The 51,495-nt window shown below is 42.8% G+C and overlaps 1 protein-coding gene across 9 annotated transcripts; it reads right to left on the bottom strand.

Moving 5' to 3' along the window:
- Nucleotides 1-743: 743 nt before the first annotated feature.
- On the bottom strand, nt 744-39,890 carry NKTR (natural killer cell triggering receptor). 9 transcript variants are annotated; one of them, XM_050309529.1, is made up of 17 exons: nt 39,853-39,890; nt 39,478-39,557; nt 31,296-31,370; nt 29,293-29,400; nt 28,558-28,602; nt 26,764-26,851; nt 18,905-18,934; nt 17,899-18,044; nt 16,747-16,969; nt 15,384-15,536; nt 13,422-13,509; nt 11,124-11,269; nt 6,796-9,735; nt 6,084-6,179; nt 5,911-5,970; nt 4,953-5,048; nt 744-3,235 (listed from the first exon to the last, which is right to left on the bottom strand). In XM_050309529.1, the coding sequence occupies exons 2-17, from the start codon at nt 39,533-39,535 to the stop codon at nt 3,157-3,159; spliced, it is 4,431 nt and encodes a 1,476-aa protein (XP_050165486.1). In that variant the 5' UTR covers nt 39,536-39,557; nt 39,853-39,890; the 3' UTR covers nt 744-3,156. The 9 variants fall into 9 exon arrangements, with proteins under 9 accessions (XP_050165486.1, XP_050165497.1, XP_050165467.1 ...); XM_050309540.1 differs by having other exon boundaries at nt 15,384-15,533; XM_050309510.1 differs by having other exon boundaries at nt 4,953-5,051; nt 39,853-39,889.
- Nucleotides 39,891-51,495: the final 11,605 nt, after the last annotated feature.

Here is a 51,495-nt window from a genome sequence, read left to right as displayed (position 1 = left end):
TTGGTGTGCCCCTTCCCCACCTTAAAATTACCATTTTCCAAACATTTCAGCACTACAGCTCGGGTCACCTGGAGCTCCTCCTTGTCCTGCCCAGGATTTCTTGCTTCTCCTTTTAAAGTCAGTATTCCAAAGTCAGGGAAATGCCAGGTTAACCAGAGCACACTAAAAGACCAAATCAAACAAGGAAACGTTTCCCTCTGCCCTTTTCACCTCAGACCAGGGCAATCAGTCTTTCCATTATGACACAAGCCAGTATTTCCGAGGAAATCCAGGTTTTTTGGAGAACAGAAGGTCTAAAAGACTAATGGATTAACGCACTGAGCCACCACATCTGCTGCCACGGGCTAAGGAAGCGATGTGGGAATGTGTTATTTGGCAAAGAACATTTAGCCAAGTGGTTTAAGCTCAGCCCAATCCCCAGATTTCCGTGGGGAGCTGTCGAGCGTCTCTTTGCACCGAGGAGAGGAACCTTTTATGTATCTCGAGGAAACGGAGAGGCCTCAAATCACTTGGAAATATCAAAATATTTGTCCCTCCAGTGACTGTTCTGTAAACCCAGCGCTGAGTCTCGCTGAGGAATCGTTCCCTATGTAGGTCAGGAAAAGGAAAGGCAAAAACTCGTGCCCGAGTCCTGCACAGGGACAAAGGCAGATGAAGAAACTGAAGTATATTTTTCATTTTCCTGCCTCTTTCCCCTCGTGCAGCACCGGCTTTTTCCAGATTTAGAGAAAAAAACCCAGCACTTGCAGATATGTACAAAAGTTTATTTTACAAACAGCAACTACTTTGGAATAACAAAATTGCAAAAACATAGACCAAAGTTAGAAAACCAGCTCAGGGGGATGTTTTCTACCTGAAGCACAGTTGAACAGAATTCACTAAGTGCCCCCCAGCCCTTCCCTCACCCCCCTCCCCAACCTGATGGAATTTCTTTATAAAGCTTTATATTCAAGATATGAAAGACTTTAGTGGCTTTGCAGTAATTTTTGATAACTACAGTTAACTGATTGACCATATTTCTATTACCTTTTCCTGCCCCTTAAAAACTCAAATCAGCTCTGATCTATGATAAAAGTCTGATTCTGGAGCTATTTTTTTTTTCCCACTAATAAGTATTGAATGGTAATGGTTAGATTTGTATATTTTGTTACACATGAGCCCTCTAGTTCTATTTTCTTAGTTAAGAGACAAACAAGTTACACCTTTACTGAAAGTGATGAAACTGCAACAAATGTTCCTGAAATATTTGTTCAAGACTCTGAGATGGCTCTTGCTGTTAGAAGCCTGTCTGTAAATGCATCTTGCCTCGAGTAGGAAATGGATTTAAAGTTACAAAAGAAAGACAGACTGGAAAGGGTCACAAGCACACACTTTGTCACTAAACTACAAGTGTAGGAAGGGGGAAAGTTCAGAATTTTGGGTTCTCGTAGAAAAGTGAAAAAAAACTCTGTGGCAAATTCAACTTCAGGAACGTGCAGAGAAATGTCTTATTCAGCTGCTGCTGGACAGAAATGGAGGGAATCATCACAGCCTGCAAACTTCCCTTTGAACTTGCTTTTCATGTTTCACAAGTATATGAAAAAAATTATCTAATTTGGGGTGGTTTAATTCAATCAAAGAGAGAATGAATTGATGCCTAAGCGAGAAATAACCACTTTTAATTTTCAAAGCTGTTGGGGCCTGATGAGATCACACACACACACACAAAAAATTAAAAAAAATCATTTCCAATATTTGAAAACATTTGAGAAAAATGAAAGCATCTCCTGCTATTACAGAAAGTCAGTAATGAAAACTATTATGATACAACAGAGCTCGTTAGCTCTAATCAAACAACGTTAAGCCTGTTGTGTCACCACAGACCCCAATTTGCAGGTCACATTGTGCCATTAAAAAATCTGGTTCTCAGCACCCAACTTTCTAAACCCCCGAAAAACTTCACAAATTATTTTACAGCAACTCAGCCAGAATATTGCAAAACTTACTCAGTGGTCTTCAGCTTAAATCTATTTATTTTTTGAAAATTTTTGGTAATAAACTTCTAAAGTAAAGTATGGTTTTTTCATCAGGCATCCCAGAATTTTTCTAGTCCCATCCCTTTAACAAGCTGGAGTTCAGTATCTGCAGTATATCTGATATTCCCTGTATGGAACATAGGATGGGATACAGCTACAGGCAGTTCATAAAGGAATCCTTACGGTTGGTTTTCTCAAAAAAATAATCATGTCAGTCTTTTAAAAAGTGCTTTGGACAAACTCATGACACACTCAATGCTTTAACAACATCCCAAATGTGGTGGAGGATGCCAAGCACTGTAATAGGAACTGAAATGAAAGTCAAGAAGTGTTTAGGAACACTTTCTTCAGTCTCCGAAGGACACTGCTGTTTATCACAAAATTCATTTTTGGAACATAAAAAGTTTAGACAAGTTGGACATTAAGCTCAAAACTCATTCCCATCACACTTTTGCTTCACTGCTCGTCAGTTTGACAATTCCCACCGTGCACCATCTCACCTTTTCCAGCAGAATTCCTCAACCTCACAGTTCAGGAGGGATTAAGACAGAGTGGCAGCTTTGTTTTCATCGCCTCTGTCCCGTACAGAACGCAACGATCAACAATGGAGACAGCACAGAATGCAGATTCCAGCATTTAAAAAAAAGCATTTTCATAAACTAGAAACGGCAGCCTTGGTAAGAAATTGACTTCACAGTTTAATAATTGCTCACAGACATTTCCCAGGAAGGGGCACAAAGCCCTTCAAGGTGTTTATTTAGAAACAGACTCTGCTGCACCCAGAAAAAGCGGTGCCGGCGATTCCTCTGAGAGTCATCCATGGCTTGGAAAAGCGAATTCAAGGAAACAAAACTGCTGGGTTATTATATATATATTTTTTTTTTAATTATCCTGTAAAAGTTGCATTTCACATTTAAAAAAAAAAAAAAAAATTAAAAAAATCAACTCGGCTGTGGAGCTCAGTCCTTGTCTCTGTGAGCTCAGAGGCGAGCGAGTTCACCGGTAAATGGGGAAGCTTCAGCCAAGTCAGCAAACAACCTTCACTTGGGACACCGTCAAAACAGTTTGTTTGGTTGGTTATTTTTAATGTAACACTGAAGAGAACGATGAAATCAGAGTTTTCATCCTCAAAGAAGTGTTTTCAGCTGTATCTGCTGCTTTCACTGGGGCTCCTGTTGTTGGAGTAGCTGCGATCGCTGTCGCTGTCGGAGCCGTAGGACCTGCCGAGAGAAGGTGGGAAACACCTCAGAGCTGCTTCCAATCTGAGCTTCAAATTCAAATTTACATCATGTAGACAACACTGGTGAGGCAGACACAGGGAAGAAAAGACAGAGAAGTCTTTCCCAGGGTGGTGTTTGTTATAACTGAAGTACTCACTGAAGGACACTCAAAACTGAAATAATAATTAACTTTACATGGTGTTGCCCTAAGCTCTTTGGAACTCCTTGCTTTCTCTTTTACAGCTAAAAACCACCCAAAACTAATGTTTTTAGAAATGCTAACAGCTGACTGAGAGATACCTTCTAACACATCTGATTTTATATTGCAAGCATCTTTTAACTAAGATAATGTCACAAATCCTTGCTTTACACATGTTGTATTTTCTTGTTTCGAGAAGGAGCTTGAAAATGAGGCCCCAGAACCACAAGAGAAGTGTGTGTGTGTCTGCAGGGTGGAAATTGTGTATTAAAATGGGTCTGGTTTATCCAGAAGAATCCCAAGCTCAGCACCTGGCCAAACATCAACACAAGAGTCCAGATGGTTTCAGACAAGCCACAGGAAATATTCCAATTACACAGAATAAGCTTTCATTAGAGATTTTTTTTTTTTTTAGCCTCCTGCCTGCAAGGGAAGCTTCCTAAATGAAAGGTGAGCATATCCTAATCCAACATTGCTTCTTTGAAGCTTCTCAACATAATAAAACAATGATTTTGCAAGTTTTTTTCCACGTTCTTTGTTAATCTAATTAATTTCCCCTCAAACACATGATGAAAGTTGTCTTGTGGAAATGGGTGAGAGCAAAACCTTTATGAGGTGGTATAAAGTTATGAAAAAATGAGTGTGAGGAGGGCAGAGGATGAAAATTTACAGCAGTTGTAGAGACCTGTATGATTTATGACTAATAGGGGACATATTAAAAGGTATAAAACCAATCATCAGTGATATTAAATCTATATCTCTCTATATCTCCTGCTCCACCCCTGACCTCTGTGAAATGTTCTCGCTTGCACTTCTATAAATCCCCTGGACAGAGCAGAATAGAATTTATTCCAAATTCATCAGATTTGCAGGTAAAAAATTATTCTTTCAAAATACATTTTAGGAAGTTTGCAAAGCAATTTTTTTACTTTCCCTTCCAGATTGTTTTAAATCCACTTTTGCAGTTTAAACCAAGAAGAATTTACCAACCAATGGAATTCTTTGCATACCAGGTAGCTTCTAATCCATCACAGGGAACTTCATTTAAATCTTAAGAGTTAGTTCACTGTGTAGTTTTTAAAAATCACTTAATACTATTTAAAAAATCAGAAATCATAGAATCATGAGGGTTGGAAAAGATCTGTAAGACCACCAAGTCCAGCTGTTAACCCAGCACCAGCACTGTCTTTCCCATTAAACCACGTCCTCAAGTGCCATTTCCACATGTTTTTTGAGATTTCCAGGGATGGTGACTGGGAAAATGTGCAAATTTTGAATGCATCCATACAATGAACTGGAACTCAAAATCTTTCTTATCCTGTTTTTCCCCACCCTCACATTCGGTATGCCAGGAGTTCTGACTTCCTCACTCACGCACACGCTCTGATTTTAACTGGTTTTAATTATTACTTTTTTATGCCTGGGGGAAAAAACCCAGCACATTGGCCTTTCTTAAACATCATTAAGTATGTATTTAGCAAATTTTTTTTTCCCCTCAAATCCAGTGCCAAAGCACACCTGGATCTGCGGTCGTAGCTCCGAGACCGTCGGTAGCTGTCGCTCCTTTTGCTCCTGCTCCGGCTCCTGCTGTAGTAACTGTCGTACGTGTAGGACCTACTTTAAAGGGGAAAAGAAGGTAAATTTGTAATTTCTTGTTGTCTGAAAACCTATTTTATGTGCAGGCTCAAAGGTGATTTATATACAGAGGTGAGGGGCTGGATGGAAATGACTTTGGAAGGATGCGGCGAACAATTCTACGCTTTAGAAAGGTTTCCACACGACAACAATTATTTCAAAGCAGCAGTAAAAATCTCGAATTTATTCATCTAGAAATGACATGATAAGCATCCATAAAGTTTTGTGGTTTCTCTTTCTTGTGAATGCAGTAAAAATCTTGTTTGCTAAGTTGAAAACAAGTGAAGTGATTCCATTTATAACTCGGTTTTATTTTAACAAAAGAGGGGGATGTTTTCCCTATTTCTCATCTCATATAATCACCTGTAACTGCAATGCCAGGATATTTTGGTTACTTCCAGCTTTTAAGTGTCTTATATTGATTTTGCTTTGATCCAAGTTGTTACAATGATAGTCTAGTTTTAAGTACCACAGATCCCTGGAAGTGTCCAAGGCCAGGTTGGACGGGGCTTGGAGCAACCCGGGATAGTGGAAGGTGTCCCTGCCCACGGCAGGGGGGTTGGAATGAGATCCTCTTTAAGGTCCCTTCCACCCCAAACCATTCCAGACTCTATGAGATAAAGGCATTCCTAAAAAGTATTCTTATAAATATGTATTTATTTATGCATGTATATTACAGTATATATAATAAAATACATAGTTATAACGTAAGTTATTCTTATATATCATGTAATTATATATAGCCTATTTTAAAGAAATATAAGTAAAAAGTATTCTCACACTAAGGTATTTTAACAGTAATACATTTATTGGAGAGTTTGTACACAACTATAACCCATACCTGGATCGACTGTGATGACCATAAGAACTACTTCTGGAGCGACTCCTGCTGTAGCTTCGACTGACAAAATCAAAACCAGAGAGAAACGTGAAGTTAATAAATACAAGTGCTGAAGAGAGCAGGGGGAGCGAGAGCAGAACAACCTGTCTTGCAGCATCTCCAAACAAACTCACCTCCGGCTCTTGTAACTGTGGTAAGAGCTACTTCGACTCCTGGAGCGATCCCTGCTGTGCCACCCTCTGCTCCTGCTTCTCGAGTAGCTTCTTGACCTGCAGTGAACAACAGGACAGAACAGAACTGAAGAAGATGCAAAAGAAGTTCTAAATCTTTATCTTTTAAGTTAAATATTTATTCCATGCTTGCCATTAAGTTGCTCACGGGGCTGGAGCACCTCTGAGAGCTGGGGGTGTTGAGCCAGGGGAAGAGAAGGTTCCAAGGACGCCTCAGAGCCCTTTACAGAGTCTAAAGGGGCTCCAGGAGAGCTGGAGAAGGACTTGGGACAAGGGATGGAGGGAAGGACAAGGGGGAATGGCTTCCCACTGCCAGAGGGCAGGGTCAGATGGGATATTGGGAAGGAATTGCTTGCTGTGAAGGTGGGCAGGCCCTGGCACAGGTTGCCCAGAGAAGCTGTGGCTGCCCCTGGATCCCTGGAAGTGTCCAAGGCCGGGTTGGAGCAACCTGGGATAATGGAAGGTGTCCCAGCCCATGGCAGGGGGGTGGAACTTTACAGTCTTTCAGGTGCCTTCCAACCCAAGCCACTCCATAATTGTATAACACTGTGCTGCTCAGAAGAAAAATGTGAGTTGAGTAAGAAAATCATGCCTTGAAAAGATGAAAACTTCCAGGTTCCCAGGGCAGGCTGTGGGAGCAGCACAAACTTCTTACCTATATGAATATGTAGAACTTCGGGATCGACTCCTGGAGTGACTGTAGGATAAGGACCTCGTTCTGTGTCTGGATTTGGACCCAGATTTACTCCGTGACCTACTGAGGCTCCTGGAGGGGCTGTTGTCATCTCTGCCTGGGGATTCCTCCTCACTGGAACTTTCCTGGTTCCTGGGCCGCCGATTGAGCCGGGCAGTTTTCCTGACCTCATCAAACAGAGACCCAGGTCTCACTTTATTCTTGGCTTTTATTTCAATCCTTAATCCTGCTGGTTTAGGCTCTGGTGCTACTGCTACACTCTTAACCTCTGTGGCTGCACTGATTGCTGCTGGTTGCAAGTTACCAACACCCTGCAAAGGCTTCCATTTATTGTCTACCATATTGCTTTGTGCACTTTCAGTCATTTCACTTTTTAAACCACAGTCTTTAGCACCAGACACAGAGTTATTTTCTTGCCTTCCCGTTTCTTTTTCTTCTTTAATATTAATCAAGTCTCTAATGTTGTTTCCTAGTTTGACAGTGTCTTGCTCAGGGGTCTCAACCTGTGGCTCTTTTTTGATAGCAGCACTTAAAGCCTGGGGTTTAGGAGTGAGAATGACAGGAGACAAAACGTCCACATCCACCTTCCCTGGCGAGTTACGATCGGGAGTGCAGATCTCCATGTTGTCATCTGTCTGAATAACATCCTCCAATCCGTTCTGGTTACTTTCCTCAGCTTGTTTCATCTCATTCTTGCAGGCAGAAACATTTATTCCTGAGTTTAAAGCACCGGTTGCAGCGTTTGTTTCAATGCTCTCTTTATGAAGGTTGCTGCGATCTGGGGAGGCCTCACCTGTGGTGTTTTTACCTGAAAGGCTTTCACTCACACATGACTTTTCACCATTTCCCATTTTATCTGGGACTATTTCATCCTTTTCATAAACTTGTTTTTTATCCTTTATGTCCCTGGTAAGCTGCTTTTCTTTTTTATCATCCTTGGTAATGGGCTTTTCATTTATCTCATCGTCCTCTTCTTCCCCAAACTCGAGGGGGGGCTGCCAGTGAAACATCTCTTTTCTTTTCTGGACTTTGTGTTTTTTCTCCTTCTTCCCTTTGGATTTTTCTTTTGGCTTTTTGGAATGTGACTTTTTAAGTTGCTTTTTCAACCCATGCTTGTGTTTTCTTGACTTGCCTCGAGTGTCTGCCGAGCTGGAACAGGAACTGTCAGATTCAGAAGATGACAACTGTTTGTTTGTCTTCCAGTCGGAGCCCAAAAAGCCTTCGGAGGAATTGGACTGTTTCTTTATCCTTTTGGTGACACTGAGCTCTGTATCAGACCCTGAGGTGGCCTCTCCTTCTTCTTTACCAGAGGAGGGTCTGGAATCCCCCCTATTATGCCTTGCCTCTCCCCTTTCGGAGTTGGACTCCGAGTCCCACTTGCTGCCCGAGTAGGATTTCCGTTTCGTTTTCGCCCCTCCCCTGGGTTGCTCCAGAGACTTCTCCTTCCCTGCTTTCCTTCTGGAGCGATCAGAATCCCGCTCACACCTGGACTTCTCCTCCCCTCTCTCAGAACTCAAGCTATTTTTACCCTGTTTCTGAGCTTCCCCCTCTAACGGGAAACGACTTTCCTTCTCCTGGGCCGCTTTGGCTCTGGCGGAGCGCTCGCTGTCGCTGGAGAAGTCCGAGGATGACAAAGTGTCGCTCTCCTTCAACCCTTGGGAAGACTCATCGTAGTCTTTGGGGTGTTTGTGAGGCAGGGGACTCTCCGAGCTCGTCTCCTGCCTCAGTTTGGGGCCCCGAGCTTTCTGATCGCTGCCCGTGGATTTCCGCCTGTTGCCGTGTCTGTCCTCGTCGCTGAGGGAATAGTAAGAGGTGGACTCGCTGTACCCCGAGCGGTCGCTGCGGTATTTGCTCGGTGACGGGGACCTGCCGGAAGAGCGGGATTTTGTCCTGGAGCTCGATGGACTTCTGGACCGTGTGTAGGATCTGGAGTAGGACCGACTTCGGGAGGACCTGCTCCTGGACCTCGGCCAGCTCTCCGAGCTCCTGTCACTGCGGCCTTTGGAATACCCGCTCCGGTCGCTCTCCGAGCTCCGCTCCCGCTTGTGGTAGGAGGAGGAGGAGGTGTTGGCCTCTTTAACCACCACCAGACTGTAGTTAGTTTGGGTGGGTATTAAATGGGTTGTTTTAGCTTTCATTTCCTGAATTCGCTCATAGGATGGCTTCCACGGTTTCTGCCCAGGTTTCCACCTCGAGGGGGGTGGGCTGTCACTCAGGGGGATCACAGGGAGGCTTTCCGGGACAACCGGTGGGACGACAACTTTGTCACTGGGCAGCAGAACTGCTCGGACCGGCTCGGCTGCCTTGGCCAACTTGGTGTCGTTTAATCGGGTTGAGATATTCCGTGGAGAACTGGGAACAGTCTTTTGCTGCCTGGGGTTAGAACTGGACCGTGACCTACTTCGAGATCGAGATGATTTAGAGGCTGATCTCGATCTAGAACTTCTTCGGGAGTAAGACCTTGATTTAGACCTGGATCTGGATCTGGACCTGGATCTGTAGTAAGAGCGAGACCCTCTGCTCGATAAAGACGATGAGCTCTGATCTTCCTTATCAGACTTGGACCAGTCCCTTCTGGAGGAACGTCTGGAAGACAAGGAAGAAGAACGAGACTTCCTCTCACGATCACAAGACGACTTTGTCCTCCTGTGGAAGGAATGAGAAGATTCCCGGTCCGATGAGGCCGAAGCTTTCTTTTTTTTCGTTTGCTTGTGCTTCTTGAAATGCTTCTGCTTTTTAGACTTCTTTTTATGCTTCACCTTCTTCTTCTCTTTCCTGTGCTTCTTGTGATGGCTGGAGTATCTCACAGAGCTTAGGTCAGCGTAACCATTGTGGGACCAGGACCTGGATCTCCGGGATGCACTTCTTTCATCCCATCTGCTGGTGCATGGGTCACTCAACCTGGAAAACAAATCAGAAAGCCCCACACTGAGTGGAAATCCTTTTATAACTGCAGATAAATTAAATATTTTTAAAAATGATTTTAAATCGAGATATAAAAACCTGACACACACACACACACACTTTACTACCAGGCAATTGTGTTCTGACTGAGCTTCTTGAACTCATTTTAAGAACTACATCACTACCAAGAGCTACTTCTCTCTAAGAAATAGATCAGCCAACATCAGCAAATTTTGCATATTGTAGAACCTGTGTGAAGAAATTTAATGTTTTCATTACCCTTGTCCACAGGACTTTGACCTCTGCAACAGCGAGACTCTTAAACCACTTTTATATATTAAATATTTAAATATTTCATTACTATTATTGCTAACATTAATATAGTTATATTATTATTAGATATTATTAAATATTTAAATTTTAAAACATCTCAGTACATAAAAAAGAACCACTAGAAACATTTGCAATTATTCAGTAATGGTTATACATAATATTTTTCACTTTTCCTTTTGAGGTTTCTCTCTCACTATTTGATAAAAGCTCATATTTGCTGTCAGAAATTTTGGAGACCTGGCTTCCACCTATCATACAGCTTGCAGCTGCAGAAAGAACATATAAGCAAAACAATACAGGGTTGGTGGATTCAGCTGTCTCACTTGGTACCCAAAGAATCCACATCACCCAGTTCGGGGCTAAAGGAAACCATGGAAGTTTTTAGGTTGGGAAAGACCTTTAATGTGACCAAGTCCAGCTGACAACCCAACACCACCACCTTGTTCACCACTAACCCCATGTCACAGAATCAGTGGGGTTGGAAAAGACCTCCAAGATCATCCAGTCCAACCCAAACCTCCCCTGGCACAGCTCCAGACTGAGCTCTCTTGTCCTACTGCTGGTTCCTGGGAGAAGAGATCGACCCCCACCCAGCTCCCCCTCCAGTCAGGGAGTTTTGGAGAGTGCTGAGTCTCCCCTGAGCCTCCTCCTGTCCAGGCTGAGCCCCCCCAGCTCCCCCAGCCTCTCCTCACAGCACTTGTGCTCCAGTCCCTTCCCCAGCCTCATTGCTCTTCCCTGTCCCTGCTCCAGCCCCTCCCTGTCCTTCCTGAGCTGAGGAGCCCAGAACTGATGTCCTCAAGTGCCACATCCTTGTTTTCTCTGAACATTTCCAGGGATGATGACTCCACCACTTCCTTGGGCAGCCTGTTCTTTACAACCCATTCCATGAAAATTTTATTTTCCCTCATATTTCATCTAAACCTTCCTGGCACAACTTGAGGCTGTTTCCTCTCATCCTGGTCCACCTACGTGGGTACATCTACACAAGGTCTTAAACACTGTGTAAAAACAAAAAAAACCCCAGGCTATAAAACTTATAATAAGGTTCTTACTTATCTCCTTTGCTCCACTTCTCCCCACTGGGAGGTCGGTAGGTCCTCAATCTCTGCATCTCCTCTTTCCAGTGAGGAGGGGTCTCGCTGCTCTCGTCATCCTCGGATTCGGAACACGAGCGGGATCGAGGGGGGGTGTGGTATCGCTGGGAAGGCACAGAAAAAAACATGATGCAACCATCTTTCTTCCACAGTAAACTGTGTCTTTTCATAGCCAGGGTGTTTTACAAAGCCTGAGGGGGGCCAGAGGCTCATCATTTCTTAGCTAAACATAAAAGGAAGGATGAAGGAAGAGGCCATGGATTCCCTTTTGGAATAACACAATTACTGCAGATAACCACGTTTTTTTTCAGGATGCTAAAGCACAGATGTTTCACTTCAGTTAGCAGACACTTAACTGCTCAGATGAGCAAAGACAAGCCCTATTTCCAAAGTTACTGCTGTTCAGCTCTGCAGAAATGAGAATCCAGTTTAAAACACCTTCCAAGCAATAAAAACCAGGAAACCAAAGCAAAAAAAAAAAAAATTATGCAGTAGGCAATAAGAGCTACTTGTGCAGCAGAGAAAAAAACCTCTAATATTGTGAATTGTTGTTTTCTACTACCCAGTTGGATACACACTCAGGTAAATTCTGTGAGGAAATCAAATGCTCCTTGATTCAATAAAAAACTCATCTGGATTTGACTCAATTATTCTGAGGTACTTTTGAAAGCAAGAGAGAGGGGGAAAAAAATGTTGCCCCCCCCGAATAAAATCAGAGATGCATGTATTGATTTATTCAATTAATTACAAAAGTCTTTAAGATACCCTGTTTATATAAAAAAAAAATAAAAGAATAACCTACCACTTAAAGCTAATTTGGGCTGAAGCAATGACTACTTTAAAAAAGCTTTTACAGATGACTGGTATATAACAGGCTGTGAAGGTATCCTGGATCTCCCTAATTCCCAAATATGATATTCAGGAACATCCTGGAGTCTACAAATTCTAGAAAACATCAAACAACTTTGCCCCAAACAGAACCTGTTGCTGATCAGATTATTAGAGATGGCAGAAAAATGTGTTTCTCCAACTAAGTGCTGGCCCTAAGTTACACCTTGTTCTCATTCTTCATTTTTTTCAGGAAGATATGATGAAATGATGATTTTCAATGATGAAAACATGACAGAATCCCCCAAACCTGGCAAAACCCAATTCCACTCAGCTTTGAGTTATTTTTCTTAAGTTTTTATCTATATAAATATGCAAAAACATCCTGTTTTAAAGGCTTCAGTGGATCCCACGAGTGTCAAACACAAACACAAGCTGTGTCAGATGCAAAGGCAGCCGCCACATTTCACATCAAGGCTGGAAAACTGGGGTTGAAGCTCAACCCCTCCAATACCTTGGTCCACCCCGTGGCATCCAAACTGTTAATTTTGTGGCTTGAAATAACTGTATCCTGGGGGATCAGTGGAAAAAACACTTCCCAAATCCAGTGGCTGTTACGTAAGAAAATCACGCTCAGAGGAGTCTCAGTTTAAGCCCTTCTAATGAAGCTTTTAATTACAATATCTATGATATATTGACATATGTACATACACTTTTCCTTTTTGAGAGCTTCCACTTGCAAAAACATTTGGCAGGGCCAAGGCTTGTTTTGGTTTTATGATTCCCCAAAAGCCACCTGCCAAGCTGATGCAGGAAAAGGTTCTCCAGGAGAAGAATATGCTGCAACCCAGCAGAACCAAAAGCACAATTACAGCAGCTTTTCTTACTTTCTCCCCCTTGTGCTGACTGAAAAACAACAGCAGAGCTGTGCAGCATTTTGGGCCTGGATTTTACGAGTTATTAGAGGAGAAAAACTTCTGAATTCTACATCAGAAAGGGCTGCAGACACTCAGGACACTGCTGAGCAGCTTGGTCTGTCTCATGTGCTGCAGTCCCAATGCTCAGAGGAAACACAGGGAGATCCAAAGAACAGGGAAGAGGAAAAGCTCTTGTCACTTCTCTTGTGGCTTGTGTGGGATGAATCTGCTTGAATTAGTTTCCATCTTTTAAAAGAAATAACTTCATTCTTATGTTTGGAGACTTCTTGGGGCTGAGAATGAAGCATTTGCTTTCCCAGACTCTTAAGACAGCAACGAGAAGGAATGAAATCCTGCATTATTAAAACCAACCTCCTAAATTAGAATGCAAATAAATACATGTGGATAAAGCATCCCACAAAGCCTCCAGGGGAAGTCAGAACTCCATGTCCAGAGAAGATGCTCTGGGTGAGAGGAAATAAAGAGATCAATAAATAAAATTGTCACATACTATTGTGCCTCTTCCTTTAATTTTTCGTCCGGATTTGGAGACTGATGGTTTCTGGTCAGTCAGAACTGGAGTGGCATCAAGAAGCTTCCTACATAAAAATCAATAAAATATGAGCTTGGATGAAAAAAAAAAAACCCAAACCCCAGTTAACCGAATTTGAAGTTAATAACGAAAAATATTCATCATCTTATTCATTCATTTTGAGGCAGAACTAAGAAATTCAGCGTATTTTCCAAGAAACGGGACAATTCTGCAACAAAAGGCAAAATCAACATGGATTTGTTTTCAAGGAATTGTGCAGCCTGGTGTCCTTACACATAAATAAATGCTAACAAAGGGCTTGCAAAATCCTGTTACGAGAGGTTAATTTGTGTTTGGGGTACAAATCCTGAGGGCAACACCGGGCGGAAGGGGTTCAGGATCTCAGTTCAGGAGAGTTCAAGGGTTTTAAAGGCTTTTTGTTTGGGAAAGAAGAGGGAATTCAAAACTCCTTTTTACAGTTTGTGTAATTTCCTTAAAAGAAGCAGTTGCAGAGTCTTTGGAAATACGAATGATGTTCCATGAAAAGACTTACAGGAGACTAAACCATTAATTGAAATTAAAACAACAAACAAACAAAAAAACAACCACCCAGCCCCCAAACCCAAAACAAACAACAAAAAAACCAAAACAATCCCCCCCAAAAAAAACCCAAAACCCAACTCCACAAAAAACAACCCCAAAAATAATCCCCTCACAAAAATGCCCAAAAAATCTGCACCAAAACAAACAAAAACAAAAAAAAAACTCGCAAAAACTCAAAAACCCCCCAAAACAACCCCAAAACCTCCCAAAACTCTCCAAAAAAACCCAAAAAAAGGCTAAAAAAAACCCCCAAAACAAACAAAAAAAAAACGAACAAAAGAACTTCCAACCCCCCAAAACGCCCCCAAAAAAAGCCCCCAGAAAACCCCAACCCCCAAAAAATCTAAAATAAAACACCTCCCCAAAAAAACCCTCCCCAAAAAACACCCCTAGAAAACAAAAAAAAATCCAAACTCCTCCCAAAAACCAACCCCCCCCCAAAAACCCAAAACCCTCTAAAACCCTTCCCAAAAAACCAAACCCCTAATCCTTCCCAAAGAAACCAAAACCCCCAAAAAACCCCCAAAATCCCCAAAACCCAACCCCCCCAAAAAAACCTGAAACAAACCCAAAACAAATCAACCAAACACAAAAAAAAACAACCCCCCCCAAAAAAATTTTAAAAAAAGGGAAAAAAACCCACAACAAATTAAAAAAATGAAACCCCCCAAAACTAAAGAAAACCCAAACAAACAAACAAAGAAAATCATCCAAAAACAAAGAAACCCCCAAAACCAATCCTCTGATTTTAGAGATATCTGACACTGTGATGTCTTAGCTCAGAGTCCCAAACCAAGGAAATTTGATAAATTAAATTTGATAAATTAAATTTGATAAAAAAACCAACCCAACTGCAATTTAGAGGAGGTGCAAAAACACAAACTGAAAGCACCTCATGAACTCCTGACTTCCTTTGCAGCAAAAGGAGAGCACTTTTTTATTCATTTTATGGCTCTCAGTCAAACCCTGATGAGTCATAAAATTCCAGGTGACTGATTTTGGTTTGAAGTTTCATCTTGCTTGGACTGAAGATGAAAAAAAATCCCCCTCTCCCAAATCCAAGATCCTCTTGCAATTAAACACTTGCCGTGGTTTTACACTGCAAGTTTTTGTCTGGAATTTTTGTGTTTTTTTAATATCCCTGAGGAAAACCAGCTCATGAGGTGGCACAGATTGTAAGGAATGTTCCAGAGAGAACTGTAAAAAGGACAATTAAGGGGTGGAATTATGACACTTGGGTCACCACCTGCTCCCAGCACTGAGGGACGGGATGGTCACAGGAATTATTTCATGCACAGTTTTCAGCAAGGCAGAATAAAAAAGCTCAGAGTTCCTTACGGTTCAGGCTCTACATTGACAACAGGCACATCTCTTCTGAGCAAAAATCTATTTTCAGGCACTGGGGGAATTTCTTCAGGACGTACCACGGGCTTGTCCCTCTTGGTGCTCACGTCCACTCTGTCTGGGAGGTCGCTCTTGTCAGAAAGGCTGCTATGGGCAGAAGCACAGTTAGCTGCCAGCTGGGAAAACACCTCTTTTCCAACAGAATTCCAAGCCAAGCCCACCTGATGAGACAAACCTAAAGATGGTTTAACCACCCAAATGTGTTTGACCACCTAAATGTGTTTAACAACCCCTTTCAGGCTATTATTTTTTCCTATTATTTGCCTGAAGTCTCCCTTTAACACAGCTCTACTTCTAATTTACCATTTGCCATGAAATATTTTTTTAATATAATCAAATATATATCAAAATTCTGTTATCTCCCAGAAGTCTCACTTTAACAAAGGTGTACTGAGCCCCAGACATTTTCACAGGTTGAGATCTCCTCATTTCAATGTTGCTGCAGCTCCTGCCTACAAAGATCTTCAATTCTTTCCTGGAAAACTCTACTCAACCAGCTCAGCTTTAGGGTGTTTTGCTTGTTTAGTTGATGGGTTTAGTTTTTAATAAATTCAAGCATCAAAATCCAAACTTATATAAAAGCATTTTCATATTCACTGCAAGTGAAATCCAAGCCAAGCCCACCTGATACATCAAACCTAAAGATGGTTTAACAACCCAGCTGTGGTTTAACAACCCATTTCAGGCTAAAGGAAGGATGGTCCCTTATTACTGGGAAGAAGGTTCAGTCCCTGCTTTACAGCAAATAATCCTGCTCTTAATTTATAACTTCCCATGAAATATTTTTGAATATTATCAAAAAATGTAAAAATTTATCATTTGCCTAAAGTCTCACTTTAACAGAGCTGCACTTTTAATTTACAGCTTGCCATGAAATACTTTTGAATATAATCAAATAAATACCAAAATTCTGTTATTTGCCTGAAGTCTCCCTTTAACACAGCTGTACTTTCAATTTACAACTTGTCATGAAATATTTTTAAATAGAATCAAATATATATCAAGATCCTATTCTATGCCTGAAGTCTCACTTTAACAAAGCTCCAAATACTCTCCCAAAGTGAGATTTAATCATTTCAATGTTGCTGCAGCTCCTGCCTACAAAGATCATCAATTCTTTCCTGAAAAACTCTACTCAACCAGCTCAGCTCTAGGGTTTTTTGCTTTGGTTGGTTAGCTCAGGTTTATGAAATCAAAATCCAAACTCAAATAAAAGCATTTTCATATTCAGTGCTTGAAAACAAAAGGAGAACCTCTCGGATTCCTCCAAAATTCCGAAGTTTAAGGGATTAGTCACCGTCTTTGGTTTGAGCTTCGCTTGCACCTTGGATCCTCTTTCCTCCTCTCCTCCTTCCTTCGCTTCCTGGACTGTTTGGGTTTAGTTCTTCTTTTCCTCTTTCTCCTCCTGCTCCTCTCGTTTTCAGCTTCGCTGTCAGAAGAGGATTCTGAAGAGCTGGAAGCGCTGGAGGAGGACTCGGAGCCTTCAGAGTCAGAACAGACTTTCTTCTTCTTCTCCAAAGCTTCAAACAGATTATTTTCAATTTACACCGTGTATGTGTGTGTACACAGCATAAACCAGACCATTTTATTTATATATATATATAAAAATACATATATAAATGTTGATTCAGAGGAGCTTTGGGACCTTTTTCACAATGAGTTGCATTAAAGAATCACTATGAAAATACACCTAAATCCATACTGGTACACACAAATAATTTCCACCAAAGACAGAGTACCCAGATAAGCAAAGATCATTTATAGTGGGGAAAAAACAGTTTCTTTAAAAACAATGCACGGGTTGCAAAACAAAGTTAAAGAACAAATTAGTTGCAGCCTGAGTTGTATATTTTTAATTTCTAGAACTGTCATTCTCTTCTTTCTGCATCCTCACACTTTTACACAATCCATGCTCCTGACTTTCTCTACAGGATGTAAATAACATTATACTCAAGGAAAGTCAAAAATTAAGTAGAAAATCACAGCAACTGTCCAAACATATACTTAAGGTAATTTTTTCTCTATGAATACTTATGAAAAGGAAGATTATGTTGACTCCATACACTGCATGTATTAATGCTGCATGATCTCAAAATAAACCTTTGCAAAGGTTTCTTCAGGAGAAGCATGTTTGTGCCTCCCTCTTTCAAACTCAGAAAAATAACTCCTGATTAGGAGTTTGCCACATGAACATCCAACCTGAATTAAGGAGAGTGTGGGAAGCAGGAACCCATTTTTCAAGGGACAAATTTAAGGTCAGAAAACCTTTTTTTTTTTTTTCTTTCCTTCGCTGTTATTTCCTCACCTCCCCCAAGGCTGAAGTTGTAAATGCTTGTAAGAATTGCTTGAGGTCAGAGATTTACCCCAGCGATTTTTAGACGGTGGGATAATTTGTGTGTTCCCTGAGAGGCAGGTGAGGATCCCTCAGGTTTGGGAATTCTGGGCTCACCATCCTTGGCTGATCTGGTGACGAGCACCCCGCAGTCGATGACCCGAACGTCTGCGTAGGGTCGACTCGCAGTGTCAGTTTTGAGGTTTTCTATCTGTTCTATGACTTCAAAGCCAGAAATAACCAGCCCAAAGACAACATGGACGCTGCAGAAAGAAAACATGGAAGGTACAAAAACATTTAGAGATGGTTTGTCCTTATTTTTCCCGTGGATTTCAGGTTTAAGTAACTATTTTTCAACCGATTTCGGCTTTAAAAAGTCGGTGTGAAATAGAAACATTCGGCTCTTAATGCGTTAAAAATGAGATTTTATCTTAAATTACTTTAATTTAAATGCTAAGATTTCATGCAGCATAAGACAGAGATCTCCTCTGCTCCAATCTGAGGGAAATAGTTGATATCAATCCACTCTCTGCTAGGTGGGCAGGGTGGACAGATCATAATCCCTCATCCACCCTTCTCTTTTAGCAATTTTGGGCAACAGCCATCAGGAGTCCCTACATAAACACGACAAAAGGGCAGTTTTCCCAGGAGCAGAACAATTTATAGGTCTCTCCAAGCTCAGAACACCAATAATTCCCCCCCTGGCACTGCAGGCACAGCTCTGATTGAGGAATCCTCCGTTTTGTTCCGTGGTACCACATTTCTCTTTCCTTCTTTCACTTGCCCCATAAATTTTGGGGTTGAAAACACCCCTCGAGGAAAGGGATGGCTGCTCCAAAGATATTCAACTTGACAACTCAACTCACTGATTTATGGGCTGAGGGCAGTTTTTAAAGAAACAATGTTAGGATTTGAGGCAATCCAAGTTTTTTGTCCGGCTTTAGGAAACAAGCTGCAACTTTTTCTGGAACTCCAACTTTTGTTTCCCAGCTGGTTCTATTGTATAATCCTTCCCAGAATTAAGGATTTGTTTGCCCATTGTTGTCTGCTTTCAATGTAACATGTGAAGGCTTAAACCCTTCAAACTTTAGCCACCACTGGAGACACTGGAAAGGATTCTTACCCATCGAGATGAGGAGCAGGTTTTGTTGTTCTGTTTGACAAACAGCAAGATGGGAAGATGGCAAAATAAAAGAAAAGCAGGGATTCAGATGAAGTAAAAGAGGAGAATGACACAGGGGAAAAAAAAAAAAAAAGAGGTGAAGGTAAGACAAAAAAAACAGTGAAAAAATCCAGTTACATACATGGAATTCGACAAATTAAAACTATTAAAGCTACAGATTATACAAACAGGCTTTTTAAAGTTTTTACATAAAATTTGTTTGAGGTTTAACTAACTGTGCATACTCGAAAAAGTTGTACCAAGTATCATTTCATGCATGCAGTAAACAATTGTCAAATATGTCTTTAAATACTCATTAATATAATTCTACAACTTATAGTCACAGAGAAGATACAATTTGGCAACAAATACTGAGTAACTAGTGGAATTTAAATGGTTCTGAGGGTATTAACTTCTTAGATTACAAGGTCACTTTAAAGTCATGTGTTTTAAAAGAGAAGAGTTATGACATGGGAGAGAATTCTCTGCTTCACCTCCCTCCCAACCACTTCCTTCTCCCTCTCCTCTCTCCAGGTACCTGCTCGGCCTCAGGAACACAAAGCACCAGCTCTGCCTTAAATCAGCCACCACTTCAGCTCATGAACTTCCCAAAATCAACAGCAGGACATCGTGTGCCACCCTACAGTTAATTCCAGACTCCCTCCCTATTTTCCAGCTCCTCATGTTCAGCCTGAATGGGAAATCAAGTGCACTTTGTACCGATCTGTTTGACTCTACACTACGATCTGGTGTCTCTATCCTCTCCCAAAACCAAAATAAAGTCACTTTTCCAAGTGAGCCTGACCTCCTGCTGCCCAGGGAACCCTCCTATCCACACAAACATCAGAACCTGCTCAAATACTGGGAGAGAAATAAAGTAGAAGTCAAGACCATCTGCATTTGAAGTTACTTTGATATGAGAAAACACCTTTCCTCTCTCTCTCTCCTCCCAAGAATTACTTTGCTTTGCAAACCTTCTTTAAATGAGTTGCCCTCTCTCAAAATAAAGAATCAACCACAGGTGCTTCCTCTGCATTTCCAGTGGCCCAGATTGGGTAGGATGAAGTCACTTTTTCACTGCTCTAATAAAATGCTGCTTCTTAACCACGGATCTTCCCTGGAGTTTTGAGCTATTAGGTCACCAAACACTGCAGTGCTGGAACACGTCCCACAAGATGGAACTGTGGATCAGGAGTGTTTACACTCCTGATTTGTTTTTAAGCTCCAAATGCCAAGACCTTCCACTTCTGTAATACTAAATAACACAGAAGACTTCTCTGTTTTAACACAGGGGAATAAATGCTATTAAGACACCACTGAATTTGTCAATAGTAGGGGGTGTTTTTGGTGTTCCCTTGCTGATGAAGGGTATTCCTCCAAGGAGAAAAATCCTTGGCAGCTTTTGAATTTCTTTAAGCAAGAGTTAACTGCATTAACAACCTGCTGTTCAGTAAACACTTTGAGTGGGTTTAATTATAAAGCTGATTTAAAGGAGTGAAAAAAAAAAAGTGGGCTCCTTCTATGAAACCAATGGTATGGGAGATTTAGTGTTTGGAATTAGCTGGAAAAGGCAGCAGGTTCAAACACAGGGGCTGTGGAGGCTGTAGCAGCATTTGAGACCAATTAAGGAAAGAATTTACTTTAGACCAGGCCTTACTGAGCAAAGAAAGGGGCAGTTGGTGCCTAAAACCCGTGCAGAGGCTTCTCCCATTTAAGTGGCAATTGGAGAGAGAAGATGGACAGGGTTTCTCTCCTTTCATGGAGTGAAATCCCAAGGAAAAGCCTCATCCCAAGGGAAAACCTTTCAGATGCACGACAAGGAGCTGGGAGACTGAACAACTCGCCACAGCAAGCAGATCCCCAAATTCCTTGCTGTGCTTTTGAATGTTTTCTCACCTCAGTGTTGGGGCTGGAACACGACATTTATTCTGGGAATGAGCCCTTCTTAAAAGAGCATTCCAAAAAGTTTTCTGCATCAGTCCTTGAACCTTCCAACCTCACCAGGAGAAAAACCCACCTCCTGCCTCTGCACCGTGGAAACCTGAAGTCATGGTGAGTCCCTCCCCCAAAATGATCTTTATTAGAACATTTCTACATAAAATTTCTATAACTGAGAACGTTCAACATCTGCTTTATAACACAGACAATTATCCAAGTTATTTACAGCAGGATCAACACCTTTCTTCACTCAGGTTTAAAGGGCTCTAAGACACTGCTGAGGAGAAAAATCATCTTTTTTTTTTGAATAAAAGCACTTTATCACCCACCCTCCCAACCCACCACCACCCAAGAACTTCAGGCCTAACAAAGGGTTCAATGCACATAACAACATGATCAGGAAAACAAGAAAAGATAAGAGCAGAAAGAGAAAGGAAAGGACACAGCCTTAGAGGAATGAGACATTACCTTTGGAGCGCACGATGTAACACTGTTTCTGTAAATTTTACACAAAAATGGCAGAAATAAATTGTAATACATTTCCAGACAAAAAAAACGGCGTCTACGTTTTTAGCAAATACAAGGTTAAAATTCATATTAAAATCAAGTTGTATGCAGAACAAGGATGCCTAAGAGAGGGCTCTAAATTTTCTTGGGGATGCGAGGTGTTTTGAAAACTAAAAAAGTTCTCCTTAAAAAGCGAAAAGGAAACTACAGACCAACCCTGCTTGTCACACTACTGCAAAACCAGTCAGGGAAGAGAATCCTCCCACTGCCCTCTAAATCTCAACCCAGCAATGCCCAACTTCAGGTAGGTGAATACTCAATTTCTGTGGGTTTATTGCAGTTTCTCAGGGGTTTAAATGCTCCACTGAACCCTCTCCTAAGGAGGAATTTCACAGGCACAGCAGAGCTCGGGTTCCCAAGTGAAAGGTGTAAAGTCTGCCAGGGGACAACTTCAGACATTTCCTACTCAGCTGACACCTCCCTTGCTTTGTGAAGCTTGTCCAGAACTAAGAAAAATGGGTGTTTTCTTTTTCACTGACTGCTCCTGTTCAGAGTTCCAGAACAACAAACCCACTGCAGATGGGAAAAAAGCCCAAACAGCTGCCCCAGTGAATACTGAGCTTTAGGTCTGGTCTGATTCTGAGCAGCAGCAATGTTTGAATAATGCATTATCCTCCTCCTGCCCCTCCCCAAAAAACAAACTGCAGGTTATTAATGATGGCTCTGCTCACTCAAGCACTGGAAGGATCTTTTTGTTACTGATTTTGTTCCTTATGACACGTAAAAGCACCCTGGGAAATGTTTTGACATCAACTTTTCATCAGCCAATGGGACCTGGTGGTGTGGAAAGTGCACATGAACCACTATTGCTCAAAAATAATGCAACATCAGCCCCTTTCTTTGACATTTTGGGTGTTTATATGAATAAACTGTTCAATAATTAGCTCAGAGGTATTTCATTCACAGTAAAAAAAAACAAATTACTAACTGTTGATTAGAAAAGTACCTGTTTTGGGACACCAAAAAGACATGCACTGCTCTTAATGAGCTGGTAATATTCAGATAAAATTTGTAAAATCAAAACAAAAGAGTCCTCACAACTTATTTTATCCTTCCTTTAGCAGATCAAAGTGGTTAGTTTGTTTGAATTTAGTAACTAGGCATGGCACCACACATTTAAACATTTTTAAAACAAAAAAAAAAGCTATTTAGTTCTGAACAAGCAAGCAGAGCTTGAGAGACACATTAAAACCAACAACACCCTCAACATGGAAAAAAAAATAAATAAATCTGGCAGCAACAGGAACTAAGGTTCAAGTTTTAAATAGCTTTTGAACACAGAGGCAAGAACTCCAAGCATTTGGGCTGATAAGGAGCACAGTCCAGACTCCTCTCAAAGCTGCAAGAGGGATGAATTTTTGAGCAAGCTACACAGCTGAGTAGCAAGGCAATAAATTAATTATCACACTCCATTTCCCAGTGAAAACAAAACAAAGGGGTTGGTCATTTTGTTTTGCTTCCTGTTGTTTCTTTTTTGTTCACTCTGCACAGGTAATTCTCATTTTTTACTAAGTGTAGCTGGACAGATTTGGGATGACCACGGAGGCAGAGCTGAGCCCAGGTGAGCCCTTGGAGGATCAAGAGTGTCATTCATTTTTTTTTAGTACTTTAGACACTCATTTTCACAAGAGTTTATTTTATTTTATTTATTTTAGTTGTGGCTTTCCTTCCTGGCAGGTTGGGAATTGTCAAATGCATGATGGAGCTGCTGCAGGGAGAGAAGAACCAGAGCAGCTCCAGTGAGAAGCAGAGGATGTGGCTCCAGAGGAACATCCCCCCAGGAAAACAGCCTGGAATGTCCAAGACCAGACCAATTATCCCCCACTGGACTCTAAATCAGGAGCCTAAAGACATCAGCTGTATCTGTGCAATGCTCTGCATGTGCTCCCCTAATAATTAAGATTAATATAATATTATCAGCAGCAATTCAAAGCAGGTATTGGAGACCTAGAAAATGAAAATGATTCTAGAGGGGTTCCTGCCAACCTCTGCCCCACCCTAGGGATTCCATATTGGAATATCCACGTGGAAACAGGACAGGTAAAGATGAACACACCCAGATGGTGTTCAGGACACAGGAAGTTATTCCCAGGAAAGAATCAGAGAGTGGTGATGCTCTCTGGAAACACAAACAGCCAATTTACAGCCTGGTGCCTCACAAGTGTCTTCAACACAAAATCCTTCCTCAGCCAAACATCCTCCTGCCCACCCAACTCCTGCTCTTATTCCAGTAAGGAAAAAAAGAGTGGGGGAAAATCAGTGCACCAGCATTAAACACAGCACTTCTGATAGTGCACAGGCACCCCTGGGACTCCTCATCCTCCCTCTGCACCTTGCCAGTTTGGAGCAGAGCTTGAACTGGAGGGCATTCTTTTCTCCCTGCCCTCCCTGGAGCTTCCCAACAACATTCCCACTGCCTTTTCCATGCCCAGCTCTCTCTATTGTTGCTCAGAAATTCTTCAGGTTCAGTCATGCCAGCGAAATTCCTGCCCAGTCAGAGAAAGCTGAGGGTATTTTAGGGTGGGTCAGATTCCTGTTTACATTCAGATGAGCCTGGAGCTTCTATTTTGGGTCAAACTGACCACTTTAAATCAACTCTGAATGATTTTTAGGCACTGCAGAGTCCTGTTGTGACTGGTTTGTTCATGCAATCTGCCAAAGGGATTTGCTGCCTGATTAATTCCTGCAAGGAGCCGTTATTCCAAATGACACTTTTCCCTGGTAAGCAGGGAGAGCATTCCTGATGAACAAGGAAAACGGTTTTAGTGGGGATTCTTGCCATTATTTCAGCCCTCCTTGGACAAATCTCTAAATGAAAAATCACTTTTTCCACTCCTGCTCTGCTCCACTAGAAGTGCACAATAAGCAGAGCTCTCAACCCTGAGATCTATGAAAATAAAGGTAAAGGTCTAAAGAAGTTGAGAAAGGGATGAGCTACTTCCCTTCCTACAGATCTAAACAATAAAATTAAACACATTCAAACACTAAAAAAATCTAAGGACTGCCTTTCACACACTTTCCAGGTTATGCATTTGAAGAACAAATCTTCTTGATGGTAAACTACAGAGAACCTGAGCATTACTTGGAGTATAAAAAGCACATTTTAATTCCAGCTTAAAGCAAATCACTGAAGGAAGCAAAATATTTGAGTAAAGCAAAGCTGTCAGGATGCACAGCACAACCCCTCAGGGCATCAGACAAATGCCACCAAGCAAGACTAACTGCTTTAATAAACTGCATTTTAAAGTTCAGGCAGGAACTACCCAGAGAAAACCTGCAGCAGTGGTTTCCCACTTGGAATCCTGACTCACTTCCCTGACTCCAGGGCACTCTGGTGCCATTTAAGACATCCCAGGACACCCAGGAAATCTGCCTGGGGCAGGCAGGTCATCAGGACATCCACTTCCATCTCTCCTGGCAGTTGAAAGCAAGGAGGACACCCCAAAACCCTCAAACCAGCTCTGGATTCCTACAGGCAGCTGAGGGGAATCCACTTTCCATGGAGATTACCTGTGTTTAAATCTCTGACTCTGAATTCCCAAACTAACACTTTCTCTTCACACTGATAGCATGAAAAACCAGGGTTTTTTTAAAAGAAATCTGCATCTTTCAAAACATTTCTCTCTTTGGGGAAAGTGCCCTTAAATTCTGTTCATTTTCTTGTCCTGTGTAAGTTATAATTTAGCATCCAACACAAGCTGTGTGGGGACAGACAAAGGTGCTCCAACCTAATCAAACCAGCTGAGTCTACTGAGCCTAAGGGGGGAAAAGATGACCTTGGAATTAAATGCAGGAGAGCAAAGAAACTTTAGAGCCCTCAAATGACAGCTGCTTGACTCGTGTGACATCATTAGGTTTTCATGTGCTGTTCAGATAAGCTTAAAAATGGAAAATCATGGCAAGAGAACCCAAAGGAAGTCACCAGGTGGTGAATAGCGAAGCAATGCCCTCAGAGAGGTTATTTATATATTATATATATATATTTATATTCAGGGTATTATTTATTTAGCCTGTTTTCCATATTAATGAGCACACATATGCATTCAGATTTACATGTAAGGAAGCACAGCACCTGAAATTTCCTTTGAAGGTAACACAAACCAAGTTTTGAAACAATTTTATCCCCGTGGAATGTCTGAACTGTGAAAGACTCTCTCTTCAGGTTCCTGTGCATTTTCCATTTTTAGGACATTTTTTTTTTTTTTTAGGAAGAGGCCTAAAAATGTCTCTTATCTGAACTACAGCAGATCATACTGAAGATCTTTTTCAGGCATAGAAAAATAAAAAGAAAGATTCTTGAGGACAATATCCTCCTTTCCTGCAGGCAGGGAAGCGCCATTCATTCCTCTCCCCCAAGAAAGATGGCAAAGAGAACAAAAAAAAGGTTTTTTTCTAGTTAAGTAACTACTCTAAACTTTGCTTTTGAAAACCCCAGTGTTGTTTCACAAAGTACTTCTCAGCACAAGATCGAAATTATAAAGTTGCTCTATCCAAATACAGAAAGTGCTAAGCATTAACAGGAGGCAATTCCTAACAGGAGGAATAATCACAGGAAAATCAGCAAGCTTAAAAATACTGATAATGAACCTAAAATACAGCTGCTTTAACCAGAAACCCCTCCATTATCAGACCTGAGTATTTACTGAAGGTATAGTCGTGTGTTGTCTACAATTTGAGCAGAATGTGGCTACTGGAATGGAATATTTTTTTTTCTGAAGTAGTGAAGGAAAAATCTGATTATCAGCACATAATTTTACATAGTGTCGGTACTAAAGTATTGGTATAAGCACAAGTGAGCAGAATTATGCAGCAATATATTAAAAAAGGAACAAACACTCAAAAAATTAATAATAAGAATAACGATAAGCAAACAAAAAAAAAAAACCCAATGAACAAAAGCCTTACTCATTCTCCTCCTGAAAAAAACCAAATAAAATAAAATAAAATAAAAAAATAATAAGAAACAAAACAACCTACCCAAAATAAATCATCTTTTAAGGAGCACATGCAGAACCACATAAATCCCCTTTAGATCTCCCCCCACCTTCGCTCCACACCGTAATTTGCAGATAACCCGATAAAGGTTCGGTGCACCCAGAAAACCCAAAGAATTTCCATTCTGCCCACGAAAATCAGCCTTCCAACCCCGAAGGAAGGCCACAACCGGTGAGCACTGCCACCTCCCACCCCTGAGTGGCAGCCCAGAGCAGGTGGATTGACAAGGGCAGGGAGGATTTTCAGCAGTACCATCTTTCTCATGAACGGCGCTTCTCTGCGCAAGCGAAAAGCTCGACTGCGGCATCCCAGCTACTCACATGAAAAATTGGGAACCATTGGTATGTTTCCCTCGGTTTGCCATTGACAAAAGGAACGCTCTGTCATGTTTGAGAATAAAGTTTTCATCTGTTTGAAGAAAAAATATGTTTGTCAGATTTTTTTTTTTGATTTTTTTTTTTCCCCCTGACAAGGTAGGCTGGTTTTTTTTTTGGTTTGTTTCTTAGTTAAACTTATGGATGGCTACGAGGAGAAATTCTGCTGCTGCTGGAGAAATGTGAACAGGGTAGGGAGGGGGAAAAACAAGTTTAAATAAAGTCTCTTCAAAGTTAAGGGTTGAGACAAAGCAGAAAAGTTTCAGATCTAGCACAAACATTTCTAATGGAAATAATTAAAGTCGTCATTAGTGTCTTCAATTCACATTAGAGTCTCACAGATTTGGATTTCAATCCAGGGTTGTTTGGATAAGATCAAGGTTGGCAGATTGACTAACATTCTAAACCAAGATTTAACATACATGATATTGTTATTTATACTCCAGGTGGAAAGATCAGCAGAAAAAGCCATTTATTTCCCTGGTATGGCACTAAAAGAGGCCACCCCTCCATTCAAAACTGGAAGGCTCAAAACATACAAGGAAAGAAAAACCACCTAAATACCTGAATCTAAGGATAAAACCAACTAAGACTAAACTAAACATGCATTTTATATTCCAGTGAATTAAAGAGGAGCTCTGGTTGCACAGCATGATATAAAACCAGATCTTCTGAAGGTCATTTTTCAAAGTAAAAACAGTAATTTGAGTGTACAAAGCTGCAGCTTTTTAGATTATATATCAAAACTCAATCCTGCCTGCTCAGCACTCACCATGTTGAGAAACAAACCCTGAGTGACTTCTTAATTTATGGATCTATTAAAGGCTTCCCTTGACTAAGGATTTGAATATTGCAACATCAAACTAGGTCTCTTTTTTTTTTTTTTAAGAGAAACTTCATGCAGAACCAGGCAGAGCTACTTGCAACACATACAGAACAAATCTATCCAGTGTCTTAATACCACAGCAGCCACCTGTTTTTTTCAGAAATAACTGTCTTTAAACAAATACTTCATAAACTCACCATTTTCCTTCCAAGTGATTTTTAAAAGAGGTAAATTTAATTTATTCACCAATTCTTTGCAAGGAAAACAACTTGTGCAGCTCATAAATAACACTTTAGAAATGAACACTAAGAATACAAACCTTGAGTAGGGGAAGGGGAGGAAAAGGGACATTAAAAAAAAAAAAGAAAAAAAAAAAAGAAGAAATAACTGTTTAGAGCTGGAAAAAGTCATTAACCCTCAGAAAGGTTAGACATAGAACTCTTCATTTCTCCAAGCAACACAGATATCCATCTACAAAGGGGTGTATCAGTTGTCTATATATTTACTAGGGAGGGTACAAGGGAACAGAGTTTGAATTTGTGTTACTGAGCTTGTGTTTCTTACCTTTTCATTTTGCAAAAGACCACATTCTCTATAAACAAAAGAATATGTTGACAGTTTTAGGCAGGAAGATAGGAGTTTATTCATGAATAAAGTTGCCTAACCTCCATGCTGAAAGTCATGTTTAACCAATAATGTTAGCCTTAATTAATTGTCAGTTAAAGTTAAATATTAACAACAAAAAAAATTATCTGAAAGTCATGCATATAAAAAAAAAAAGAATTCTCATGCAACATTAGTTTCATGCAAAAGGTGATCTATGAGTAGACCTGTTTTCATTAAGTAGTTTGGGAATCAAGACTTGTTTATCTCAGAACTGAATAAAGAATCTGCAAAGACATATTTCCTCTTACCTTTGAAATAGCCACCATAAATAGATTCACCTCCTTTTCCATTACCTACACATGAAAAAGCATCAATTAAAACTTTTATTTCATTTATACACAAGCTATATATATATCATACCCCCAGTGTTTTACAAGGCACTTCTACTTTACTCAAAACAGGAATATTCCTTCTCCACAATCATTTGATCAGGCACAAGATTTCAGGACACAGCAAAAAAAAAAAAAGGTTTTGGTAAGGAGAGGGATTTTTGGGAAGGACAACAGGATAAAACATCCTGTTGTACACAGACTGTGGGGAAGGAATCAAAGAAACTCCTGGAAAACCTTCCTTTAGAGACTTTTAAACACTTAAGAGTTTGCTCACTACTTAATTATTAAACTTAATCCAACAGTTTTGTTCCTGTATCTGTTGCCTCTACTGCAGGCACAGAAGTGAAAAAGCACTCTCAGTTTGGATTTGAATGGTTTTAATAAGATAGAAAATGGTAAAAACCCTCCAGCAAGGATTGCACACATCAGCTGATGTGTCCAATGGCACAATAAACCAACACTACACCAGCTGAAATATCTCAGAATTTCAAAAATTCACAAAGGGGTGATCTGGGCTACACTTCCCAGCAAAGGGAATTTGCATTGCAATACTTTCCTTGGCATTTTCTGAGGTTATACACATTATAACCACTTCAACTACAACACTTCTGCTCCATCCAAACCTCCCCAGTTTCCAAAGGGCTGTTTTACCTTCGCTGAAGTCCCCCCCCTGAATCATGAAGTTTTTAACCACACGGTGGAATGTGGTGCCTTTGTAGCAAAGCTTCTTTCCAGTTGTTTTGCCAATTCCTTTTTCACCTGCAGGGGAGGTTAAAACAGAAAGAATCTACAGATTTGTCACTGGACAAATTCCAAGGGTTTTTCCTTCCCAGTGCTCATGGATATGGGAGCCAGCAAAGATCAAAGCTATGAAAGGTAACACAGCCCTACCTGTTGCCTTTTCCCCATCCATTAATAGCAGAAAGGACTGTCAGGTGAAAATTAAGTTGGTCCTTAAAAAAATTCCCTCCCCTTCCAAGGAAGAGTGTGTTAATCCACCCAGGATAATTTATAAGGAACCAAGAGTTCAGGATCAGGATGGGTTAACTGGTTTCTGTGTGAGCTGCAGCTCACAGAGTCCTCTTCAGCCCACTTCCACATCTGGATGTGCCAGATGATTCCCAGGAGAGAAACGTGAGCTCAGCACAGGCTTCAACTCAGCTTCAATGTGATCCACGCTCGGAAAAGTGGGATTGAGCTACTCCAAGCACGTGTCACACCTCCACCAGTCCGTGCACAGGTCAGGCCACCCTTCAGTGGCAGCTGGAGTTCAGGGGTGCTGGTGGGTTTTGAGGCAGGTGGTCCCAGAACCTCGAGTTTCATTAACATTTCTTCCCAAACTCAGAAGGGAAACCACGCTGGGCACGTGGATGGGGAGGTGCAGTAGATTCATGAGGGATTTACACTGGGCCACTCAGGGAACGTCAAGAGACAAGAGCTCCTGGAAGAGGGAGCTGGCAGAACGTGAAAATTAAATAACAGATACATTGTACCACGTGCAACAGCTGAAGTCCCACCCAAAACCACGTGCTCAGGAGATATTTTGTAAGGAGACACGGTAAATAAGCCAATATTCACTTTCATACCACCACTGGTTATGGAAGAGGCATTTGACAGCCAGTCAGAGGACATTTAACCAGTACCTGCCCTCAGAAATGCAGGTCCACTCCTTACCCAGAGCCAATCTTCCCACTTGGCAATCTACTGTTCCACCACCCCAAATTAACTCACAGCTCAAGCATCCCAAATTTCCCATTCCAAACAGCCCATACCTGCCAGGATGAGGGCAAAGAAGAGTTTGTGGCAAAACACTCACTCAGGACACTGCTGTTCACGGTACTTACAGAACCTTCCCTCAAAGAGCACAAGTTCTTTTCCACACCCACAATCCAGGCCTCCTCCTAGCCCGGTTTTATTTTCCACGGGAGTGATGCAAGCACAGCTATTTAGGACAGGGATGGGCACCCCCCCTTTCCTCCCCAAAACATGTCCCTCTTTGCTACAGCACTGGAAATCCCCCATCAATCACTACCAATGTGTGCCCCCCGTTTTGGCCACGTTCCAGCACGTCCCTCGGGCTGTGGATAATCCCCTCGGAGATGGGATCCTGCTCAGCACTTGACCGTGTAATCGAGCTGGGACGTTGAGATGTGAGTTTAGACCACGCTTAGAAGTTTTAATCTCCTTTTTTACCCTCCTTTCCAGCACTGCCAAGGCTTTCCCAGTGAGGGAAAACACAGACCAGTTTGTTCCACTGGTCGGAGCTGCAGCACGGACACTTCTCCATAACAAAGCTCATGGGTCGGGCTTTTCTTTTTTCAGTTTTTAGCCCTAAATATGTTTGATTTTTTTGCTTGAAAAAGACAAAAATCTTTGAGCTCCATCTACCTGTGCCTCTCCTGCCTAAGCAGCTCTTTCCATGAGCTGCAAACCACTTGGAAATGGGATGTGGGGAGGAGTCAGGCAGTGACTGCAAGGGGTAAGCCCTGGGCAGGTGAGCTTTGCCAAGTGACTACAGTGAATTGGGTGCCGAGTGATCTCCATCATACACCATTTACCCCCCCAGATAACCCCATAGCTGTGGTTTATACTTGTATAAACAAATAATAATTGTCAGTCACCCTAAAAATCTGAAATATAAACAAGTTATTTACCTGAGCACAAGCAAAGGAAGTTTTTGCAAGTCTTCGGACAAATGTCTGAGAAGAGCTGAAACATAATTCGACCAACTAGAAAATAGTAATAAAAAAATAAAATTAAGAGTCTTGTAGCTCTTTGGGATAACAGAGAAAGTCTCCATAGACATAAAGCAGACATTTTTTAAAGTATAATTTTCAGAGAAAAAGTTGTTTCATTAAGCAGAATAAGAAAAGGTCTTAAATATGCAAATATTAAAACACGCTGCAAGGAAGAACAATAACAATTGTAAAAAATTACTAAGTAATATCACTTAATTTATTAAAAGTCCTAATGACCCCATTTTGATTTGAACCTGGAAAGCCAAAGTGATTTACTAAAATAGTTTAGCACATCAGATCTGTTTGGAGAAAGATTTACCATAAATACAAGCCCTCAGAGAGCTGCAGGAATTCCCCCCCCAATTACCATGTTTATACAAATGCATTAATAATCACATTTCCACAGTTTTCCCTAGGATCATGACCTAAAAAGTCCAGCTTAGTTCCACACCATGGTAAGGATTACAGAAGCATTGGTATTTTTGGCCTAAAATCCTTTAGTTTAAAAAAAAACAAACCAAAACAAAGAGATGAACCAAACAGGAAAGATGAAAGGCAGGCAGCACTAATTGCCAGATACTGTGAACTAAATATTACTTTCTCTTTTTATGTTATCTACCTTCCAAAACTATTAAAATACTGCTGGAAAATTATTTATTATAAAGAAAAGTATTTTAAAACTGATTCATATTTTCTATTTTATTTTCCAAGATACTGAGATGCAGAGTCCTAAAAAAAAAAAAAAACCACCAAAAAAACAAACTGAAAAAACAAAACACACCCCAAAAAACCCCCAAACCATTCCCAAATATATGAAATCTTTGGAAAATACATAATTAGCAAGGAAAAAGTTGTGAAACAAAACCTTAAAAGCCACACAGCTGGCCAGCACTACAAGCAGACCAGTAACAATCTGTCAATGAGCACTACACTCTAGTGGTGCACCTTGGTAAGACTTGCAGGATCATTTTAAAAAGTGACTACTCCAGGAATAACTTCTATTTTCTTCCCTTCAAAGAAAAAAAAGAAAACCCAACCTGAAGTTGAAATGTATTTCATTTAATGCCGATAAAATATTGAGAAGCTCACAAGAAACTGCATTCAATTTGAAGGCTTTGGCCAAATATGCACAATTATAACGAGGTGAATTGTTGGCTCACAAAGGAAGGACTGAAATAACACCTGAATTTTGTACTCTTAGGTAAAAATTCCAGCTGCTGCAATGTCTGTGTCTCATTAAGTGCAGTTAACAATGTTCTCTAAGCATTTTCCAGCAGGAAAATCTAAAGGAAACGAGCAGGGAGAGCATCCAAAGAATGAAGAAATGGGGAATATTCAGGGATCTCACATCAAAGAGCAGCTCTGCAGCTACCACTGTGAAAAGGAAGTTATTTGGAGGTGAAGAAACCATGACAAGCTGTGAGGATTGAAGATGGCATACAATGAGCACAAGGGAGGAGACACTTCAGCAGAAGAGTTACCCATTTCCCTCAGAGCCAGGAATGCAGGAGAACAGAAGTCCCATTCCCATTCTTCTGCTGGAAAAGTGCTGAACTGAACCAACTGCTTTGGAAAGCCACAGATCTCAGAGAATTATGGAATTGAATCCCAGAGTGGTTTGGGTTGGAAGGGATCTTAAAGATCACCTTGTTCCACCCCCTGCCATGGGCAGGGACACCTTCCACTAGCCCAGGTTGTTCCAAGCCCTGTCCAACCCGGCCTTGGACACTTCCAGAGATCCAGGGGCAGCCACAGCTTCTCTGGGCAACCTGTGCCAGGGCCTGCCCACCCTCCCAGCCAGGAATTCCTTCCCAATATCCCATCTAACCCTGCCCTCCTTCAGCTTAAAGCCATTCCCTGTGTCCTGTCCCTCCATGCCTTGTCCCCAGTCCCTCTCCAGATCTCCTGGAGCTCCTTTAGGCCCTGCAAGGGGCTCTCAGGTCTCCCTGGAGCCTTCTCTTCTCCAGGTGAACCCCCCCAGCTCTCCCAGCCTGGCTCCAGAGGAGAAGATCCCTCCTGCATTCACTGTGTGAAATAACACACGATGCTTTCCAGGGAAGAAGTTGCCACTATCCCCATTCTCCTCCGAGAAGAGAAATACAGCCCAGCTGCTGATTCCAAGGTGCCAGCTGCTGATTCCAAGGTGCCAGCTGCTGATTCCAAGGTGCCAGCTGCCAAAGAACTGGGAGGTGTCAGTGCCTGCAGGCTCCACGAGAGACTTTTAGCCTTAGGCATAAATTGTAGAAGGATTCTGCTTGCAAGTCCTACTTATAATCCCATCATATTTAGCACCTTAAGCAGCAGACACCACTTCTTTTCTTTCTGATGGAGGAACATTCCTTTAAGTTCTTGAAGATGACAAGGCAGAAGATGGAAAAAGGCATTCACAAGTAAGGTATTAAGATTTGAACAGTGTCTTTCACTGTTGCTTTGGCAATAACAAGGTGCTCATGGAATCGTGGAATGATTTGGGCTGGATCCTTAAGGATCATCCATTTCCATGGGCAGGGACACCTTCCATCAGACCAGGTTGCTCAGAGCCCCATCCAGCCTGGCACACACATTTCCAGCATCCAGAGGTTACAGATCTCTTCCACAAATCCTGAAGTGCTGCTCACCCAGTTCTATCCAACAACACAAAACGCTGCTGGCTCCTCATCCACCAGCAGCCACACGCTGTGCATCCATCTGCTGGGTTACTGCCTGTGTTTTACTCCAATTCCAGGAATGCCATTATCACTGCAAGGTTGTATTTTCCCCTGACAAACAGGCAATTAAATGTGTCAGGAAAGATCAAACCCATTTTCACACCTTGGTCAAAGATGCAGGAAATAACAGCTGTTAATAAAAAGATTAATGAAAATATGCATGGTTAGACCTCATGAAAAAAAATCTCATTTTAAACTTGGGGTGAGGTATATGCAGAGTCAACACAGATTTTAAAAAAAAGAGCATTTGAGATGCTACTTATTTCCTCAGATTTAGACACTTCTTCTCTGAAATGATCCCTCAGTCTAACAGAGAAAATTTCCAATGCTTGCTTCAGCTTCATTTCCCTGATGCAAAGATTAAGTTATCTGATCAGGGAAGGAGCTCTCCAGGATTAACCATAATATTTGAACAGGAAATGAAAACAAACAAATAATAAAAAAAACCTGCTAAAAAGAGCCAGTCAAGCAGGCAAAGGCTGCTCACAAACCTACCCGGACACTGTACCTGTTATTTGGGAAACAATACTTTCATGAAGTATTATTTTCTGCCAGGCTTTTATTTTTTAAAAGTTTTTGATAGAAATTAGAGTGATGAAAGATGTACATTACTAGTAATTATAAATGCAGCACTTGCTGTTTGTAAAGTCTGAGATGTTTTGAAGTTGGATTTCATAAAGTGCTATCTGAGGCTAATGAGCTGCACCAATTAGAGAAACCAGAAGGCAAAATGACCAGAAATAATCCTATTTCAGGACGCTACTTTCAAATTGAAAGAGGAAAATCTTTTTTTTCTAAATTTTGTTTTTGAACTCCTAAACAAATTTTCCCGCTGAGGAAGAACCAGTATTGACTCAAATTAAGTGGTCAAAATTCAGGGTAGGAATATCCATGCTATATTAAAATAAAGGCTCCTGTTAGCAAAGTTTATTAGAATAATCATTGATTTCAAATGTTTATTGTTTCAAATGGTAATCCTCCAATTAAGCTGCTTAACTTTTCCAGAAGGACCCTGGGAGCCAAACATACATTGTTTTCTAAGTTATTTTCCATGCCATGTGAAATGTTTTGCTTTATTATATTTAGAGCACACAGGTATCAATTTCTGATACACACTCCCCTAATAAACCTATTTATTCAAAATTACACCTACTGGGTTTGATCTCTTTCTCAATTTCTTAATGTAAAACCAGGGGAAGAGGCACTTTTCCCAGGATCTGAGCAGGAATATCCTGCTGAAGGAGAAAGCAGGGATTACAACCACGAAGCCAGCGATGCACAGACAGACCAGGAAGGCTGCCAAGGGCCCAAAGGCTCAGACAGATTTGCATTCAAGTTTAAGTAACAGCTCACTAAAAGGACTGTATTTGAATTTTATTACTTTATTTATCCCTAAATTTGTGAACACTAAGGCCCATAAATCTAAAAGCATTGCTTTAAAGTAGAAATGTGGCTACAGTGTAAGAAAATAAAAGCTTACTGGGGAAAAGAACGGATTTCATTTAAAATATGAGTCGCAGGAAGGGATGTCCCAGTTCCCCCAAGCAGAGGATCTGCAGTGTGACACATTAACACTTTGTTAACACTTCCTCACCCCTTTGCAAGGAAAACCTCCACAAATGTCTTTCCCCAGCTCCCTCCTAATCCCAATCTTCCACAAACACTGCCTGGAGCTCCCTTCATTCCACTCTTCCCCGCTCTCCACAAAACCCAACATCTTTCAGTGCTGCACACAAAAAGGGATGTGGAAGTGAGAGGCTGCTCTTCTTCTCCTGGCACAAGAGGATGCTCAATTGGTCTTCCAGTTACTCATCCAACTTGTTCCAGCCCTCAAGGTGAGTCTCCGGAGCATTTCATCCTGCACTGGTAACAACAATCCTACAGGATGACTGGATTACAGTTTTTATTAAACTAATTCCCTCCAATCTTATATCTTATCTCCCTTGGCAGGGGCTCCCCACACAGGATCCCCCTCGGCTCCTTCTGTACCAGACACAACTGAATTGCAAATCAGCTCGTGGACACTCGAAGTGCTGATCTATTTTCTGCCAAAATACAACTGTCTCCCTTCAAAGGGCTCTCAGTTAATGGGAAGCCAGTTGAGAACAGTTTCTGTCTTTGGGAAAGGCAGCAAAACCTCCTAAGGCATCCTCGGGTTACTACTGGAGGCACAAAGCACTTTACAGCAGGGTTTGTCTCACATAAATTCATAGCAGCTGAAATCCCAAAATACACCAAACTTCAGGCAAAAGGGACTAGAAAGAGAAAAGTGAGGAAAGAACAGATTGACTGATGAGGGAAGGGACACACCAGGAAAGGAAGAAACTGAAGTGGAAAAGCGAGTAAGGGGTCAAACAATAACAAGAGACAGGAGAAAAAAAAGAAACGAAAAAAATTCTTCTGTGAATAAAAACGAAACAAAGCAATAATTAGTAAATATAACATACTTTCTGATGGATAAAGTCAGGCAGGGATGGGGTGAGGAAGGGAGATGTGGGAAAAAGTTCTTGGATGGCCACATGAACTGCTAGAGCAGCATCTGTGACATCCTAGTGGGACATCTGTTCCAATTATCACAGTACCTGCAAGACTGGAGCTTCACACAGATTTTTGCCTCACACAGGAAAGACAGAATTATTTAAATAGGCATCTGCTGCCATCCCCAAATTCTTGGAATGCTGTAAGCACTTTAATCCTATGTGCACGCTGCAAGCAGCCAAATCCATTGGTGAGGGGCCCAAAAGAAGGGAGAGGTGCTGCCTGTGCCAGGATCAAAATAAATGTTTACTCCTGATTTATTCCCCGTTTGCTCTTTAAAAAAAATTACAAGCCACAATGTGCATTCAGAAAAAAAAAAAAGCTTAACAGGCAACTTCCTATAAGCAGCCTAAATTTAGACTCAAAAAAACACTAAGCCCACAAAGTTTGCCCCACTCTAAGAGGCACACACAAGCTGGCACCAAGTTTTATTCCAAGATTCTGCGGCTAAAATTAAAATATGGACACAAAAGCTGTAAAAAAAAAAAAAAAAGCTGCTGAAAGCACAAGCAAAGTGACATCATTCATGGCTGCATTTTCTAAGGGATCTAATTAGTGTGAAATTAATGTTACTTTTAATTGCTACAGGTAATCTGACAAGCACTGGGAAAGCAAAGCCTGGGAGGGGGGCACGATTTTGGACTCCAAGTGTTAAAACGACACAGGTTGGTGTTCTGCAGGCAAAGAGGTGCCTCCAGTGCTGCAAGAGGCACATCCTCTCATCCCTGCATTTTGTGGAGATGTTAGTTCAGCTTTTCGGTGCAGACAGGGTGGGGGCAATGCCCTATTTCTCTGCTAACAGCAAAATGCAGGGCTCTTCTGCTCCCCTAGATCTGTCTGCCAGCATCTAATAAAAGTGAACAAGGATAAGGGCTTGTTTATTGTAAAGTCCAAGCAGTAGAATGTTAATCTGGAAATCTGCTGGCAGTTTAGAAGTTAAATTTAATACCTCAGCAGTGTCAGCAGGAGAGCACAGCTCTCAGAGTTAGTGCTTGGTGTCATCTGGAAGCACTGATTTACCACTCGATTCAGCTTTTGAAGGTCATCTCCCAGCTAAGGGAGCAACGTTAAAGCTTTTTAAATATATCCTTAAATCCCGAGGCACAGTTGCACAGTGAATTAATAAACAGGCGCCAGAACAAAGCAGGATGACGAGATTATGCACAAGTCCCAACCATCAGCATCTTACAAATTGGCACATTTTGCTGCAAAAGATACCAGTCATTAGTCAGGTGCAATAAACCCAGCAGGGCCCCGAGTCTGGGACTCAGCTGGGAGATTCCTGTTACTTTGAAGAGAAAATAAAGGCAGACAGCCCCAGAAGCGAGCCAGAGCCCTGGGTCTGCTCCAGGTAAGCCAGGCTCTGCACCACCAGGAACACAAACGCTGCAATTCCTTCCTGACACCGCTATCAGTCATCAGTCCCGGACAGACCTGGGGGATAGCAAAGTAATCCACTTTCACTCGCCAGGCACAGCCCGGGGCTGAGGAGGGGGACGAGGCAACAAGAGCGATTATGAAACGGGAGCAGCAAGCTGAGCATAAAGAGGAGAGGAAACTGAGCAGGGAGAGATCCCTCAGATGGAGAGCTGGAATACAAAAAAAAAAAACCACCTTCAAAAAATTCAAAGCAAATGAGATGAAGAATTCATTGTCCTGGCTATAAATCAGCGACATCAAACTACCATCCCTAACTGGAAACCTACACAATCTACAACATTTTCAGTCGTCTCATTCCATGGTAAATTCGAATTTAAAGCAACAGAACATTTTAAAACTCCACTTACATCAACACTTTTCAATACAGCTATGCAGAAAACACACTGTTAATCAAAATAACTCAAGCAGGAGCTACAATAGCAACAGATTTATAGATATGCCCTATCAGGTCTCTGAAGTCAGAACAGAATCAATCTCTCTTTTGAAACTGCGGTGCAAATAAAAAGCTAAATGGGTTTCAGTTACATTTGAATGCAGACGAAATTTGGAGTCTCAGAGATGATACAACCTCTTAATTCAAAGGCTTTCAGAGAAACATTAAAGCGGAAAATGAAAGCGAAAGCATAAATGAAGCCATCCCATACATTCATTTCTCCGAGAGACAAGTAGTAGCAACATAAAGCACCGAGTTGTGTGTGAGACAACTAATACGTACTGATAAATACACGTTCATAGAAGACAATCTGTAAGAAAATCTGTACAACCATTTTCACAGAGACGGGAAATCACCAGAGGGAACCAAGCAGCTATTCCAGGATTAAAACTCACAGTCTACCACTCATGGGAATTACACTTCCCATAGGGAAAATACAAGTTAAGGGATGGATTTATTTTATTTCAGTGTTTTGTTTTTTCCAAACAGGCCGCCTGGTGAGATACCTTATGACTGAATGGTCAGCTCTTTTTGTACATTCAAAAGACTCATTTTGAGCAGGAGGAGGAAAGATTTAGCCCTGATGACCTCTTGAAGTCCCTTCCCAATTTTAATTACTGTATGATTAAAAATACTTATAGGAGTAAATCTCCAGCCTCCTCACAGCTTGCCCCAATTTCCCACAGTTTATAGAGCTGGCATAACAAAGGTATAATAGAAAAGGTGTAACACATCACCAGCCAGCTTTTTACCTTCAGAAACAGCGTTCATGAGCCTCTCCAAACCTTTAAATTCACGTGTGCAAATAAAAATCGAACCCAGGAGAGAGCCAGGAGCATCCAGCACCGCAGAAAACACCCGAAGTTATTAAAAAGTAACTCAGAAATAACACATCCACGGCCAAACTCGCTGCTAGCGGCTTGGGCCCGTCACCACGGGGGAAAACGCGGTGAAAAAGCCCCCAGAGCGCAGCCCTTACCTGGCTCCCTGTTGATCTCGATCTCGAAGAAGCACTGGGGCCGGTCCTGCACCCCCATGGCCGCCCCTCGGCCTCGCCACCTGGACACAAAGCACAGAAGGAGCCCCCGAGGTCCCTCCCCCCGTCCCTCCCTCCTTCCCTCCTCACCCAGGGCTTCAACTACAGCGGGGCGGCCCTCCCGCCCCTCGCCCCCGCCCCAGCCCCGACCCTCCGCCGGCGGCGGAGAGAGAGATTCGCCCTGAGGGGATTCGGTTCCTCCCCGCCGGGCTCAGCGCCGCCGGCGCGGCCCATCCCCTCCTCCCATCCCATGCCATGCCATGCCATCCCGCTCCCCTCCCGGCCCTTCCCGTCCCTCCCTTTCTCCAGGGTTTTTACCTGGCGGCTCCGGCGCTTTGTCCCCTCACGGCGCCCCCCACTTCAGCCCCCGCTGTCCCCGCCCCGCCGCCAGGCGGCGCCGCCGCCGCCGCCGGCCGCCATTACCCGCCGGGGCTCAATGGCCGCGCCGGGCGCCGCCTCCTGCCCCGCCTCTCCCGCCCTCTGCGTGAGGGGAAGGCGGCGCCGCGAGGGGACGAGGGAGACACCTCCCCCGTCATGTTTAAAAAGATGACTGTTTTAAAAAAAATAATGATTAAAATAAATCCAACTTTTAACTCGTGCTCTCCCGGGATGGATGGGGGAGGGGGGGTACGGGCGACAGCGCCATGAGGGGGTGAGGGCTCCGCTCCCTCCATGGCGTGACCAACCTCCCCTGGTGCCCTGCCGCGTTTAAAACGGTGAATGCTTAAAAAAAAAAAAAAATAATTAAAATAAATCCAGCTCTTAACGCGCGCTTTCTCCCTATGGGAAGTGTAATTGCCCATAAGTGGTGGGCTGTGATTTTTAAATCCTGGAAATAGCTGCTTGATTCCCTCTGGTGTTTTCTCCTCAGAAATGGGAGCGCAGATTTGCTTACCCATCTCTCTGGACCCGGCTCGGGGAGGGGGAAGAGGGGGCTTTACAGAATAAGTAGCATGAATAAATAGCAGAATAAATAACCCTTAGAGACCAAATAACGTTTACAGAATAAATAATCCCCACAGGGGGATGTTCCCCCTCACCATCGTGCCCGGGCAGGGCTGTGGAGCTGAGCGACCTCCCCCCTCGGCTCCTTCACCCCTTTAATTCGAGAAGCCTGAGACGATTCCCTGTGAAGGGAAAATATTTTTGCCAGCACAAAAAAAAAAAATTCCTCAGAAGATTATGTATGGAAAAACGTTCTCTGCAATGTGTTCATCATCACACGGGGCTGCCCCGGTTCTCCCTCGGGATGAGGACGTGGGATCATCCTGCTCCTTTGCTCAGCCTCAGCCCTGGCACATCTTAGGAACCCCTAAAAAATGAAACCCAAGACATTCTAATGATTGCGGCAGGCCATAGGTTATTTATTCCGAGTTTGGGATGTTCCCAGAGTGGGAAGGTGGTAACTAGAAATTTAAGCGTCAAACTGTTGAAGAGTGTTAAACCTGTAAATCCTCAGCCTAGCACATCCTTCTGGCCAACTTGCTTCACACTGAAGATGTCCAGCAGCTTAAAAGAGCTTTTCATGTAGCCCAACAGTTTAATTTATATAAATACTCCTGTAACAGTACCTTTATTAATTCCGGAAAGAAGTTTTGCCTGTTTCTAAACAGTGAGAGGGCACTTAGTGCTCACCACCCGAGAAGCAAAACGTTTCCAAATGCTTTCCAAAAGTACAAACCAGAACTCACTGCAGGAATTTCCCCTGGCAGCACTATCTGCAATTATGCCCTTGTCTGAGGAGAAATTCAGATGAGGTTTTAGATGAAAAAAATCCCCTGCTGAGCATAGAGTAGCAATGCTGAAATCAGAGGATATTTTAGAAGTTGGGAATGCAGCAAATTGGGGTTGTTTCAGACGTAATTTATCTATAGTTTAATGGTTGCTGTCACCACAGTATTTGAGCATCTCATGAAGTTTTAACAGCCAGATTCTGTCATTCTTTATTAGGGCTGATACCACATGATTGTGCAAGTGGTCCCTAAGGAATCCTGTCACTGGAGTTGTCACACAGGTTTGCTGGTCCTTGGGGGTGCTTGCATGGTAAGTTATCAAGAAATGTGGAAAAAACCAAAAGTGTAGCATAGTCTGGTCCTAAATTATTTAGCTGTGAAATACTCTTATAAAGTAGAAGGGTGTTATTTACCTCACTTTCACATGGTAACTGAGAAACGAAGCTACTGAGAAGTTGAGTTATAGTAGGTCTGCAGGAATTCCTTGCTAGAATCAAAATTTGACAGCACATCTCCTTGATTTCCTTAATCTTCAAATAAATTATTAATTCCCTTTTACCTGCACTTTTTTGCTTTTCTCTCCTCAGAATGTGAGCTTGCTAGAGGCAAATGAGCAAATAAATAAGTAAAAAGTCTCAAAAAAGATGTGGAAATGAACTACTTGCTCTTGATAAAAGTAGCATAGGTTGTGAGCAATAAAAAGAAAAAAAAATTAATTTCAAGCCCTGATTATTTTAATAAAGACACAAATTGAAAAGAAGTTCTGATCCCTTGAGAGGTAAGCTCTTAAGATCATGTCTAGGACTAGAGCTGATAAATATGCAGCTTGATGAAGAAAGAGATACCCAAAAAAAAAAAAAAGAGTTTCCAAAGCACATCTGAAGCCAGTCCTTTGAAACACGAAACACTGAGTTACAAATGAAGATTTTCTGCCTTGTGCTCCTCTCTGGGAGCTGCTGCAGATGCTGCTCTGGTCACATCCTGTGCCCATTGAAACCAGTGACAAAGTCCCCATTGATGGCAGTGACTCTGCCTGTAGCCCGTGTGAGGGGGACTATGCTCAGTGTAGTTATGAATAATTACTTCTGTGTCATTCTAGTTTTTGATAAGCCATCAATTTGTGAAATGCCCCCTTTGGTAGGCCTAAATTTTCATGGGTTTCATGTCCCAGTCCTGTGGACGACTTTTGCAGGCACCAAGATCCGCAGATCCACCTTTATCCTACCTCAAATCCACTTTGGAGATTTCTCAGTGATACAATTTATGCCTAAAAATCCACATTGACAGCTCTTGGGTCCAGCTTCTTGGCTGGAAGCTGCATTCTTTCCTGAGGCACAGCCTGTCTGACTGCAGGAGGTTGAAAATTAGGAGGATACAAAGCCACTGTGGAGCAGCTCCGGAGCCTACGGGCACTTTGGGGTAAAACTGCTGGAATTCGGACACAGGCTGTATTTTCCAAAGTGCCTTTGATTGCCTCGGTAATTATTAGCCTACATGTGGCCATGGGAGCTTGAACTAAGCAGCTTTTGTTTAGGTATTTAGAGGGGCTTTTCCTTATCTTTTTCTTTTTTGCAAATTCCATACGTGGAACCTGAGTCTGAAATGGGCAACACGGATGGGGTTTTTTTTCTGAGCAACAAGTTGTTGGTAGAGGACTTAGTGCCTGAAAAACCTCTGCTCTGCTGAGTATTTTCCTACCTAATTTGTTACATAAGGAGGAGAAGGAATTTCCAACAAAGCTTTTCGCTATCTGGGGCGTTTGGGCTGAGGGGGGTGGTGCTGAAAATACTTCTGTGAGACGAATTCAGGGCTGGTTATTCCAAATCTCACTGTAACTGCTCCACAGATTCTGTTTGGAAGTGGATCTGAAGTGTTGACACCAGGAGAAGAACTGAGTCAGAGCTGTTCCCAGGGGTCACTGAAGTCTTGAGCACTGAGAGATGCTCAAAAGTCTATGGAATTCTACAGTTCTGTAGAAGAATTCTACAAGTCTATGGAAAATTCTAGAGTTACATTTAAAGACTTGTGTCACTGAAGAACAGACGAGCAACTGAAGTGCTTCCTTCAATCAGTCAATCACACAAAACCACTCCTTTGATATTTTTTACGAAAAATAATTATTGCAGACCAGAAGAACTGAAAAATGGTTTTAATTATGGTAAAACCTCGTTGCTGAGCAAACAAGAAGCTAAAAGTGAAAAGCCAGCAGGAGGTTTGTCTGCTGGGGAAACTGAAACAGCAAAAAGGGGATTCATTAAAAAATCCCCAGGTCAGCATCTGAGTGCAGAGTTTAGATGTTAAAGGGAAGGAAATGGCATGTCCCAAGCAAAGCCTTTATCCTGGGACTTGCTTTTGCCAAAAAGGAGCGTGGATGTGGTTCCAGGGATATCTCTAACCTCAGATATCCAAACGCTCCCTACAATTCTCTACACTCAGCCTTCCCTTTCCCTGTGGGATTTCCTGTGAACCCTGTTAATAACTGAACCACTAACACGCTTCCTAGAGGATTACTGAGCTTCCCCCCATCCTGCCCTAAAGGTTTAGGAGTGTTTCCATCCCTGGCATGAGTAGGTGGCCCCATCTGCCATCCAGGCAGTAACCAGAATTGGTTAATGACTGCCCCAGCAGGATAGAGATATCAGCTGCTCATTAATCCATTATGTGGGAATTGCTTAATGGGGCAGGGAATATTCCTGCACTTCTGGCTTCTTCACACCCCGAAACCCCCATTTCACATAGACTGGTGTTTGGGGCTTTAAATGGGCACGGTGTCTGCAGGTTGTTACCTGCAGCTTGCTGAGACTGGAAATAAAACCAGCCAGGTGCTGAGGGGCAGGTGAGTTTGGGAGCCCTGAGGTTTCCTCCTCCAGCTGCCCCTGTTCTCCCTGCATAAACACAGAGCTTCAGTCTCCTCAGCTCATAAATCTCAACAGTGCTAGAATCTCATCCAGAAAACAAGCAAAAGCAAATGCTGTCAAGAAACCTGAATATGAGTGAGATGAGGGGCTGGAACAGCATTTCATGTGGTTTCTGTGTGATTCTCTGAGCTGCTGCAAGATGATCCCTACCTCTAAACCTTCCTGTCTATCTACCTGCTTATTTTATTAGTATCTGAGTTCTCCCCAAATAATTAGGAAAAAAAACAACTCCATTTTGCTCTTCTACTGTGTGTAGATAAAGAGCTTGAGGATTTTACATTTCCTTAACCAATAAATGTCTGATGTGTGGGTTGGTGTCTTGTGAGTGTCTCGAGTCACATTTGGCCTGATCCAAACCCCAAAGCAATTAGTTATTTTTTACATTTACTTCAAGGGGTTATAACTCAGGGATATGGAAAAAACCCCACCAACCCCGATGTCTTGTCAGTAATCAAAACTATTCTTTAAGAAAGGAAGAAGTCCTACTACCTCATATAAGACACCATTTACCCATCCAATAATACTCAAACTAGGTCAGAACCAAGAGATTTGTTTATACAACATATAATTAACCAGTGAAACTTGGTGCTGCAGGAAATTGTGGAGGTTAATGATACAATGTCTGGCTTTGCATGTGGAGTCTTGCGTGGAAGCCACTAAAGTGGGACAAGCTACAGAACAGCAACACCAAGGGAGTTTTTACCCTTTCCAATAAAATTAGACTGTTTGTGTTACCGTGTTCTTGCCACCTCCCATCTGTTTCTCTGTGTCTCTTGTCTCCTGTATTAAATTCTGAGCTCTTGGAATGGATAAAAACAGAGGGCTTTTAGCAGGGGCTTTGACAACCTGTATCGGTCTTCTGTCGGTAAAAGGAATAAGGCAATTTTGCCTAAAAGCCTCCTCTTGTTCAGAAGTGACACCGAGGTAGGGATTGGAAATAAAAAATGGGACTGAACAAGTAGGGAAAAAAAAAAAAGGGAAAATTCATACATATTGCTGGAGGCAGCTCCATGGCCCCATAAGAGGCCTGGTATGAAGTGTAATATCCCCAGGATCGCTCAGATTCAAACTAATATTTAATTAATAGCTTTTTGAGGGGAAAAATGTACCATGATTCCTCTCCACTGGTTTTTTTTTCCCCCTTTCCTTTTTTCCCCTAAGTTTAGTTTACCTTTTTCCCTTTGCATTATTAAAGATGTATAAACCTGGCTCGGCGTTCTCACCGAGCACCGTCTGAGAACACCCTGTTGTGCAGCTGGAAATGCTCGAAACTGAGTCAGCTCAGGTGCTTCGGAGCTTGTTAGATTTAGCTCAGAGCAGCTCTGCAGACCAGCAGGCATCCCTCAGTTTGCTGTGCTGAGCCAGGAGTGACTTCCTGCAGTGCTGGTGGGACACCCTGTCACTGCTCTCCCAAACTTTCTGCTTCCCAGAGCGGGACGTGGGTGTAGAAAGGCTGGAGGTGGCTCCAAGCAGAACCAGTCGAGCTCTGGCAGGGCTTTCCCAGCCCAGGCTCAGCAACTGCATCTCTCCTAAACCCCAACTGGCCCAGGAACAAGTGCAGCTCCATTTGTATGCGCTGCTGATCCCGAACCATTAAATCCTAGGGAAGCCACGCTGGCTCCAACAAAGCCATCTCGGGCACAGATAAATCCATGCAGCTGCCAGGGCTTGGAAAATAAAGAATTCGAGTCCCAGCACAGAAGGAACCGGGGGAAATGTGGCAGCCCCTGCGAGCTGGGAGGTCAAACTAATTGATACGGCGCTTTGTTCTGGTGTTACGGCGGTGAATCTGCAGCTGAGGCTCCGGAGCAGAATGATAATGGCAGGGAGAGCAGTGCCAGGAAGGAGAAGCTGAGCAGTTGGCAGAGCTGTGGCTGTGGCGAGGAGGGGAATTCTCAGGAGATGTGAAGAGGCAAAAGGGAGAAGCTCCCTGCACTTGAACCTGGGGAGGAACGGGGAATCCTGGGAACAAAAGAGGGCACTGAGGAATTCGGGTCAGCAGGTCAAGGGAGATGATTCTCCCCTCTACTCTGTCCTCATGAAACCCTACCTGGAGTTCTGTGTCCAGCTCTGGAGTCCTCAGCACAAGATGGACATGGGTCTGTTGGAGCGAGTCCAGAGGAGGCCATGGGGATCCTCTGAGCCCCTCTGCTCTGGGGCCAGGCTGGGAGACCTGGGAGTGTTCACCTGGAGAAGAGAAGGCTCCAGGGAGACCTGAGAGCCCCTTGCAGGGCTTAAAGGAGCTCCAGGAGAGCTGGAGAGGGACTTGGGACAGGGTATAGAAGGACTCGACAAGGGGGAATGGCTTCAAACTGCCAGAGGCAGGGTTAGATGGGATACTGGGAAGAAATTCTTGCCTGTGAGGGTGGCACAGGTTGCCAAGAGAAGCTGTGGCTGCTCCATCCCTGCAAGCATCCAAGGCCAGGTTGGACGGGGCTTGGAGCAACCTGGGCTAGTGGAAGGTGTCCCTGCCCATGGCAGGGGGTGGAACACGATGCTCTTTGCAGTCCTTTCCAACCCAAACCATTCCAACCCAGACTTTACAATTCTGTAAAATTCTGGCTTGTGGATACGGGCAGGACGGATTCCTGCAGGGAGTTCCTGCAAAGAAGTGGGCGGTTTCCATAGGAGGGATGAAGGATTGCCAGAACTCCCCGACTGGCACAGCATGTTTAGAGAACAGCAGCAATAAAACATGCAGTGCCTCCCGCTAGCAGCACCAGTAATAACCATCAAGATTAATATTGATGTTGATATAAATAAAGCTCTATGCAATTATGATCAGCTATGGTCAGGAAGGTATTATTTTTCCCGGATTGGACAATTAAGTGCAGTGTGTGCACTTACAGGCAGAGAATGTTGGAAGGGAAGGATTTATATTGTTTTCTGAAACGTTCAACACTGGCCACTGTCAGAGACAGGAAACTGCATCGATCTGTTTGGGAATGGCAATGTCTCTTCCCTGCAACGACAGCAAAATATTTGTGCTGGGAGTTCAGTGCTTTGGCCTCACTTAATTCAATACTGAAAGATCGTGGTGGGCACAGATACATAAACCTGCTGGTGTGATGTAGTGAGAATCTTGTTTATGCCTCTGCATGGAAAGAGTTTGTCTTAGGATAAGGCAGGAGCTTAAAGTAAAAGCTGAATGTAAACATGTAAATAAAATGTAAATCAGTGTTCAGCCAGTTTCCAGTCTGCTCCCTTACAGTGCAAGACAAAAATTCCCTCTGGGTGTGACAAATTAGGGGTGGCCACATGTGAAACCACACAGAGATTTCCAAAATCATAAAACCACAGAATGGTTTGAGTTGGAATGGATCTTTTAAAGGTCATCTGGTTCCAACTCCCTTTCACCATCCCAGGTTGCTCCAAGCCCCGTCCAACCTGGCCTTGGGCACTTCCAGGGATGGGGCAGCCACAGCTTCTCTGGGAAACAAGACTCTTCCACACTGGTACTTATGGTATTTACCTGATTCTGAGTAAACAATCTAAACCAGCAATAAACTGCCCCCAAAAAATAAAAAATCAAAACCAAACTCACAAATCCAAAACCCCTCCAAAGAGATGATTTTTTTTCTGCAGGAATATCCCAAATCCTCACCTACTGGTGCCTCAGGAAGGTCAAGGTGTCATCTCGTTGAGATATCCTGTACTTAGAGCTTGTCAACGGTGTCCTGATCAAATTGTGTGCACTTGTCAGTTGAAGAGAGATACCTGTTGCTGTTCTGATGGATTATGGATCAGCTGGGAAATCAGTTGTGCCACATTCTGCTACACCCAGATTTAGCCCTGGTGCTCGAATCTGTCAAGGATTTATCCAGGGTAACTTCTTGGCCTTTGGGAGAGTGATAATGAATAACTGAGCTTTTTACCATCATGATAATAATGGAGTTTTAATGGTGAATTTAAGGAACAGAATGGGAGAAAATCCAGCCATGAAGCTGTTGCTGCCAGTTAAATAGTCAGATATGGAAGTGTTAATGGATCTGGGTAAACGAAGGAGTGATATAATCACACGGTGTCTATAAACATAAATCAGGATCAATAAAGTAGTTGCTGCACAGGTTCAGCCTCAGATTCTGAGGCAAGAAACACCTCTAAACCTATAGATAGGTTTGTTTATAAACCCCAGGGAACTGGGGTTGTTTAGCCCAGAGAAAAGGAGGCTCAGGGGGGACCTTCTCGCTCTCTGCAACTCCCTGACAGGAGAGGGGAGCTGGGGGGGAATCAGGCTCTGCTCCCAGGGAACAAGGGACAGGACAAGAAGAAACTGCCTCAAGTTGTACCAGGGGAGGTTCAGATTGGATATTGGGAAATTTCTGGAAGGAAAGGGTTGTCCAGCAGTAGTACAGGCTGCTCAGGGAAGTGGCAGAATCACCAGCCCTGGAGGGATTAAAAGGAGGTGTAGATGTGGCACTTGGGGACATGGTTTAGTGGTGGCTTTGGCAGTGCTGGGTTAATGGTTGGACTTGATGATCTTAGAGGTCCTTTTCCAACCTAAACCATTCTATAGTTCTATTCCACTGTTCACTATTCCTGGGCTTTTAGATCTTGGCTGCGCTAGAAAATGTCTCTACCACGTTCTGTCAAGTGCTGGCCAGTTCAGTGCTGGTGGCCAACGTGTGCAGAGGTGGCCAAACTGAGAGGCACAGAGTAGAAAAAGGCTTGGCCTATGATTTCTGACCCAAGCATTGGATGCACTTGGGTCTAGTTAAAACCTATGAGCCAAGGCAAATAATTGGAAAACCTCATTAGAGGGTATTTAATCCCATCTCCATGGGCACGTTTTCTCCTGCGTGCCTTGCTGGCACTGACAAGTAAGATGTGGCCAAATCAAATTCTCCTGGCATTATAAACGGAAATAAACTGTGTCCCCTAATTTTCAGAGGGAAACAATTAATTTCTTGAAACAAAACTGTGCCTCTGCCTTAATTTTCTTCCTATTTTCCTCTCTGCCAGAGCAGCACATCAATCATTTTCCTCCTCTAAAGTCAACCTCTGCCTCTGACTTGTCTCGAACAATTGTAGGATGAACCTGCAGTCAGAAACCACCTTCTGATGCTTGGCCTGACTGAGCTGCCACTGACCCCTGGCAGGAACTCACTCCCACCCTCTGTACACCTTTTATTTGTTGTTCTACTTACAGGGAAATGAAGGGGAAAGCCATAAAAATAACGAGTGCGTAAACAACTCTGCCGGGGAGCAAACAGCTCTGAGGAAGAGCCGTGAAAAATCACAGGGAGCAGAGAAAGTCTCCCCAGATAAATGTGACTATTTAGGGCAGCCAGACAGTCATTGCTGCCTCTGCAAAAGTTGATGCGAATGTACCACGTTATTCCCAGCAAATTCGTGTTCAGTGGACACGGCCCATTTTCCGTTCCCTGGGGATGGTGATTTTCCTATGGTTTGTTCTCTCCCTAATTGTCCAGACTTTCCAAGTAGTTTTCCTATTTCTTTGGCCTCTGCCTTGTGGTTTTATAGGTTGTTACAAGCGCCGGTGAGATGTGATGTGTGAAAAGCGAGGCGAGTTAATTTGGAGTAGGTGTAAGGGGAGTGCTGGAGTTGCCACGGTTGGATGAGCCCTGTCCTAGAAGGGAGGTTTCTGGCAGAAACAATACCCATGAGCAGAGGCACCATTTGCTGAGGGCAATGAAATGTGTGGGCTCTCGGGAGGGAAAGTGAGAAAACAAAATTGAAACCACTTCTAAGCCTGAGCCTTCCTCCCTGACTGCTGGGATTTGTATAAATGCAAATACGCCGTCATTTCCTGCATCCTTCCGTGCTGGACACCCACCAAATATCCTCCTGTTTGGCCACTGTTTGTTCTGCAGGACTCCAGGGATGTGTGGGCACCTCTCAGGGGTCAGACTGCACAGAGGTGGATGTGGAAGCAAGATGGGAAAGTTTCTGTGAGGGTGGGCAGGCCCTGGCACAGGTTGCCCAGAGAAGCTGTGGCTGCCCCAGCCCTGCAAGTGTCCAAGGCCAGGTTGGAGTAACCTGGGCTAGTGGAGGGCGTCCCTTCCCGTGGCAGAGGGGTTGGAATAAGATGATCTTCAAGGTCCTTCCCAACCCAACCCATCCTGTGATTGTGGGATTGTCCAGGGCCAATTTTTGCCGTGTTCTTTTGCATGACTTTATTAAGACAAGTCACTCTGTAGATCTGAGGCAAAGCTGCTCCTCTTCCCCGTCAGCAAAGGAATCAACTGGGTAGCAGATGACTCACCTTCTCCTGCTGCATCACTGCCAGGGAACATCTGTGGCACCATCACCTCCAGATGCTCATCTCCCGAGGCCAACCCCAAATGATCCTAATTAAATTAAATTAAATTGAATTAAAATCTATGGGCTTTTTAAAGCAAAGAAGGTTGTGGTGCTTTGTTAAAATGCTTTAAGGATTCAAGGTATTTAGGGATACTCTCCTATTGTAATATCTACAAATTACCTTTGTCTTGGAAAGCCAGCTGGCATTTTCTCATTATCCCAAAATTTCAAAACTTTAATCCTCATATTGTACACGTTGTGGTAAAAACACTTCCCAAAGGATGGTCAGATGTGGCACTTGAGGACGTGGTTTAGTGGTGAACTGGGTTGACAGCTGATGATCTTAGAGCTCTTTTCCAACCCAAAGGATTCCCTGAGGCTTCTCCAAGGTTGGATCCCTGCAGAGGTGGGCTGAGCACATGAGAGGGGCTGTTGGCTCTGATTCTGCCAGGCCTCAGCTCCCCCTCTAGTTGTAACTTTTGATAAGCTTTTGCAAAATTTGCAGCCCTCCATTCATTCCTGTGTGTTCAGCATGACAGTGCTACAGCAGCAGGGTGTGTTTGTGTGGTGGATGATGTTGTTTCTCTAAAGAGCTAATCCTAAAAATCCTCAGGGGGGGCAAAAATTCTTCTTTGAACATTATAAAACTGCACATTTGCCTTCTGCTAATTAGGCAAATATAACCCCCCAGTCTGAACCTTCTTGGAGACCGGGGATGAGAAAAATACCCTGAGAGCAGGTGGGGAAGGGTTAACAAAGGCACCTCCTGCTGGGAAACTGAAATATTCTTCCTGGCTCAGAGAAAGCAGAGCACTCATCAAGCACACAGGCTCTTCATTTGGTGTCTGACAGTGCCACAGGGGACAGGGAGACACTGCAAACCAAGGTCACTCCTCCCTCTTGGAAGGGATGAATTCCTAAGTGCTGGCACTGGGGTTGGACCTCCAGCTCAGCCAGACCCCTCGGTGACATCAGTCAGGCAAAAAAACCCCTGAGAAAGGCAGAAGAACCAGCACCCAAATCCTCAGATACAGAGAGCTAAAAAG

The sequence above is a fragment of the Myiozetetes cayanensis genome, unplaced genomic scaffold (genome assembly GCF_022539395.1).
Source record: "Myiozetetes cayanensis isolate MyiCay16 unplaced genomic scaffold, myiCay2020 scf1, whole genome shotgun sequence".
Lineage (NCBI taxonomy): Eukaryota > Metazoa > Chordata > Aves > Passeriformes > Tyrannidae > Myiozetetes > Myiozetetes cayanensis.
The sequence above is the reverse complement of the archived record's forward strand: the minus strand, read 5'-3'. Positions and strand labels throughout refer to the sequence as shown.

Excerpts from the sequence above, each read along its gene's own strand:
- NKTR (XM_050309510.1), bottom strand. The coding sequence starts at position 39,535 with ATGGGGGTGCAGGACCGGCCCCAGTGCTTCTTCGAGATCGAGATCAAC. Across the intron at positions 26,852-28,557 it reads TTATGGTGGCTATTTCAAAG|ATGAAAACTTTATTCTCAAA; the intron begins GTAAGAGGAAAT and ends TTCTTCAAACAG. Across the intron at positions 9,736-11,123 it reads AAGTGGAGCAAAGGAGATAA|GTTGAGTGACCCATGCACCA; the intron begins GTAAGAACCTTA and ends TTTGTTTTCCAG.